Source organism: Benincasa hispida, chromosome 10 (genome assembly GCF_009727055.1).
Source record: "Benincasa hispida cultivar B227 chromosome 10, ASM972705v1, whole genome shotgun sequence".
Classification (NCBI taxonomy): Eukaryota; Viridiplantae; Streptophyta; class Magnoliopsida; order Cucurbitales; family Cucurbitaceae; genus Benincasa; species Benincasa hispida.
The window spans coordinates 31,424,476-31,491,189 of NC_052358.1; the positions used below are offsets into that span (position 1 = coordinate 31,424,476).

At 32.8% G+C, this 66,714-nt stretch overlaps 2 protein-coding genes, 1 long non-coding RNA gene and 1 other non-coding gene across 4 annotated transcripts; 3 read left to right on the forward strand and 1 right to left on the reverse strand.

Moving 5' to 3' along the window:
• The first annotated feature begins 7,642 nt into the window (after positions 1-7,642).
• LOC120088098 (vacuolar protein-sorting-associated protein 11 homolog) lies at positions 7,643-12,543 on the forward strand. Its single transcript, XM_039045157.1, has 5 exons — positions 7,643-8,077; positions 8,351-8,524; positions 8,657-8,977; positions 9,080-10,849; positions 11,435-12,543. The coding sequence occupies exons 1-5, from the start codon at positions 7,853-7,855 to the stop codon at positions 11,819-11,821; spliced, it is 2,877 nt and encodes a 958-aa protein (XP_038901085.1). The 5' UTR covers positions 7,643-7,852; the 3' UTR covers positions 11,822-12,543.
• Positions 12,544-24,414: 11,871 nt separating this feature from the next.
• On the forward strand, positions 24,415-24,521 carry LOC120089603. Its single transcript, XR_005485276.1, has one exon. It is a non-coding gene; the product is annotated as a small nucleolar RNA R71 (small nucleolar RNA).
• Positions 24,522-36,992: 12,471 nt separating this feature from the next.
• LOC120087724 lies at positions 36,993-39,784 on the reverse strand. Its single transcript, XM_039044602.1, has 4 exons — positions 39,593-39,784; positions 39,360-39,446; positions 38,257-38,449; positions 36,993-37,382 (listed from the first exon to the last, which is right to left on the reverse strand). The coding sequence occupies exons 2-4, from the start codon at positions 39,411-39,413 to the stop codon at positions 37,252-37,254; spliced, it is 378 nt and encodes a 125-aa protein (XP_038900530.1). The 5' UTR covers positions 39,414-39,446; positions 39,593-39,784; the 3' UTR covers positions 36,993-37,251.
• Positions 39,785-43,421: 3,637 nt separating this feature from the next.
• LOC120088832 lies at positions 43,422-46,771 on the forward strand. Its single transcript, XR_005485046.1, has 3 exons — positions 43,422-43,760; positions 44,418-46,553; positions 46,668-46,771. It is a non-coding gene; the product is annotated as an uncharacterized LOC120088832 (long non-coding RNA).
• The last annotated feature ends 19,943 nt before the right edge of the window (positions 46,772-66,714 follow it).

The following is a 66,714-nucleotide window of genomic DNA, read 5'->3' on the forward strand; positions in this document are numbered from 1 at the left end:
CTTTTGCCACCTCTTCGAAGAAAAATTGTTATGGTTCCATAGTTTTAGAGGCATGGTAGGAGGTTGGATTTGGATGATTGAAGTTTGGTGGGTGAGGTTCTTTGATCTACATTGCACATGTTAATTTCTAACTCAAGGCCAATGATGAGTGATTTGTTGTATGATTTCCTATTTAATGACTACAAATCTTATTGGAGGCCTATGTTATTTTAATTACATGATTTGTTCTTTTCTTTGTTAGACATTCTTTTTGGATTGTTTTGATTCTTTGAGGCCTCTTATTACTTTTAATAACATTCTTATATACTAAATCTTTTGGGTCTCATTTGAATGTATAGGGTGGATTCTGATTTATTTTAGATTGTTTTAATTGTTATCAATGTGTTATTAAAGTGTTCTTGTGTTTAAACCCCATTAGGAAGTTATGGAAGTTTGATGTTTGGCTATGATTATTTTTTTTTTTTTTTTTTTTTACTAACATTATTGACTTGTGATTCATGTTGTATTAACAATAGAAACGATTTATTGACTTGTGATTCATGTTGTATTAACAACATAAACGATTTTTACTGTATTATTTATTATTAATTAATTTTAAGAATCTTTTGATTAATTTTTTTCAATTATGTGGTAGTTGACATGGATTAAATCGAGAATTGACATGTATTTATAATTTGGATAAATTTGATGGGATTTGACCGTAGATTATTTTCAGTTTCTTACTCCAACGAGTATATGTGGTAGTTGAGAGTGACCCAAATTTGGAAATGACAGGTTTATTTTTAGAGAGTAATTGTCTTTGATACATTGTATCTATTCTTTCACCTACTTGGGTGCTTTGGAAGTGTAATTTACTGTTTATCACTTCCATTTGAACTTTTATATATATATATATAATATATATATATCCTTACTCCTCCACCCCTCTCTTTTGTATCTATAGTTTATTCTATATTGAGGTTGAGGTGCTGGCACTTCCCGTTCTTTTAAGTGATAAACTCTCTTCCATCTATCTTCTCTCTATTATTAATAATTTTTTTTTTAATAAAAGCCATTATTAACTTATTTCTTCTTATAATATTGTTTTCCTCATAAACTGATGCATTAATTTTTCCATCTTCTTTGATATTCTGTTGAGGGGTATGTGGATTCCTTTATTAATACTTACTTTTACATTCAACTATCATGAAGTGAGCAAAGAGTCCATTGTATACAAAGTAATGACTTTCAATGATATTTTCTACCATAATCTCTCTACTCCTTCTCATAGACTTTTTTATTTTGCCTTCTTTGTAGGTCTATCTTGTCTTGCCTTATACGTTCAATTAATCATAAACTCACCACTACGTAATGTTCTTTTTCCTTCTCACATTTGTATATGGACTTTTGTATTATTAATTTTTTTGTTAGTGCATTTATATTTTGTATATTTGATTGTGTTGTCTTTGTCATATATATTAATTTAATTTTTTAGAATACTTTGTTTGGAATGAAATTTGTAATGTTAATTTGATATTCGAAGTTAATTTACATTGTTGACTTATTATAAGAAAAACAAAAGGGTTATGTACATACTTTTTATGAAAAAAAAAATTGTCTTGAAACATTTTTATGACAGTAACAGTGATATTGACTTATTATAGAAAGCAAATGAGATGGGTGTGTTCTAAAATTTTTTCTTAAAATATTTGTCTAAGAAATAACTATGATAATCGATGTGATATTGACTTCTTATACAAACAACAATATTGACTAATTATATAAAATTTGTACAAAGCTATATTTTCAAAAAGGTTACTTTTTAACTTGTTTTTAAAAGCAAAACTGAATCATAAAATACTCCAATATGGGCCATTCTACGAAGAAGATCATATTACTCCATTGATATACAATGTAGGATAATAATAGCATGTTGCCTCTTACATAACTTGATATATAGAGAAATGGGTTCAGACCCAACATCTAAGGAGGTACATTTTGGTGAAGGTGATTCAAATGAGATGAACACTGAGAATATAAACTTTGTAGAAACGACTAATGTCTAGACTGAATGGAGGGATAGTCTTGCAAATCAAATGTTTGAGGACTAGAATACTGTATGATTACTATAGGTAGTTCAATTTCCTATATAATTTTGTTGTTCGTCACATGATTTGTACTTGAACTATTTTCTGTGTTTAATTAAAGTTAGAAATACATGGGATTCCTTCTAAATTATGAGACCTAAGCTATGTATATATATCAATTTATAAATTTTATATACATTAACTTTACTAAAACTCATGTATTAATTCATATGGCATTGACAAATTCATAAGCCACTAAACATAGGTGGACAGCCATTGAGGATGAGACATTGGTTGAGTGCCTACTACAACTCGTGGAGGCAGGTGGCTGGCGGGCTAATAATGGGACATTCAGACCTGTGTACTTGGTACAAGTATAAAATTAATCAAAGAAAAGTTCCTAGAAGCAACATACAAGTAACTCCAAATCTAGAGTTGAGAGTAAAAATTTTGTAGAAGTAGTATAATGCCATCACAAAGATGATGGAGCCTGCATGTAGTGGGTTTGGCTGGAATGAGGAACAAAAATGCATTGAGGTAGAGAAATCGATGTTCGATATGTGGGTTAAGGTAAGACAATGAATGCAATTCACAATTTCTATAAAGATAAAATATAATATACTTACATTTGTTAACACTATGCAAGGACACTCCAATGCTCGAGGTCTACTGAACAAACTATTCCTTTACTTCGATAACTTGGAATGTGTTTAGTAGAGATAGAGCTACTGGTGGTAGATGTAAGACACTTACTGACATGGGTTCACAAACTACAAAAGATATTGAGGAAGATGATATGAACATTAATCTTGAAGATTTTGATATACCAAATCCACATGGACTCGAGCCTACATCAGGGGAGGATATGCTATCCACTCTCAAAAGCATGGTACATGGTGTAGCATTGTCCAAACAGAGTAAGAAAAGGCGATCATATTCAGGAGATGTCATTGACACATTTTACAAAGGTATGCGAGAAACTTCAATAGAAATATGGAAGATTGTTGCATGGCCAAAAGAATGGATAGTAGTTGAATCATCCCTACATAAATAGTTATATGCTGAATTACAGATTATTCCTAGAATGGACATAGATGACTGTTTGATTGTAGTTGAGTCTCTATTATCTAATCTCATGCTCTTGTACTCATTCCTTGATTATCCGATAGAATGGAAGTATAAACAATGCATGTGAATCTTGGGAAGGCAACTATAACCATGGCTCCATGGAACTCTGCTTGATTTTCACTTTTGTTTGACCTTTTTAGTTATGCTTACTTTCGACATTTGTTAGACCCTTTTAATGTTGCCTAACCTTAAATTTTGTAAGATTCTTTTGATTACATGACTTGTTATATTTTGTGGATGGTAATATTCCTAATTAGACTATTCATGTTAACTCTAAACTTTTGAGACTCTTCATGTTAATGCAACTGTAATAAAAAATGTTGTTATTGAATGTTCAAATTTCTAATTTTTTACATTATTGTCTGAAAATCAATAGAGCAAAGAAATTGAATTAGAGGTATAAAATATGTAAAGTTTGTACAATTAAAAAATTGATACATGATACAATTTAGGTAGTCCAATTCATCAAAAAAAAAAAAAAAGATTAGCTAAACCCAGAAATTTAAAACCAATACCCTAAACACAGGCTTCAAAAATCCATACTTCTAAATCTTGCACCCCAACACATAGGCATTAGTGATTCTCAAATCTCAGGCATCAGAACTCCTTCAAATAAGCCTCTAGGCATTTAACTCCGAACTTGCGTGCCAAACAACCTCATGGTGTAAAGCAGTGCAATTGGCACAGGTTGTTGGAAGTATAAAAATTTGTAAATAATGGTTTTGCATTCTCGATTTTGCCAAATGGTTAGGTAACCAACAAGGTTATGGGTTTCGAAGGATCTACACATTGAAGTGGCGTATGGATTGAAGGAATTTAGATGGAAATAAGGTTGAGAATGAGTAATGGATAAACATCCCCTTGTTTGATACAAATTTTGTAGCTTTGGCATGGGAATAAGCTATTCCCCCGTATCAATTATACCCATGAATATTCCCATCCAAAAAGGTAGGTTTTTTACATTCCTATTCTCTCCCCTCTTATAATACATTTATTTATTCTTTTATTTTATATATTATTAAAATTAATTAATTAAAAATTATTTTTTTTATGAAAATTAAATTTATATTTATATAAATTATATTAAATTTTAATTATAATGTATATGAATTTAACTACTTCTATTTAATAAATAAATATATATATATATATATATATATATATATATATATTATATTTAAAACAATTTAGTATATACTTTGATTTTTATTTTAGTTTAATAAATTAGTTTATATATACACATATATACTCATACTTATTTTTCAATCAACCGATGCAATAAAATTATCAATTAATTAATTAATTATATTTATAGTTAGTTAAGTATCATTATGATTAATATAGGAAAATTATTTCAAATGGTAAAACTATTGAAAATATTATAAGATATAGCAAAATTTTATAACTATCAATGATAAACGTTGATAGACACTGATAGATTTCTATAAGTATCTATCGGTGACATTGATAGACACTGATAAAAGTTCATTAGTGTCTATCAACGTCTATCATTTATTGTTTTAAAATTTTTCTATATTTTGTAAATATTTTAGTTCATTTTTCTATATTTAAAAACAGTCCATTAATATAATATGAATTTATTTCTTAATAATTATAATTAGTTTATCATTGATTAATTAGAATTCATTAGTTGTTTTATTAATCAATACATCATAACTATATAAATTCATCAAATTGATCCCATCAAATTATGTAATCAAATAACTTTAATTATAAATTTCTCATTTTACAAATACTTGTAATTAATAATTTAATTAATGTTATTATTTGATTGTTAAATAATTAATTTTCTCAAAACTTTAGATTGAATTTATTGTTTATCAATTAATCTATTAAAATTTTACAGACTCTTCATGATTAATTTTACAAATTAAATACAAAAATAATTTATTTCCATAAAATCCTGATGACATTTCCCTATCACAACCAAATATAGACATTTTTTATTCATATCAATCTTATTTCCAAACTTATTATTCTCAGACATTCTTAATTCTTGAACATTTATAGAATCTTAAATCAAACGGCTTGAGAAATTTGAAAGGGTTTCACAAAGGGATTGAAGAGTTTGAAAGGGATTTGAAAGCGTTTCAATGGTTGTCTGATATTAACTTCTTTCTTTTTGAAGTTGAATGATATGAAAGGATTTGGACGGTGAGAAAGGTTTGTTGGGAGAGTGAACGACTATGAAGCACAGACACGGATATGAATATGAGATACAGATATGATAGGATACGATGATATGTCAATTTCTAAAAAATTAGGATATTGATACGTTGAAGATGCGTTTTCTTTTTCTTAAGAAAAGTCAAAGATATAGATAACTTTAGCATAGAAGTTAATAACTGTAGTACAAAATATAATACAAATACTGAAAAAGACAATATAAAAAGCAACATCTAAAATGTTGAAGTGGAATAGTCGATAAAATGCAATAAAAAGTGACTCGTATTGATCAGAAAAGAAGAAGAAGATTAAAGAGAGAAATATAAAGATAAACAAAAAACTTCTTCGTTGAATTGTTGAAGATATTCAAGTGGGTTATATTTTGGTGGACTTTGTAGGGACTTAAATGTGAAGATGAAGATTAGATAATTTTAGGGTTTGGTCTTTTATTTTTTTATTTTTTTCTTTTAGTTTTAGACTCGAGTAGTGAGCTTTTTAAATAGGTTGTCTAGTTTTAAATTGGAAAAATTAGATGAGTTGCTTATTTTTTTTTTTTTTTTTAAAAAGTAAGCATAAAAATAGATACATCAAATCGTGTGTCAAATACGTATCTGAAAAGTATCTGAAAGTATCGATATCTGATACGTGTCTAATGATTTGCCTCACATAAAGTATATGTGCTTCATAGGTGAACAGTTAGCGTGGGGAAGAGAATGTGACGGTTTGGGATGTGTGTCGCCAATTTCTTAGGGTAGTAGGTTTTAGTACGTTGGTATTCAATTGTTATTGTTAGGGATTACATCATAATTATTATTTATTTTTCCATTGTCCCCATAATTTTTAGTGTTGGCGTTTACAATACAATATCAATATAGTACAAATGTTGTATTTGCTGAATGAACTTGCTTACATTTTAATCGCAGACATTGTATTTGTGATAACAAGGTATTTTTACGGATATAACAAGGTATTTTTACGGATATTACTTTTTGCTTTCATACTATATTTATTTAATTTATTTTTTTTTTTTTTTATAATTTACTGACTTCACGTTGAAGGTTCGAAATCATTATCGATAGAATTATCGAGATCCCAATTTTATGGAAATATCGATATCAACAAAAATTTTGGGAAAATTCATGAAAATTGTTATAATTAGTTAATATAACTTTGATTGTGGCTGAATTAGACTATAGATGTCCATTTTTAATCATCATTTCTATAAAGTAAGACAATATTTAAATGCATATTGTAAAATATATGTATAAATGTTGATGCGATAGTAGAAATGGAAAAATAATTACAAAATTATATCAAATATTGGTATTCAATTATACAATTAAAGGACATGAAGTATTTGTATACAAAATAATTGTCATAACATAACATAATAAAGATATAGAAATCATAATATTAAACATAAGAGGGATACAAAAAGCATAACACAATATAATAGAAATAAGAAAACGAAAACCGTAGAAGTAGATAGAGTTTGAGAGAAAATGAGAGAGATATTAGAAATTCACATTAATTCAAGTTTATGGTGAAATGATGTGAAATTCAATTAAAAAAGTTTGAATGAACTTAAAAATAAATATGTGGTCTTTTTAAAGATACAATTTTTTTATGGTAAAATAGAAAAAAAAATCCATTGAACCAGCATAATTAATTGCTAAAATAAATAACTCGAAATGTTGATAGAAATATTAAAATAAATATTGAGAAATTGGGAAAAAATCGAAATTCGTCCATTATCGAAATTTTGAGCCTATCTAAATCTTAAAATTTCAAGATTTCAACCTAATTTTTTCTCTATGCACATAGCTAATGGATTCAAATGATTTTCAATTAAATCTTCCTTCATTTTCGATCTTTTTGAACTATTAGATTAGTTTATGTTTCATTTATTTACGACAAATTTAAGATTTTGGATTAAATTTTACCTTTAAATATTGTGTATTTCTATTAATTAATATGAAGGGTATATCGGTCAAAATTTTCAAATAATTACCGTGTATTTTTATTTATTTTGTTATGACATATTAATAATTGAAAATTTGTTTGGAGATTTTTTAAAATTACATTAAAATGTAGACATTTATCTACCTTGGTTGGCTAAGGTGCCACAATTTCAAACGGCCCATAATGGACAGATGGCCGATTTAGATTCCAGAACGGCCCATTGATCGACAGTTGGCCCAAAATGGAAATCTATTGGGCTGGCTCGGTTTGGCGACGGGAGTTTAGAAAATTGCGGGAGGGAGCATTTTTCTGGAACGTTGTCGATTGGGGAGTCGCAGGGCGGAATGACGAGAACGTACGGGGCAAATTCAAGGGGAGAAAAGGAAATTCAATTCGAGATTCTTGTTTTATTACTGATCTCCAACTAAATTGTTGATGATTTTGTTTCCTTGAATGTCTTAGAGAACTTCATTGATCACCCGGATAGCAAGTGAAACGAGCCAGGGAAGATGTATCAATGGAGGAAATTCGAGTTCTTCGAAGAGAAACTCGCCGGAAGATGCACAATTCCGGAAGAGGTAAGGGAAAAGAAGATCGAGTGTTGCTCCAGCGGCAGAGGGAAGGTGGTGATCGGTTGCGATGACGGTAGCGTTAATCTACTTGATCGTGGGCTTAAGTTCAGCTATGGATTTCAAGCTCATTCCTCGACCGTATCCTTTCTGCAACAGCTCAAGGTATGTTATCGCTTTTGGGGAAATTTGGATTTTGTGTCGCTTCAGCATGTCTTTCGTTGGAACTGATGCCAATTTGACAGATTAACCATACTAACTACTTGACCTTCCATCTGTTATTTAAACTTTACCATTTTCTATTTTATCAGCACCTCGAGTCTGTTGTTTTGTGAAATTTACTTTTAAATTTGATTTTATAAGTACCCATAAGGAATAGAACTGAAGATGATATATCATTGACATAGATTATGTCTATATCTTTTGGTTGATAATCAGCAACGGAACTTTCTAGTCACTGTTGGAGAAGATGTGCAAGTAGCTCCGCAACACACTGCTATGTGCCTAAAGGTTTTTGACCTTGATAAAATTGAGCCGGAGGGCTCAAGTGCAACTAGTCCCGAGTGCATTGGAATTTTGAGGATATTTACTAATCAATTTCCTGAGGCGAAGGTAGTTTTGTCTTTTCATTTCATTCAGACAGTTACTTGACACCTTAAACCGTGATTGCTCATACTTTGTTTCATTGGAAGCATGTTTCCTGATTATGGTGGAAGTATAAGATCTATGAGCTTACTACTGCAGATTACGTCATTTCTAGTCCTAGAGGAGGCACCCCCAATACTACTTATTGCTGTTGGCCTAGATAATGGTTGCATATACTGCATCAAAGGAGACATTGCACGTGAACGTATCAATCGTTTCAAGCTTCAGGTAGATATCTCAGACAAGAACCAATCATCTATCACGGGACTAGGGTTCAGAGTTGATGGTCAAGCGCTTCAGTTATTTGCAGTAACTCCTGATTCAGTGAGTTTATTCAGCCTGCAGAGTCAACCACCAAAGGGGCAAACCCTGGATCATATTGGATGTGGTGTGAACGGTGTTACAATGAGTGATCGATCGGTATGCAGTAGCAGTTTTAATATCTTGTATGTCATTTTTCATGCCATCATGTTGAATAATGTTCTATCATAATGATAATAATTATCATGTTTTTGTAATTAGGAGTTGATAATTGGTCGTCCTGAGGCAGTTTATTTTTATGAAGTTGATGGGCGTGGTCCCTGCTGGGCTTTTGAAGGAGAAAAAAAACTTGTAGGATGGTTTCGTGGATACCTTCTCTGTGTGATTGCAGATCAGAGAAATGGCAAGAACACTTTCAACATTTATGACCTGAAGAATCGATTGATTGCCCATAGTCTAGTTGTTAAAGATGTTTCTCACATGCTTTGTGAATGGGGTAGTATTATACTTATAATGGACGACCAATCGGCTCTATGTATTGGGGAAAAGGACATGGAAAGCAAATTAGATATGCTATTTAAAAAGAATTTGTACACCATTGCTATAAATCTTGTTCAAAGTCAACAAGCTGATGCTGCTGCAACTGCAGAAGTGCTTAGAAAGTATGGGGACCATCTATATAGCAAGCAAGATTATGATGAGGCTATGGCCCAGTATATCCATACTATTGGACATCTTGAGCCTTCTTATGTTATACAGAAATTTCTTGATGCTCAGCGAATCTATAACCTCACTAATTACTTGGAAAATTTGCATGAGAAGGGGCTTGCTTCTAAAGATCATACCACACTTCTACTAAACTGCTATACCAAATTGAAAGATGTTGAAAAGCTGAATGTATTTATTAAGAATGAGGATGGTGCTGGAGAGCATAAATTTGACGTTGAGACTGCAATAAGGGTTTGTCGTGCTGCCAATTACCACGAACATGCCATGTATGTTGCTAGAAGGGAACGAAAGCACGAATGGTACCTTAAGATCTTACTTGAAGACCTTGGAAGATATGATGAAGCCTTGCAATATATTGCAAGCCTTGAGCCTAGTCAAGCTGGGGTGACAATTAAGGAGTATGGGAAGATTCTGATAGCACACAAGCCACGTGAGACAATTGATATTCTTATGAACCTATGCACCGAGGATGGTGAGTCATTGAAGGAAAGGGCTTCAAATGGCACATATTTATCTATGTTACCATCTCCTGTTGACTTTCTTAATATTTTCATTCATCACCCACAGTCACTTATGGAATTCCTTGAAAAGTATACTAACAAGGTTAAGGACTCGCCTGCTCAAGTTGAAATTAACAATACACTGTTGGAATTATACCTGTCAAATGATTTGAACTTTCCGTCAATGTCCCAAATTAGCAATGGACGAAATATTAGTCTTGTAGAAAGATCAGGAGCAACAATGATGTCAGCTGAGTCCAATACTAAAGTGAGCTCTGAGAGTACAGACCATATGAAGGATAAAGACCGGCTTGAAAGGCAAGAGAAGGGATTACGTCTGCTAAAGAGTGCATGGCCATCAGAACTGGAAAATCCCCTCTATGATGTTGATCTTGTTATTATTTTGTGTGAAATGAATGCATTTAGGGAAGGACTTATGTATTTATATGAAAAGATGAAACTTTATAAAGAGGTTATAGCTTGCTATATGCAAACTCATGACCATGAGGGTTTGATTGCTTGCTGTAAAAGATTGGGCGATTCAGGAAAGGGAGGTGACCCTTCCCTATGGGCAGATCTTTTGAAGTATTTTGGCGAACTTGGAGAAGATTGTTCCAAAGAAGTGAAGGAAGTTTTGACCTATATTGAAAGGGATGATATCTTGCCTCCCATTATAGTTATTCAGACGCTGTCAAGAAATCCATGCCTCACACTTTCTGTCATCAAGGACTATATTGCAAGAAAGCTCGAACAGGAATCCAAGATGATTGAAGAGGATAGACGGGCAATTGAAAAGTATCAGGTTAGTAAACCCGTTTACTGCCATTTCTTGGGGGAAAAAAATATCCATGCAATTCATCTTAAGCATTTCTTGAATTTTCGGTGAAGTTTAGCAATTGAGTACTCCATATGGTTGAATGAATGAAAAAGATGTGGGAAATGACTTTATTGTACTAAAATAAAATCAGAAACAAGGCGATTGGAAATTAACAATTTTCATCTTTCTGATGACTGGAAATGATTCAAATTTATTTGATGTAACCGGATGATATTAATTGTTGAAGCACTTCAAAAGAAAAAGTGTAAATAAAAGAAAATGATGCATGAGAAAGTTATAGCTTCCACAATGGATGATTGCTGATCGCACTCGATCAGGGAACAAACTTTGGAAGACTTGTGTGAGTACATTTGAAGAGTACCTGAAGCTTTCGCATTTCTTCTTCATAACACGCTAGAGTATGAACTTAGGGACATATTTGTAGATATGGTTTCTTTTTTCCATCTATTTCCTTCTACCAATTAAAGCGTTTAATCAATCACAATCATTTCTGAACTGTTCTGCTTTTTTGTTAAAAGAAAGTTTATCAACCATAATTGCTCTTTATAGGAAGACACATTGGCAATGAGAAAAGAAATTGAAGATCTCAGGACAAATGCAAGAATTTTTCAGCTCAGCAAGTGCACTGCGTGCACGTTCACTCTTGATCTCCCAGCTGTACACTTCATGTGTATGCATTCATTCCATCAGCGGTGTTTGGGGGATAATGAAAAAGAATGCCCAGAGTGTGCTCCAGAATACAGAAAAGTTATAGAGATGAAGAGAAGCTTGGAGCAGAATAAGGATCAGGACCAGTTCTTCCAGCAAGTGAAGAGTTCAAAAGACGGTTTTTCTGTGATTGCCCAGTACTTCGGTAAGGGAATCATTAGCAAAACTAGTAATGGAACTATGAATGTTACAAACCCAGAGAATCCTTCTTCGACAAATGGTTTTTAATGATGGTTAGAGAAGGTGCTCGTTTGTAGGACTCCAGTTCATTTCCCTCCTGTTCTTGAGTTCCTATCCATATGAAGAGGGAGTCTTGTAAACAACCCTATTGGACTAGCTCTCAATAGCGAGATGATAAATGGTTTGTTGGGAGGAACTTCATTACGTTGGTTTCTGGTTTGTTGACATTGGCTGCATGTTCCAGTCTCACCCAAGTTGGAACGTTGTACTAGAAAGGCTTTTTATGTGTCTTCTTTATGCAAAATGAGTTAAGCAATTAGATTGTATTCGTTTGTCAAGATCATTTTTTGTGTCCATCCCATTCCCTCTAGGCTGAAACTGACGCTCTAAAGCTGAAAGTAGTCTCTGCTTCCCTGTTCTTGTAATTCACTTTTTGCTCTGACATCTTGCTGTGAACTTTATAGCCAGACTCAGCTCGGCAGATGCAAAGAACACTCTTCGATGGTCGCCTCTTATTACTGGCGCTGTTCAGCTGGAGAGTTTGATATGTGTGTTAAGAATAGATGCTGGAGTTGAAGAAGACATGGCATGGTTGGAAGAGGACGATATACCTCCTTCGGTCTGTCTTAGAATTTTTTTACTACCGAATTCATATAGTTTGATTATTTAACATGATGTAGATTGAATTGTATGATTGTCCAAACCCATTTGAGGTTATAGCCTGAAATTCCTTTGTGGAATGCATTATGCAGTTGTGTTATAGTTGTCAATGACTTCTTCATCATAGTATTTCTTCATTAATGCATCCATTACTGCTTGTGTAATTGTAATTCACAAGTAAAATAGGTGTGTTCTTGAACAATTTTTAGACCTTGATTAGGTTGGATTTAATATGTAATACATTTTTCAAACATTGACAACTTAATTTCAATATATTTTTCTAAAGGATTACAATTCAAAATACTAAAAAAAAAAAAAGAATCTAAGAGTTGAAGAATAAATAAACGAAAAGGGATTATGTATGTAAATAAAATTAAAACAAATATGAACAAGAAAAACATATATTTCAAGACGAATAATATGTTTGAATTGGAAATAAATATATGTATATAAAATTTTGCCATAATTGAAATTAAATTTACACGAATTCATAAAATTATTACTCAATTCCTATAATTTTTATTTATTTAAACTTAACTCAATTTGTTAGATTGAGTTGATTAGATTCTTCAAATTATCGGATCTTTTGGACATCTCTCGGTAAAATATATGGTTTCGTTTACTTAAATCTCCATTATATGAAAAGTAGAAGTGAGAAATTGACTAGAAGCTATTTATTAGCATGTAAGATTAAGAACAGAAAGGCAAGTCTTTTTCTCTCAAAGTAACAAATCCAATCCACCTAATCAAAATTAGACTATTCAATTCAGGGAACTATGCATATGCAAACAATAATACAACTTGCTTAATGAGTTAAATTGCCACCAGAGATGATTTGATTATTGCATTGAATGTTGATCTTCAGATCTAATAATTGGGCAACAAAAAGTTATACAACTTTGTTCAATGAATCAATTTATAATCACTGATAATTAGATTCTAGCATATAACATTGATTTTTAAGTTTGAACATAAGAAATAATGGTAGGCCAGAAAAAATATCACTAATAATTAACGCGGCTTTTCGTTTAAAAAATACTATCCTTCTTTCAAAAGTTGTAATATTATCTTTGATCATCTATAAATGTTTAAAAACTATAATTGGTGCATAAATGTTTAAAATTTTAAGAAGAAGTTGAAATCTCGGATAGTGTGGTAGTGACCTAAATCGGGTGGCAATCTAAATTTTTATTTTAGGTCACCATCACATAAATTCAAGTCCTAATTTTCGTTCAAAAATTTTAAAAAATTCTATTACAAGAGTAGTTTCGAATGACATCAATGGTAACATTATAACTTTTAAAAACTAGCGGCATCTTTTTTTTTCGAAGAAAAGTAATATTTTGGAGTATGTTTTATAATTTAGTCTAAAAAAAAAAATAGATTTAGATGTTATGAGTTTCTCTTTCTCCTCCCATGATTTTATTTATATAGTTAGTGTATAGATATAAAGGCTTAAAATATTGACATTGACAGAAATATTGAGTCTTAATTTTACGAAAATTTTGATGAAAATATTGATAAAATGTCAACTTTGATGGACATTTCTAGAAAAAAATTATTAAAAGAAAAAATCAAAAGTAAATTTAAATTAGTAGATAAACATTATATGATCTTTAAACAAGTTAAAATCTCCTCATGTGATATTTTGTTGCTTATTTTTTATGTTTCATAGATTTTTCAACGATACAATGGAAATATCGATTTACCTTTTTTGTCGACGTTGAACTCATGGAAACGTAGAAATATCGATAAAAATATGAACAAATCAATGAAAATTTAATACTACAATAGATATAGATTTACCAAAAGTTTTTCAACTCATTCACGTTAACGTCTCGTGTATATTATTTGTCAAATCAAATATTATATCAAACATAACATATAACATCTAATCAAGATACATGACTGTTTTGGAAGTGAGTACAAAAATTGTTTCCTAATTTTCAATAGAAAAAATGTAATAGAGAGCAAAATTAGGGATAATATCTACGAATATAGTACCTTTTTAAAAATATTGGATATATGGTCAATGTTGACCGGTTAAGTTTTGATTTTTTTTCATTTTCCAACTTTACCCCTATTTGTATTCTAAGGCGCACATGTGCTGCCGTCTGATCGAGCGTGGCAGGCTGATTATTATTATTCTCTTTAATAAAAAAAATTATTATTATTATCTATTATTTTGAAAAAACTTATTCCTCCACGTGAGTCTTCCGGCCCCTCGCACGTTCTGAGGTTGTCCGCCTCTTTCTCACTCGACCGTTCCACGTTGAAGGCCTATAAAAGGTGTGGCTTTCAACAGTTCATTCACACAGTTCTTCTGTTCACTTCCTTTTGAAAGTTCTCAGTTCTCCTCTCCTATTTTTTCATTCCACTTTTCGTTTTTCGAGCAGTTAGTCAGAAAGGGTGTGTGTTTCGGTCGGTAACGGTGCATTTCCAATCGGATTTTTTTTAGGTTGTTTTATCCTGGGGATGACGTGGTAGTATTCTTAACTTGCTTGCACACTTGGGGTAGAGCTGCGAAACGTCTTAAAAAGAGTGAGCTCTGCGACTCAGCCTATAACGAGCTTCTGTTTTGTAGGTTTTATTCTTTGCTCGACCGTTGTGACCTGACCGTTTTCTACTGTCCTATTCGTCGTCTGAGGGTCTTGCCGTTTCCAATAATTTTAAGACGGGTTTACCGCCATATCACTAATGGCCCTTACTAGCAACAACGACGTTATGACATCTGACCTCAACCGTCCATTCTAGTTTGAAGGAGCAAACTTCAAATGGTGGAAGCAAAAGATGCTGTTCTTTTCCACCGTCAAGAAAGCTGTCGAAACTTGTACCAGAGATAAATCGATCACCCTTTAGAAGAACCAACTGAACAACAGATAAAAGAAGTTGCTAACTGGGAGGAAAAAGACCTTTTTTGTAAGAACTTTATTTTAAATGGTTTGATTGATGATCTATATGACTACTTGATGCGTTGGTTTATCATGCGATGATGTGTGGATGCGATGATCATACAAGTTTTCCTAACAAAGCCCAAGTATAAGTCTTCTTAGGGTCCTAGTAAATCCAGGGTCGAACTTAGGGATTACTAAATAGATATGCGACGGACTCTCTGATTCTATTGTAGTGGTGATAAAGAAGTAGATGGTGATTTAATTTATATTTTCTAATGTGATAGAATTAAACGCGGAGTGATGAAAGGGTGGTGTTGTAACAAGTATGCGATGAAGGGGTTGAGAAGAGATTTAGCTATCATTTCTTAAGATTTTGTACAAGTCATATGATCATGCTATACACAAATATTAAGCACTACATTTCTCATTTCCAGGACACCGCATGATTTATTTCAAACTTTATCAAACCAGGGTGTTCAAGTGATTTTGGCCTTTGCACGATTCAGATATTCGTTTTGTGATCTTGCGCTGATCCGAGTACCCAGCCTTCGTTTTGGCTTGCCCCCACGGGTGTCATGCGGACATCCAACTACAAGCAAGGCGCTCTTTTCAGTCAAAACTCATGCCCATTGTCACACTCCACTCTAGATTACCCTCTTAACCTAGATGGAGTGGTGACTGCAGCAATTACCAACCCTCTTGCTAGCACTTACTGCCTATCTAACCTGTTAAATTTGCTCAAACCCTAAATATGTACATTTCATCAATATACTGAATTAATTAACTCAGAACTTAACACATTTACATTATAGGGTTTCATAGCATTATTTTACATGAATATTACAACTTAGTGGGCCCTAACTAGAATACTAGTCCCTATATGACAAACACGTGTGTACTAACTAATACAGGTCTTCAATTAAGTTTCCTTCAACCTGACTCTTTGAGTGGCAGACAGTAGTAGAGAAGTCTTTTGGGAACTGACCGCTACCTGAAAGGAAAACATTTGAAAACATGAGCTAGAAGTCCAGTGAGTGACTAACATTTAAAGCATAACGTTCATACATAAATTTGATATTAAAACTGAAAGCTTTAACTAAAAACATAAACTTGGCAACTATTATTCATGTCCTCATCAACATCATATAGCACTATTTTATGCTTTACTGGACTATGCCTTAGTCTATTAGTCTAGAGTGGCCCTCTTGCTCACTCTTTAACATCCTTTACTACATTACTATTTAACTAGGAAAGAACCCTTTTGTTATCTTCCTAAAAACATAATTTGCAACCTTAGTTGAGAGAGAACCTTTACTCAGTTCCTCAACGTCAATCCATAGTTAGTGTATAGTGATCTCTACACTACCAATAACAACTTTTCTTACATTCGTGTGATTCTAGTTTAAGTACCGTCATACCTTAGGTACTACGCTCAGATACCTTCTCATTGTCCTTCAATATCAAGCTATTCAAAACTAAGATTAAGCTTTAGTACCCTCTCATCTAGTCCTTCAGTACTGAGCTATTCAAATCTAAGACTGAGCTTTAGTATCTTCTCATCTAGTCCTTCAGGACTGAGCTACTCATACTGAACTTGCATATTCTTATCTCTTAATGACTTAGTTGCCCAAAAGAACGTATCAGCTTGTTCATTGAAAAGCATAGCATAAACACAACATTAATGTGAGATGCGTTGCTAGGTAGCTATTTGAGAATAGTTGTTATAAATAGCTTTCAGTAAACATGCATTGCTAGACATTCATAATAATTAACAATTTACTTAAAACATTTAAAGCATTTAGAGTCACTCACAGCTCACCGGGGCTCTTAACGATTTATATGCCTCTTCTGGCTCCTCTTGGCCATTTCTAGTGAGATTTGTCACTTTCTAGCGAGATTTGCCACTTTCCAGTGAGATTCAGCACAAAACTAGCGAGATTTTCATCCTTAGTGAGATCCACCTCTTCCTTATCTCACTTTCACTCTCGCTCATTTTCTTATCTCGCTCTCGCTCTCGTGAATTTTCTTATCTCACTCACTATGGTGAGATTCTTGCTTATTCTTCCCAAGTAGCTGCCTGTTTATGCATCGATTCCCTGTTTCAATTTAAAAAATTCATAACTCAAAATCCAGAACTATTTTTAAGAAACTTTCTTCTACAAACTTGTTTAGAATTGAGTTAACTTTCTTACCTTAAAATCTCAACCCCAAATTCCTTGTAATTTGGCTTGGTGCTTCTAATATTCACTCTAGGCCCTGATTAATCCGAGAATCTGCCCCTTCTGCAAATTCTTCACTTTTTGTTCTTCTCCCCGAGAGATCTTTCTCCGAAAAACTAACCTCAAACTCTAGGTTCTCCCAGCTTTCAAATGGCACCAATCTCACTTAATTTTCTCTAGTCGTTTGTGAAAACCGAGCTTCTGAAGTATCTCTTTCTTTTATACTTCATGCCGCCTCCCCTGTTCAATGGTCAAACCGCCACCTCATCCAGCACTTAGTGCTCCAGCCAATTCCAATTAGTGAGTTTCTTCAATTAATTTGTTTTTCCTTCACTTCCTTCGTAACCCACGTTAGGCCTTCACCTCATAACATAAATTTAGCATGCATCGAGTTTCAATGCCTTGCGTACATCGCATACTCCATCGTCTAACGCCTAGCGCCTATCGTCTAGCGCCCAAAGCCTATCATCTAGCGCCGAGTGTCTATCGTCTAGCACCTAACGTCTATCATCTAGCGCCCAACGTCTATCGTCTAGCACTTGTCGTGCAGCTCATCGTCTAGCGCTGATGTCGATCGTGCAGTGCCAACGCCCCATCGCTTAATACTATCGTCCAACATATAGCGCTATCGTTTAGCGCAAGATCATTCGTATCGTCTAGCGCTAGGCTTTACCGCTCGATCACCTACTGCATCGTTGAGCTCCGCGCAATTATTACACGATTGCCTACCGCATCGCTTAGTTCTCCGCGCATTTACTATATGATCGCCCAGCGCCCGCCTACACGATCGCCTACCTCATTGTGTAGTGTCATTCACTTACTAGACGATCACATACCCAATCGTATAGCACCGCTCATCTGTTACACGATCGTCCAGTGCCTTTGCTCGCACACACTTAAGGCTGTCGCAAGCCTTATCAACGCAACATGCCTTTCAACTCTTGCATTCATCCTTAGTACTAACGCATAGTTTATCCTTGCCTTCAACACTTAACCTTTACAAGCCTTGGTTGCTACACACGCAACCCCATGCATCCACACTTCTCCATCAACGCATGCCTACACTTTGCTTCTGTACTTAGCCAATTTTCACTTATTATATTATCTAAAACTCACCTTGACTAAGTATTTCTAACACTTAGAATTTTCTTCCTCCAACTGCCTACTTTCTTTACCTCATTTCATAATTTTACTTAACACATTTGTTACTCACTTATATAGGAAAAATGGAGTACGGGGTTTACACCCATCTCTTTATTTGGCAGCGGAATTACGATCACTTAGTTCTGCGTTGATCAAGATTCCCACCTTCGTTTTGGCTTGCCCCACGGGTGTCATGTGGACATCCAACTACGAACAGGATCCGATCTCAACGTTATAAATTATTATTTTTAATTGAAATGAAATGAAGTTAACAAGGCTGAAAATACCCCCCCCCCCCCCAACCCCCTCCCAATTTAACATGCATCAATATTCTAATTGCTGAAGACGAAATAATTCATGCAATGTACTCAGAAAATTTTGTAAAAATAGTTTTGAAGGAAAGTTGGTATACCACTAAATTTTAGAAATATTTTTTGAATTGATTGTCCTAAAATTAATCTGACGCTAGTTCATGCGTTAAGAAAAGAAGCATAAATTTCATCATTGAAGTCATAATGGGCAAGGGGTGAATGCGGCGACCAAATAAAACAATAAAAAATTCAGGATTGAGCCAAACAAGAGAGAATGCGATAGGAGAATTTGGCAATATTAAATTGAAAGTGAGAAGTACAAAAATTGAAATAAGATGAGGCAAGGAAGAACACACCCCCAAATTTAATCTTTCGCCAGTATCGTTTTAATCGCATCCTTTTCTGTGATGGGATGATTCTATAATTACGATGGGCTGGTTGAACCGATCGCGTGTTTTAAGCCCATCGCATTGCTCATCGCAATCGTTTATTGCGATCAGAATGATGAAATCGAAAAGATCAAGAGTGCGAAAGAAAGAGTTGATAATCACAAAAAGTTGTAAATATGCAAAGATTAAAATAGATTCTTGAAAGAAAAACAAAAAAAATTATACTAAAAAAGGATATACTTCGTCCCTGATGAATGTATGTCGCTTATCATCGCAGGGACTGAGTGTTTCTTCTTTATTCTGGCTTACCCAAGTCAATAGAGGTTTTCTCACGTTGGAAATCTCCTCCATGATACATCTTTACTCTTTGGCCATTCACTTTAAATGCGTTGGTCTCATCTTCGTTGGTCAATTCCACCGCTCCATGCGGGAATACTTCCTTAATTATGAAAGGTCCAGACCAACGCGATTTCAATTTTCCAGGAAAGAGACGCAACCTAGAGTTGAACAGTAATACCCTCTGACTTGCCTCGAGATTTTTCTCACAAAGATGCTTATCATGCTATCACTTGGTGCGTTCTTTGTAAATTTTGGAATTCTTATACGCCTGTAATCTCCATTCGTCCAGCTTTAGTAGCTGAAGTTTTCTCTCCTCTCCTACAGCTTTAAGATCAAAGTTAAGTTTCTTAATTGCCCATATCGCCTTATATTCCAGTTCCAATGGCAGATGACAAGTCTTTCCAAACACCAACGCATATGGTGACATGCCTATGGATGTCTTATAAGCAGTTCGATATGCCCACAAAGTGTCGTCCAGTTTCATGGCCCAATCCTTCCGTGACGGGTTCACCACCTTCTCTAAGATTAACTTGATTTCCCTGTTAGAAACCTCTACTTGTCCGTTTGTTTGGGGGTGATATATGGTGGCGATCTTATGATGGACATTATATTTGATCAACAGTTTGCTAACAATGTGATTCACAAAGTGGGTCCCTTTGTCACTTATTATGGCACGTGGGGTGCCAAAACTAGTGAAGATGTTTCTCTGTAAGAACTTAGAGACTGTTGCCGCATCGTTTGCAACGCATGAAATAGCTTCAATCCATTTGGAAACATATTCGACGACCAATAGAATGTATTTATGACCATTTGACGATGGAAATAGTCCCATGAAATCTATACCCCAGACGTCGAATAGCTCCACCTCCAATATGATGTTCATTAGCATCACATTTTTTTCTGAAATGCTTCCAGTGCGTTGGCACTTATCGCATTTCATGGAATATTCTCGTGCATCCTTAAACAGAGTGGGCTAGTAATACCTACATTACAAAACTTTTGTTGTTGTGCGGTGTCCACCAAAATGTCCTCCATAGAGTGATTCATGACAATGGAACAGTATGTGCTGGAAAGCAGTCTCTGGAACACAGAGTCTCAATATTTGGTCTGGTCCCCTTTTATAGAGATTTGGATCGTCCCAATAGTAAAATTTGCATTCATGAATGAGCCTCTTCTTTTGATGGGATGTGTAGTTTTCAGGGAATTGTTTGTAGACCAAGAAGTTGATAATATCTGCATATCAGGGTAGTTCTTCAATCTTAAGCAACTGCTCATTAGGAAATGAGGCGTTCACTTCCGACTGGATGCGATCCATTTTAGGATTCTCTAACTACGATAAATGGTCAGCGACCTGGTTCTCTGTTCCCTTTCGGTCGATTATCTCCATATTAAATTCTTGGAGTAAGAGAACCCATCGGATTAGTCTAGGCTTCACATCTTTTTTAGTCATCAAATATCTTATCGCCGAGTGGTCTATGTTGACTATCACTTTTAATCCCAACAAGTAAGGTCTGAATTTTTCAATCGCAAAAATTACCGCTAAAAGTTCCTTCTCGGTGGTGGTGTAATTCGCTTGCATGGAGTTTAATGTTCTACTAGCATATGCGATGGGATGTAACATTGTCTTTACTTTTTGTGCCAAGACTGCCCCCATCACATATCTATTGGCATCGCACATCAGCTAGAATGGTTTTGCCCAATCGGGTGTGATCAGGATTGGTGCTGTAGTCAAAGCGTCCTTTAGTGTTTTGAATACGGTGAGGCAGTGTGAATCAAAATCAAAAGGTCTATCAGCTTCCAACAACGCATTTAACCGTCAAGCGATTTTGGAGAAGTCCTTCGAGAGATTTTGTAGAAGTCCTTTACAAACCTTCTGTAAAACCCCGCGTGTCCTAAGAAACTCCTCAAAGCTTTCACATTTGTTGGAGGTGGAAGTTTTTCTATAGCTTCAATTTTTGCTTTATCTACCTCTAGCCCATTCTTTGAAACCTTGTGCCCAAGCACAATTCCTTCTTTGACCATGAAATGGCATTTTTCCCAGTTCAACACTAGATTAGTTTCTTCACATCTTTTCAATATTCTCTCCAAGTTTTGCAGACAGATTTCATATGTTTGCCCATAGACTGAGAAATCATCCATAAAGATTTCAACTGAGTCTTCAAGGTACTTGGAGAAGATTTCCATCATACACCTTTGAAACGTACTGGGCGCATTGCATAGTCCAAAAGGCATGCGACGAAAGGCGAACGTTCCATATGGACATGTGAACGTGGTCTTTTCTTGATCCTCTGGTGCGATCATAATTTGGTTATAACCTGCGTACCCATCAAAGAAGCAGAAATAGTCATTCCCCGCTAATCGATCGAGTATTTGATCAATGAAAGGTAAGGGGAAATGATCTTTCCTTGTCACCGCATTGAGTTTTCTGTAGTCCATACAAATCCGCCAACCTCTGACGGTCATCATGGGGATCAATTTGTTGTTTGCGTTAGGAACTACTGTCATTCCACCCTTTTTGGGAACACACTACACAGGGCTAACCCACGTGCTATCTGCGATAGGGTAGATAATGTCGACATCTAACCATTTGATGATTTATTTTTCAACAACCTCTTTCATCGCAGGGTTCAATCTGTGTTGAGGTTCTATCGAGCCTTTCTGGTTTTCTTCAAGCCGAATTCGATGCATGCAATACATCGAGCTAATACCTTTTATGTCTACGAGCGTCTATCCAATTGCTCTAATATATTTCTTTAGAACACTGAGCAGCGCAGTTTCTTTTTCTTCAGATAACGTAGAGGATATGATGACTGGTAAGGTTTCATTTTGGCCAAGAAATACATACTTCAAGTGGGTTAGTAGAGTTTTTAGTTCCAGTGTAGGTGGTTGCTCTAAAGAGGGTTTCTCTTTCTTCATCCAAATTCAGCATTTCTTCATTATTCAATGTCTTTGTTATTGCATGGCAAGATTCTATGGATGCTGTCACATCCTCTCTTTCTTCATTTTCTTCCTTAGACTCCCAATCATCAACACAAGTGTGTTCATCATCAGAATCTGATAAGCCTTCCTCATCTGGGAACTTCATTGCCTTGACAATATTGAACCTAAGCTTCTTTCCGTTGATGCTTATTATGATTTCTCCCTTATGTACATCTATTTGAGCACGATCAATAGACAAGAATGGTCGTCCTAATATGATTGGAACATCTTTATCCGCCTCATAATCTAGGATAATGAAGTCTGCAGGTAGAATGAATTTGTCAATTGTTACCAAGACATCCTTTAATTTTCCTTCAAGGTGCACCAAGGACCTATCTACGAGTTGGAGAGTCACCGTTGTGGGTGTTAGCTGTCCTACATTCAATCTTTTGAAGATTGAAAGGGGCATTAAGTTTATGATTGCCCTAAGATCGCATAATGCTTGACCAATATAGATTCCTCATATTGAGCAGGGTATTGTGAAATTGCCTGGGTCGCGCATCTTTGGTGGGATTATAGTATTGGATTCTTGTGTCAATGCCACCATTGCGAATCTTCACGTGCCTCTCTTCTTCAATACAATGTCCTTCAAAAAATTTTTATACAGCGACATCTGCTCTATTACTTCTGTTAATGGAATATTGATGTGCAATTTTTTCAATATTTCCAGGAAGCGATGATACTGACCTTCATCGTTTTGTTTCTTTTTCAGTCTTTGAGGAAATAGAGGTAGCTGTACTTTCAATGTTTCTTGGTCTGGAAGCTTAGAGGTGATCACATCTTCTGGTTCCATAGTCTTGGACTCTTTTGACTCAATTTGTAATAGAAGTTCCTTTGATTCAATTGCAGGTTGCTCCTTTGATTCGGTCTTGCAAGGCTCCTTCCTAACTTCTATCGCTGCCTTTCCACTTCTTAGGGTGACTACTTGGCAATGTTCTTTCCCTGTAATCCCAGGATTGTGTGGAAGCTCGGTTGAGCTAGGCAATGTCCCTTGGGGTCTATTCTTTAGTTTTCCCTCAATTTGTCCTATTTGAATTTCCAAATTGCGGATGGATGTAGCTTGGTTTTGAAGGACTGTTTCATTCTTTTCGATGTATTGCTTCAACAAGTTTTCCAGAGATGATGAGGATGGTGTTTGAGAGCTACTAGCCTGTTGTTGTTGTTGTCCATTAGTTCTATGGAAAAATCCTGGCGGTCCCTCTCTCTGAGCCATAGGCTGACTGCCTTGCTGTTAGTTGTTCTTCCAAGAAAAATTAGGGTGATTTCGCCATCCCGGGTTGTAAGTGTTTGAAAAAGGATTTTTTTTTTTTTTTTACAAAGTAGATTGATTGAGGATTTCGTGGACATTCCTCAAAAGAATGTGATTCTTCACATACAACACAGTTGGTGCTTGTTTGCTCTATCACATTGACTTGCCCATTTCGAGTTCCTGAATTGTTTATTGCGATGCCTTGCAACAAATTTATCATCGCATTCATCTGATTTTGCAATGATGCGATGGCACCATTACTCGCATTACCTTTTCTGGGTTTTGTTCTTTGATCGCTTTCTTGCCAATCTTCGTGGTTTTTCGAGATGCGATCAAGAATGTTCTTTGCTTCATCATATGTTTTGTCTAGTAGACCTTCTGTTGTTGCCGCATTGGTAGTTGTCTGCGATGCAGAATTGAGTCCATGATAGAAAATTTCCATTTGGAGGCAATCCGGCAATCCATTGTGTGGGCAGTCGCGTACTAGTCTCTTAAATCTCCCCCATGCATCACTGAACAATTCATCTTCTTCTTGTTCAAAATTAGTGATCAATTTCCTCCTTCTAGCATTCTCTGTGGGAGGGAAATACTTCTTCATAAACTTCTCCACAACTTACTCCCATGACGTTATCTCTCCTAGTTCGAGAGAGTAAGCCCATTTTCTTGCTTTATCGCATAGTGAAAATGGAAATAACATGAGTCAAACCTCTTCTGAGGAAATATTAGGGAACACAAAAGTGTTGCAAATTTCAATGAAGCTTCATAGATGGGCGTGCGGATCTTTACACACCTTCCTCTGAACTATCCTACTGTTTGTATCATTTGTAACATTACTAGCTTCATCTCAAACCTTGATCTCAATGCTGGCTCATGATTCTTGGGGAGAAATCATACAAGTTTGGTGATGCATAGTCCCGAATGGGTCTATTGTGATCATTTGCCAGTAGGATAGGATTTTCCATCATGTTGTTTTCATTTGCTACTCGTTCTTTAGGTTGTTCAGCCATTCTGTGAACTCTTCCTTATCATTTACGTCTGTTTCTCTATCTTTTGCGAAAGGTTCTTTCGATCTCTAGGTCGTATTTGAGCTCAGGAGTATGTCCTTTGCTCATGCGACACTTGCTTCTTCTTTCACAGATGGAATGGCAATACAACAAAGGTCGAAAGCTGCAAAGATCAAATAGGCTTGATGTTAGCACAATCTTACCGTAATCCCTAGCAACGATGCCAAAAACTTGATGCGTTGGTTTATCATGCAATGATGTGTGGATGCAATGATCATACAAGTTTTCCTAACAAAGCCCAAGTATAAGCCTTCTTAGGGTCCTGGTAAATCCAGGGTCGAACTCAGAGATTACTAAATAGATATCGACGAACTCTCTGATACTATTGCGGTGGTGATAAAGAAGTAGATGGTGATTTAATTTATATTTTCTAATGCGATGGAATTAAACGCGGAGCGATGAAAGGGTGGTGTTGTAACAAGTATGTGATGAAGGGGTTGAGAAGTGATTTAGCTAACATTTCTTAAGATTTTGTACAAGTCATGCGATCATGCTATACACAAATATTAAGCACTACATTTCTCAATACATAATGCCACAATTCCTATTTCTAGGATGCATGCAATGTTTATGGGATGTAGTAGATAGAACTTATTTCTAAGTCTCTACTCTTGCTTATGCGATCTAATCCGAATCTCTCAAGCCTATATTCTATCTTTACATTACTCTCTCAAGTACTCCAAATGATGAATGATGCATACATAAGACAAGATGATCGCATAAAGTGTATAACTTAAGTCATGCTAGCTAAGTACTTCTCAACCCATTCACAAATTTATTTACTCATGCATGGTGTGGAGAGACTGAACATAAATCGAAATGAAGTTTCCATTTTAGCAAATAAAGTGTTAAGTACAAAACAATAAATGGAGTGAGAAATATCAAGCCAGGTAAGCAATATCTTGCTTCCCGTGGCTTTTTACACTGCTCTTTATCACTTCAACTCTGTTCTGATTTGTAGAATCTTGCTCTCGCAAGGGTTGGGTGTCTCTCCTTCGTGCTATTTTCCAGCAGTCTCTCAACCTCTTCGAAAATTAATTTCTTTTCAAGAATTCCCTTCCCTCGGCTTCGCCTCACCTTCTCGTTCTCTATATATCCTTCTGGTTTGGTAGCATTGAGTATTTATAGATTTCAAGGTGAAACAACTCTTCTTACTAATGATTGTAAAGATGAGTAGCATTAATTTCCATACTCTGTTGTGCCAAAGTCACCGGAAGTTTAATGTATTTGCAACGGTATGGTCTTTAACGATCGTCAACTGTATTTCAGAATTGACCGTTATCAGCTTTACGTCTCATCATGATTTATTATGTTTTTGCCTCTATGTAAGTTCTTTATGCGATCGCTTTTGAGGTAATTCTTGCGATCACAAACTCAAGTGTGTCATCGCGTTGTATCCTTGGATCGCAATTTCATACGCGCCATCGCATTGCACCTGCACAGAATAATGCAAATTAACTGCTTTTATGCGATGAGTATTAGCAATCGCAATTTCTTTTAGTTTGGCGCATTCAATCATAATATTGCCTATTTCTACATCGTTTTCTCCCATTGTTTTAATAACTTTAGCTTTAATAACTTGTATTTCTACCCGTTATCACTACTACGACTCAGACAATTATCACTACCCATTTTCTCCCATTGGTTAAAAGGCTTCGTAGTGATAGAGGGACCGAGTACGACTTGGAAAATTTTAATGAATTCTTTAACTCACATGGAATAATACAATAAAAGACCGCACCTTATTCTCCTGAAATGAACGGAAAAGCCGAAAGGAAAAATAAAACTTTAGCTGAGCTAGTAGTTGCTATTTTACTTAGTTCAGGAGTCGCGTCTTATTGGTGGAGTGAAATCATCCTTACCATGTGTTATGTCTTAAAAAGAATCCCAAAGTTTTTAAAAAAAAAACTTCACCTTACGAAATTCTCAAGAATAAGAAACCAAACTTGTCTTACTTTAGAACATGTGGTTGTCTAGCCTTTGTAAGGATTCCAGATCCAAAAAGGAAAAAGTTGGCCAGTAGAGCTTACGAGTGCGTCTTTATAAGTTATGCCTTAAATAGTAAAGCCTATAGGTTCTATGATCTAGTGAACCAAGTGATCATTGAGTCAAATGATACTGACTTCTTTGAAGATAGATTTCCTTTTAAATCAAGGAATAGTGGGGGCTAGGGATCAAGTGGTCAAATCCTAGTTAGAACCACCAAAGATTTCATAAATGACTTCCTGTCCTATAATGTAGAAGAAGATCATAAAGATCTGAGAGCTGCCCTGTCCTCAGTAGATGACAACCTATGGCAAAAAGCCATAAATGATGAGATTGACTCACTTGAGTCAAATAGGTTTTGGCACTTAATAGATCTACCCCCAAGCTGCAAGACAATAAGGTGCAAATGGATCTTAAGGAGGAAACTTAGACCTGATAGAACTGTTGACAAATTTAAGCTAGGTTAGTGGCAAAGGGCTTTACACAAAGAGAAAATGTAGATTTCTTTGATACCTTCTCCACTGTCACTAGAATTACCTCAATCCTTGTCCTGTTTTCTCTCGCTGCCCTTTATAACCTCGTAGTGCATCAGATGGATGTAAAGACCGCTTTCCTAAACGGTGAACTTGAAAATAGATTTACGTGGAACAACCTGAGGGTTTTGTAGTCCATGGTCAAGAAAATAAGGTATGTAAATTAGATAAATCTCTCTATGGACTAAAATAAGCTCCTAAACAATGACATGAAAATTTTGATGACCTTATCATATCTAAAGTTTTAAGGTTAATGAAAGTGACAAATGCATCTACTATAAGTTTGAAAATAATCTCTGCACTATCTTGTGTCTATATGTAGATGTTATTGATCTTTGGGTCGAACTTGCACGTCATAAATGATGTGAAATCAATATTAAGTGCAAACTTCGACATGAAAGACTTAGGAGAAGCTAGTGTAATCTTAGGCATAAAAGTGAATAGGTCTGAAAAGGGAATTTCTTTGGATCAATCTCACGATATAGAAAAGATTCTAAAGAAATATAATTACTTTGATTGTAAACCAGCCTGTACTCCTTATGACCATAGTGTTAAGTTGTTCAAGAACACTGGTGATAGTGTTAATCAATCTGAGTATGCGAGCATCATAGGCAGTCTTAGATACCTTGCTAACTGCATTAGGCCTGACATAGCTTATGTTGTAAGATTACTTTATAAGTTTACAAGTAGACCTAGTAAAGAGCATTGGAATGCTATAGAAAGGGTAATGTGGTACTTGAAGAAAACCTAAAACCTAGGATTACATTATCAAAAGTTTCTCGCTGTTCTAGAAGGGTTCAGCGATGCTGACTGGAACTCTCTTTTAGATAGTTCAAAGGTTACAAGTGGCTATATATTTAATAGCAGGTGGAGTTGTCTGGAAGTCTAAGAAAGAGACTATTTTAGCTCAATCTACGATGGAGTTAGAAATGATAGCACTAGCGACAGCTAGTGAAGAAGCAGGCTGGCTTAGAAGTCTGCTATCAGAGATTCTCTTATGGAAAAAGTCGGTACCAGCCATATTGATCCATTTCGATGGTACTGCAACAATCACAAAAGTTCAAAACCGTTACTACAATGGAAAGAGATGACAAATACTTCGTAAGCATAGTACCATTAGAGAGTTTCTCACTACTGGTGCAGTTAGAGTGGATCATATACGAACTGATGAAAATTTGGCAGATCCTTTGACGAAAGAACTGGCCAGAGAGAAGGTTTTCAGAACCTCATAGAGGATGGGACTTATGCCTATAGAAAGATGAATCACAATAAGGAAAACCCAACCTGTAGACTGGAGATCCCAAGAAACAGGTTCAACGGGTAATAACTTATCACAAGTGATATATAGTGAATCATGCTAAACCAAACACAGAGTTTCATTCCTATGACTTATAGTCTGAGCATGATATCCTGAAGCATAAGAAAGGATGAACTCAATTCTTAATGAGATCTATACTTGATGACAAGTGGGGTACCTAGCTATAGGAGTACTCTTGATAGACTCACCTATGTGAATGTGGAAGTGAGGGTCGCTTCCTATGGAGTATTTAGGCAAACTCTCTAGAGTATTCACTAAACCGGGATACACGTGCTAGGCCTTAAAGCACGGGCTTTCGTACTACACCCTAATGACACTTTGCACGAGCCTTAAAGAGTACTACACCCTAACGAAGGCCCGTGATGAGCCTTAAAGCGTGGCCTTCAGCAGTTCATTCACACAACTCCATTTTTCGTTTCCCAAGCAGTTAGTAAAAAAAGGTGTGCGTTCCGGTCGGTAACTTTGCATTTTCGATCCCGTTTTCTTTTTAAGCTGTTTTATCCTAGGGACGTCTTAAAGAGAGCGAACTCTGTAACTCAACCTACAACGAGTTTCTATTTTGCAGGTTTTATTATTTCTCGACCTCCATGACTGACCGTTTGCTGCTGTCCTGTTCGTCGTCTGAGGGTCTTGTCGTTTCCAACACTTCTTTATTCAATCTTGCGTTCAACGTACTTCAATCTTTTACTCCAGATCTTCTTCCTCATTCTTTTCTTTCTCGGCTTCTTCAAGATTGATTAGAAGTCTAAAACTTTTAGAATCTATTAGTAGCTATCACTAATACACTTTTATTATTATCACAAATAGAAATTTATCGGTAATAGCCACTAATATACTTATATATTAGTCACTCAAAGCATTCTATCATTGATTAAAAAATTCATTGACTTTAAGTGGTAGTCATAATAGAAGTTTATCAATGATAATCACTAATAGCTTTAAGTATTAATCTTTGAAAGTTGATAGTCGCTGATGAAAGTCTATTTGTGGTCGCCACTAACAGTTTTCTATCATTGACGACTTAATCATTCAAAATTGATGGTTTTCTTTCAAAGTGAATAACCACTTATAGAAATCTAACATTGATAGCTAACTCAGTGAATTTAATTAAGGGAGACTTACACTAAAGGCAAAACTAAAATGAAAATTAAACCTAGAACCCAACAATTTAAAGTTTGCAGGAATGTCAAAATTAACAAACCAAACCCAATTGAAATACCCGGATGACCAAAATGCCCTCATAGTTTTTTTAAAAAAAGTGTGATAGCATATGATTACTAACCGATAGCCATCTGATTACTATCTAATTGTCAATGATATCAATTATTTTCTGATTACTATTTGATTGCTAGTTGATACAGATTGTTATCTGATTGTAATTTGATACCTTGTGATTGTTATCTGATTGCTATTTGATACTAAGTAATTTGTGATTACCATATAATTTCTATGTGATTTCTCTTTAATACTAAGTAGTTTGTGATTATGATTGTGATTTTTGATGAAAACCAATATTTTGTTATCTGATCATCCGATGGCCATCTGATTGGTATTTGATTACCTTCCATCTTTGTCAATTAATTACTAAATAGTTTTTATTGTCATTTGATTTTCATCTAGTTATCTTTCATTTTCTGTTAATTACTATGTCGTTTTCAATTGCCTTTCGATTACCTTACATTTTTCATCAATTACTACGTAATTTTTTAGCGTATCATTTGATTAATTTACATTTTTTGTCAATTACTAAATAGTTTTTCGATTTTTATCTGATTTTCTTTCATTTTTATCAATTAGTAAATAATTTCTGGTTACCATTTGATTGACATCTCATAGTTATTTGATTACTTTCCTTTTTTTTTTTTTTTTTTTGTTAATTACTAAGAAGTTTCTAATTACCTTCTAAATTCATTTAATTGACATTTTTGTCAATTATTAAGTAGTTTTTAATTACCTTCAATTTGATACTGTGTACTTTCTAATTGTCATCTGATTTCTATTTGATACTAAGTATCTTTTTTTATTGCTATCTTATACCTATTGTGGATTTGTTTTTTTATTATACTTCAATTAAACAAGAAAAATAGGGAAAACATGGAAAAAGCAAAAAATGACCAAAAAAATTGAGAAACGAGAAAGTTCAACAAGAAAAACAAAAGAAAACAACAAGAAACAAGGAAAGCATTGGAGTAAGTAGCATATTACTATATTGTATTTGATTGTATATTGATTACTGTTAGACTGACTGCTGATTCACTCAAGTTTTAGTTCATGTAATTAGTAATTCATGTGTGATACACCTATTAATTCAAAAATAAGTCACTGATTGCATGTTGATTATTGTTAAATTGATTGTTGATTTACTCATGTTTTATTTCATGTATTTAGTGATTCATGTCCGATACACTCATTTCTTAAATCTAATATAGTGTTGATATACTTTAACAAGATATTTAACAGAAATCATATAGCTGGAAGCTTAACCATATGTAATAAAAATCACTTGACAATCAAATATAAATAAGATATCAATGAAGATCGTAATCACATGACAATCAAATAAAAATCAGATAGCAATCACATGTCAATCAGATAGAAATTATGACTTACTTAATATGTAATAAAAATCATATGACAAATCGAATAGAAATAACAAAGTACTAAGTATGATATAGAAATCAAATAGTAATGTGATAGCAATGAAATAGAAATGACAAATGAAATTAAAACAAGGAAAAATAATAGTGATTTGATTCAATTTGAGTCGTGAATAAAGTTCATGACAAGGAAGATTTTGTTGCCATCTAATGTACATCTCATCCTCCAATATACAATTTACATAAAATTTAGAAAAAAAAAAAAATAAAGTTCATGACAAGGAAGAATGTACATCTCATCCTCCAATATACACCAAAGCCCAGGTCGTCGTCTTCTCCATACAATTTCTTACCCAACATCAACTTGACAAAATCCTTCACTTAAACCCCATATTTCATCAACCCATCAGCACTGCTCACGTTAAATCCATCATCATCAACACCAAAATCCATCCCACTCAACACCATTCTCCTCAAAATCGCCAACACTGAAATTCAAACACATGCCAGAGAAACCTAATTATGAAAACAATTCTCAGAAACCAATTCTCTCTATCATTTATGCGTTTGTCAAACCCACGAATGGTTGAATCTCACAGCATGGGTGTAATTTGTAAGGATAAAAACGAAAAATCAAAGACTCATAATTATTTTACATTCTAAAAATGAAAATGTATAGAATATCAAAAATACCTAAAAACGTGAGTTTTAGGTTAAACATGTTTTAAAAATTAGGAATTTAATCCTACAAAGAAAACAAAATCACTTACTTTCTAAGTAACTCAAATGGAAAAATGCCAATTGGATTTCTTAAATACCACCACTTGAAAACCTTCCTATTCTCTGAGTAATTGTGGTATTGGTTTGTGGGAACCAATCTCAAGAACAAAAGGAAAATCACTAGAATTTATGGAAACCAATCTCTAGAAGAAAAAGAAAAATCACCATAATTTTATGGTTTTTCATAGAGAAGTTTAAAGAGAATTTCATCCATAACCTTAAAAAAAAAATAGTTCTAAAAAAATCCCCCTTTTTTATCCTTTTTGCAACTTTATCAATCAATGGAAAGAGAGGAAAACGTGGAAGCTATCCCACGTTTCTAATGACTCCCATACGTAGGAGTTATTTATTTGATTTAATAAAATCAAATAATTAATAATTAATTTAATCTAATTTAATCAATAATTTCATTTAAATCATATTTAAATGAACCTCTATCACATAACCTTTAGTTTTAATTCAATTAAATTAGATTAAATTAAATTAAATAATCAGTTAATTCTCTAATTAATTGATTACATGATTAGATATTTAATATTCAATTTAACCTACGTTTAAATCATATTCAATTGTATTTCTATCATAACCTATAATTTTAATGTGCATCTAATACGAAATAATTTTAATCTATAGTTTTGATATGAATTTAATTCATATTGAATTAAGATTTGAACTGCTTCAAATATTTAATTCTCTCAAAAATTAATTTTGAATCATATCTAAAATCAAATTTATATTATACAGTTTAATTAAAATATAAATTTTATATTATAATGCATTGTACATTATACTATTTCCCTAAGTGAATTTGAACATTTCAAACTCTATTTAAGACAAAACTACCTCAATACCCTTTACGAGTTAGAAAGGGGATCTCATGAACCTACATGTACTCTAACGATATGAGATTAATTTGCTAAATTCATTAACCACATTAATCATATTCGTTAACTGTGGGTACCCTTTACTAAAGATCAATAATAGCAAGTTAGTCCTTCACAAATGTTCGTAACATCAACTAGGTCAAAATTACCGATTTACCTCTATGTTACTTCTTTATCCTTTTAAGTATCAATGCTCCTCTAATGAACAACATGTTTATGGTCCAACCATTAAACAAAAAAAAAAAACCCTCGGGCTAGTGAGAGGGTAGGACCCTTTATTCAAGTTATGGAGACAACATTTAAGAGATCAACACTCATCTACTTACCCTATAGTCGGGAAGAAGTGAAATCCATCCTGTATTATTATATTCTCCCACTCGGTCTTGTTTCCAAAATAGTAGACATTGAGTCGGTGAATTGGCCGCTCTCACCCATACAAATCAAAGGACAATCTCTCGTGAACAGGAATTCATAATTCACTCAGGATTAAGATTAAGTTGCCTAGGTCATGCTATTGAAGTAGGAACCTAACTAGTCAACAGAGTTACATCTAATGGTTACTGTTTCGTGGACCTGTCTTATGTAAACTCATTGCATAGGATACCTTTACTCGTATGTCACCTACGCGAACACATTGGATCATTGCGTTTGTATCAAATACAAAGTGAGTCATATATATAGTGTCACAAGGATAAGATACCTAGTCTTATCTCTATACTATAAACCCTCTAAACTGTATCTTGAACATTGATCCCCATAGTCTTCACATATAGTTCAAGACTCATAAGATAATCTAAGATATTAGTTTATTGAATTTAAGGTTGTTAAGACAAAACAAATACAATATCATGAACATTTATTTAAATAACATTCATAATTCTTTATTAATGACAATCAATTATTTACCTTTTCTATCTACGAGTTTTAGGTATCACTCAAAATTAATGAAAAAATCCAAAAAAATATATATATGGGGAGGGGTGGAAGAGCGATTTTATGTCGTCCAGAACTTTTGATTTTTAATATTAACGATACCAACGCTGTTCAAGACCCAAACCAGATTGTCAATAAACTCTAAGAAAAACAAGCAGAGAGTTCAATTTATAGTGCATTTTCCACTGGAAAACATTTGATGATTTTTGGAGTGAACTGAGTTTGTTTCGGGCAGAGAAAAAATACTAAATAGAAGTCTTACCTGAAAAGAATTTTGTGTCCACAACCAGTGACATGAATTTATAGTACAAAATTGCTAAAGAAGAATAGAAAAACCTTCAAGAATGAAATAAAAAAAATTCAAGCAAATGATAGAGAAGAGTCCTACGGAACGATGAAGAAAGGGAACAAACAGTTTAAAAATGCAGAAGAAGAAAGATAATAAGAAGAACGCTAAATCTGTTATAAGGTAATTTAGGAATAATGGATAAACAAAATAAATTTTGTCATATCTACAAAATCTGAAATTTAGAAGATATGCGCACAAAATTATATTGTCGAATGGGCACCCTTTGCAAATTTCTTTCAATTAATAGAGTTGAATCTAGAATCAAAACGTAAATGGGATGCTCAAACGTTATTACTGATAGCATGTTAGCATAATATCGGTGAGATCACTGGCATGTTATTTGATGGTAGAAAAGGAATGATCTAGTTATTAGTGATATAAGTTATTACTTATAACATGTTATCAGTCATAGAAACTATCACTGACAACCATGATATGAGTGATATAAGTAGTATATGTGATAACAAAAATAGAACTTAGGTAATATCCATATATCGATGATATTAATGATATAACTAAGATAGATATCAGTGATATTTATGACGTATATAATTTAGAATATAGATACCAATGATAGTTCCTTGTAGACTTCTCATTGATAGTCACTTATAGACTTCTCATTGATAAACTATTATAACTTATAACTTTAAGTGTTAGTCTTTGAACATTAATAATAATAATCAAAGATTCATAATTAATCATCATCATGGACAGAAAAACCAACACAAAATGAAGTATAAGTGGAGAGCGTTGTTTGAACCTCAACAACTTAGCTAATAATCAATGATATATTTTCAAAATTGATAGCCACTAACAAAAGTCCACAACTAGTAGCTTAAAAGCAATGACCACTAACAACTTCCCAATTTTCTTTCAAAGTTGATTACTAGCAATAGAAGTTTATCAATAATGGTCACTGAAAGCCTTGAGCGTTAATATTTCAAGATTGATTTTCATTGATGAAAGTCTATCAGAAGATAACAATTAATAGCTTTTAAGTGATAACCACCAATAGCTTACAATTTTCTTTCAAAATTGATAACTAATTATCAATAACTACTAAAAACCTTAAATGTTAATATTTCAAGATTGATTCTAGTTGATAAAAGTCTATTAGTGATAATCACTTATAAGACTATAATAAGTGTCGTCGATGATAACTTCCTATTTGAAAAAATCGAAAAGAAAAGCAAGCAAAAATAGGAAATTTGAAATTTGTTAGTTTCATTTGGTGGGCTCACAAAAAATTAGAGCTTTTTAAGTAAATACAATATCTGATCAATTGTTTTATCCTTGTACTACTTATAAATATTTTGGATATGATAGTCATTTATGCAACTAGCCCTTTCCAATAAACCCCACTATAATAAATAGTGATTGTCAAGTACATAGATGGCCTTTGAAATTGTTTATGCACAAAATATTCCCAATAACCTCCAATATTAAGAACTAATTAGAGAACATTATTACGTTAAAAATCAATGTTTACATGAACTACCAAAAAATGAAATCGCATTCTACCTTCCGAGGAAAATTCCTTTCCACCATTTGCATCATTCCAATGACCTAAAATGGTTTGCGACTCTTGTACAAATATTACAAAAAAGGTTCATATGGATTTTGCTCCATCGAAATAAATAACAATACGGCTAGTAACAAGTTTAGAATAAGAATGTAATTACATCCAATTGCAAAGGGGTAGCGATAAATCAATGATAAGATATCCATGAATGTTATCAAATCAATATAAGTAGATTCTCAATGAATAGAGCACAATTACCATCCTGAGAGATCGACGGACGAGATAAGAACTTTGTTTCGAGCACCAGTTAAGAGTGAAGCAATGACAAACACTAGAGGGATGGTTGTTCTTGTAACTAACGATTGTTCTTTATACTTGAAAGGGATTTGGTAAGAAAAGTACTCGATTAGACTCTATTAGAAAGAGGGTCCCCATGTTCATGATTGGTCGGTTTTTCACCTGCTCCAATTTTCTTTATTATATGGCTTTTGTCTATTAGCTAAGCTGACCATGTGGGTTGTCCATTTCTGAATTGAGTGAATCAGATGACCTTTCCAATCACCAGAAGTTGATGATTGGAACAGAATCTAATAAATAATACGCAACTTCCATTGCATATTGGGATAAGAAACTGAATTACCAACCTTCCAGATCATGGAAGAAGAGGAAAGTTCACCTGAAACAATGGGAAGTGAGGTCTTGGTGGGATTTAAATGGAAACTTTCTATTCTATCTCCTACTTTGCAGTTCTTGGAAGAAGATGATCGAATAATGTCGCTTGTCTTCCATGTGGGTTTGTGGATGTGAGTGCCAAAGATATTAAATGTATCCTTTTGCACTATCAGTTCAATGTACAAACAATAAGTAGTGTCCAATGTAAGCTCCGAAACTCGCAAGCTTCTACCACTATCCTATACCATAATAAGAAACCCCACCCAAAAAAGGACTGTCCTAAACTAGAGGAGAAAACATGATTCGACTACAAACAGGCATAATTCTTACTCAAGAATGCTAAATCAAAGTCATCATGAAACAGAATGTTGAAAGTAAATACATGTTTGAAGAGTTAGTGAGGGAAAAAGAGCAAAACTTGTATAATTTGCAACAAGATCTTGGTTGCTTCATTGTTTTTCCTCAAGCGGATTGCCAAACTGAACACATAAACCTTGTATATAGACATAGTTCTAAACAAAGGAGGAAAAAAACGGGTGATATTGACTGATTAAAATTTTAGAAAAGGATTAACTAATATGTTTCTTCCCTACCTTTATATTCTTCACGCATAAAAGGAAATACATGAGCGCATACAAATAAGATGACCTCGCTTCTCTATGGTTCCAGCTTCAAGGAAACAACTCGAGATTGTCTGTTACGCTTAGCCACCTTGAGAAACACCATAGAGAGGCATGATGGTGCCCACCATGGCCGACGTACCTTTTGCTCCCCTTTCAAGCAAGCCACTGGAAGTACATAACTTAAAGAATAAACAGCATGATCTTAATTTCAACTGGAAAAGCAGACATATACATAGTTAGGGTAGGTTTGCTTTTGAAATGGCGATTCTGAAAGTTCTAATGTTTCAAAAGCAAAGTTAAAGCAGACATATAGATCAGGTTATTGCATTGGAATTAAGAACAAAGTTGAATGTGATTTTGAAAATTCTAAAAATACTTAAAAGCACCTTAAAATAGTCTAATGCTTTGATTTGGGAGTCTATTTCTTCAGTTAGCATTTAAACTCCTTTTTTTATAGACTTTGTTTTCTTGTATGAGTATGCCGGTATACATTATTTCGTTTCTCTCAATAAAAGCTCAGTTTCTCACTAAGAAAAATTACTAGTCTAATATTTCCTCTAAAGATATTTAAAGAATAAAAAGAGGGCAGTAGGATGCCTACCCTCAAAAGTTATCTCAAACCTCCTCTTAGCATAACAATAGGAGTGTGCATCAATTTCTCAACTACCTCTATCAGAAACATGCTAATGACAACGGGAGATTGCAATCAAATCAAATAAGGAGTTAAATAGATGAATCTACACCTCCAAACTTTTAAAGATAAATACAGACTGCTTAAAATGGAGAGTAAAAAGAAAAGATGAGAGGCATTGAAGAAGGTTCCAGAAAATGGCTTACTATAACTTCATTGTAAAATATGCCAATTCACATACAGTTAGTTAGATTTGGTGCATTTAGTTTTGTTTTAGAATTTAATTAATTATGAATCATATTCAGGAGTTTCTAAAATATTCGATGATAGCAGCAAAGACAGCCCTGAAATTCTTTTTTCCAAAAAATTTGAATTAAAAGGAGAAGAAAAATTGTCTTGCACACAGACCTTTAATTCGTCGGAGTTCCTTACAAAGTGTGATGAAGTCTCCCCATTTCATATGGCATCGTCTGATAAACCTTAGAATCTGTTCAGTTGTGAACATAGACATGCCTTCAAGATACTCCCCATTGACCCCATTTTCTTTAAAAATCTGGCGATAGCTTCCAAGATTTATCTCTTCCAACCACAAACCAACATCCTAAGGGGGAAAAAAACGTTGTAATAGGCATGCAGGAGGCATATTATAAAACAATTTTTATTACATTCTGTTAAAATTTTAGCCCGCGAGATGTAATATGATGTATAATCCAAATGTTGAAAATATCTTTTTTTTTCCATGTAAGAATATCTTCTCCTACCCAAATAATAAGAATTAAACAATATCGGCAAGATAAAGTACCAGAAAATTACACAAGTATCAAGATAAGCAGTGCCACACATAAACACTCCAACTTGAAAGGATGCTGAAAACGGAGCACATAGAAACAGTATGACATTGCCAATATAAATTTTTTAGTTCCATCAAATATGGTTTCTTATATTCGAAATTTTTAGGAATCAAATTTAGGAGAGTTCAAACTAACTACGAAGTTCAAAACTAGAAAGAGAAAAGTAAAGAAGAAGATGGAAGTATGAAAAGGTAAAGTCCAAAATTCCAAATAGTAAGGAAAACAAATCCTGGTGCAATAAACAGATCTTTGCCTGTATATATGAATTCCAGGAAGTGATATTTGAGAATCAAGCTCCTATATTAACAATAGGGACTGGCGATGAATTCAATTATTTCATTTCACTATTTACAATTACTTTGAAAGTCTTCAGTGACTAACAAAATACTAAAATCCTAATCTTAACAAAACCCCATTGATCCAGTAATCACACGTTACCATTAATACGCAGGGGAAAAAAAAGGGAAAAAAGGTATCAACAGTGTATGACGATCAAATAATTGAAGTAAGTAATCAATGAAAAAGGTTAGCCATCAATTTCAAACTCCCCAGACCAACACTGTTAAGACATAACATAATCATTCAGATTTTCAAGTAGAAAGCCAAAGAATAAAGAATTGAAGTTTAAGATCTTAGCAGAAAAGATCCAAAATGAAGTACCTCAACAGTCCAAATGAAGAAATCAAGAGGTTCAGGTCGCTGTTCCTTGTTCATCTCCCTATCAAGTCCTCCCGAATTTCAGAAAACCTAAAAATTCGGAAACCCAACAAGAAGAAGAAGAAGAAAAATGAAATCCCATAAAAAAAATTTGAAAGAGGAAATTCTTCAGGTCATATAGAAATTTTTTTTTTTAAAAAAAAAAAAAAGTAGAAATTGAAGAAGTTGAAACTGACCTTGTTGTTGTTTGTTGTCTGTTGTGGTCAGGACATTTGATTCAGAAACAGAGATTGAAGGGGAAGGAGAGAAGAAGGAAAAGTGAAAATGGATGAAACTGAATGAATGAAAGAAAGAAAGCGTTGTTGAGAATGAGAGAGTTTGGGGTTTTGATTCATTTGATCATTTCCTCTTTCTCTCTTTCGCACTTCTATGCTTTGCCTTACCTTACTGTCTCTAAACTCCATTCCTCCTCACGCGCTTCTCACTTCTCGTCTACCACACGCTTCTTCTTTATATTTCCTCACTCACCCAAACACTATTTTCTTCCTCCCTTCATCTTTTTTTTAGTTAAATCCATGTATTTTTAGATTTATTCAATTATTTAGTTGCTCCAGATATAATAATTAAATTGTATAGTAATATTTCTAAAAAAATAGCAAAATATATAGACTATCGTTAATAGGTTCTTACTATTAATATGTTCTTTCAATGATAGACTTCGAAAACATAATCTACTATATATGCACATTCTCTTACATAGTGTTATATTTGCCAAATATTTTAGGTCTGATTGTTATTTTCACAATGACTATTAATTTATATTTATATTGATTAGATAATTAATAATAATAATTTTTATGTAAGAAAATTAATATGTGAATATTCTTTTGGATTTAGATTAAAAATGCTAATGAATAATAAATAAAAAAATGAAAAGATCAACGATAAACATATAGTAGGGATTAAATTTTAGATTTCCTGAAAGTATAAAAACTAAAATTGGATATTTGAAAATACATAAAATAAAATTGAAATTACAAAAATCATCTAGAAGCATGGTGGTAGTTATAATTACACCCTCCAACTCTTAATTGTAAAAATTTGATCATCAAACTTCTACAAGTGTGAGAATTGGACCCCAAATTTATAATAATTGTATAAATTAGACCTTGAAATGATAAAAATTGAATTCTCAAATTTATAAAATTATGATAATTTTATAATTATATAAGTTTCATTGTTTAATTTTAATATTTATACAAATTTAAGGACTCAATTTTTATAAACGTATAGAAAATAAATTTAACTATTTTATGTTGGATTTTGTAATTTACCTAAAAAAATTATGATAAAAAAGAGCATATTTCGTTGTCATTATGTCACGTCATGTATAGAGAGAAGAAAACGAATAAAATCATGTTCAAAAAATTTCCCATTCATGCAAAATGGTTTCACTTCTTTGTGCCTATGATTTCTTCAAAAATATCATTTTAATTTTCATACTACTCATTTAAGACATTCCTTTTATAGGGAAAGTGAACTTAAAAGTGCTAAATGACATGCGTTTTTCTAAGTTAGATATTCAATATTTTATTTTCATAATTATTATACTAAATAAAGACATCTTTTTTATAAGATAATGAGAAATTCAAACATAAATAACGTAAGAAAAATATTTCATATTTATATCAGTTAAACTAAATTCATTTTAAAAAATAGATAAATAAATAAAAAATACATCTTTCTAATATTGGTAGGATAATAGATTGACCTAATAACTTTAAGGATGATAATTAATTGATAGTTTGTGTCTTTATCTATTGTGATGTCTCTATCTATTGGGTTACTTTATAATAACTCGAAACTTTCTCATGGTTTTGATTTTGGAACAACTTAAAAGATCTTGAAAGATAAAAAATAATTTTCTTCATTTATATACTATTATTCGTTTTTTTTCTAACTAATACGAGACTTTGTTTGTACCTAATAATAATAATAATATAAACGATGCTTTTATCATATAATTGCTATTTAATTTTTTTAAAGATAGTACATGTAGAATTGAAACTACATATCTTTACCAAAAGGTATAGGGTATTCGAATTTTAATAATACATGAAGTGAAAATTGGGTTATAATATTACGAACCCTTTTAAGATGGGTGGAAAATAAATGATTAGACATGATAAAGAAAAAGGTTGAGTTTTTATGTTATTTATTAATTATTAATGATCAGATTGTGGATCAAAAGGAAAAAATAATTTTTTTGATTGATTACGTAGGGAGTATCATATTTAAAGAAGGAAAGAAATCATATATGGATGCGTGTCAGTGATAGAGGTGCCAGTGGGGTCCACGACACGTGGAAAAATAAATTAATAATTTTGTATCCTATGAAAGCACAGCACAGTGGATATAGGAAGGAATATGAACCGTAAGATAAGGATTCCGGGGAGTGGGAAGATCTTGACGGTGGAGGGAGGGTCGGTGGCGGCCGGTGATTGACCGGACCGGCACCGGACACCGATTAATTGGCAAGAATGAAGGTGCATGTGCAGCACGTGTCCACGACCGTCGCATACGTTTCAAATAATAATAATAATTAATAATAATGAAAATCATGGACCACACACCACATACATCAATGGGCTTGGGCTTTGTGTTTATAACGTAATGTAATTACCTTCCTGGAATAAAGATTGGACCCTTAATTTAAGGCTTATTTAAAATTGTCCCTTTTTTAATTTTCGGAATTTTTATTTTTCAAGATTATCCGTGGCTTCTATTTTCAGTTTTATCACGTGACTTTGTTGTTCCTGTGTTGGATGGATGATCAGTACGAGTCATGAACATACCAAATAGTTCATATCAAATTATATTATATTATTATTATTATTTTAGTTAAAAATTATTGTGTCTATTAATTTAACGCGATGAATATATGTGAAGGGGAGAATAATGTAGCCTCTAAAAGAAAAAATCCTACACACTGATATGGTGCTTGTCATACACATTCTGATCCTTAAGTCAAAGAGTGAAAGAACATAAAAGTTATAGAGTTTGAATGTATGATTTAAGTTGTCTCATATGAAGCGATATATTTATAAAGGAAGTTGAGTTAGGTTATTCTCTAGGGGTTCAAAATTGTCTAAGGATAATTATATAAATTATTGTGCATTTTTTAATTAAAAGTTATTGTAATTATTAGGGGTAGATTTGAACTCAATAAGGTTCAAATTAACAAATACAATAAAGGGACGGTTAGACGTATTTAAATAATAATAATACGTATAATTAAAGTATGACTTATGTATGTGGATCAATATTTTATACACTGAGTTATTTTATTAGATTGGACGATCTAACTAATTAAGGCCTTGGATTATGGACTTAATGGTAGAAGCTTATTCCTAGTTAATTATTTTTAATGGTAACCCTAATTGAACTAGTATATAAAGAAACTTTGGCGCTATGGTCCCAATATATACCAAAACAATAAACACTAATCCCATCTTGAGGGAATTCCACTAAGAGCATTCGAAGTTTTGGTTGAGAAAAACTATATCTTAAAACCACGTCATCTTGAAGTTATCATTAATCTCAATGGAATCCGATATATTATTTATTCTTGACAATTTGGAATGAATGATCCTACGACTAATTTATTTAATATAGATATAAAGTATTTATGCTAACAAGTGGTATTAGAGCATGAATTTTATGTTATATTGTTGGTTTAAGTTTGTTTTCTATTGAGATTTGATTCAATTTTGGTTTCTTTTAAAGTTTGATTAAAGAAATAAAAGAATTTTTTAAAAAGATATGCACAGATTATGCATATTACGTAGGGGTGAGTATGTTAGACCGAAAAACCGACACGACCGACCCAAACCGGCCGAAATGGAGTCGAACGGTTGGAAAAGCATACAGAAGCGGTCGATGTCGGTTTTTAAAATGGATTGTAGCGGCGATTGGAGCGAGTTATTACCTGACCCGACCGACCTATTATTTAAAATATATATATATATATAAAGTGGTATTTTAAAAATTTAGGGATCTTCAACTTCTTCTTCCATTCTTCCATCCATAGCGCCAGATCTTCGTCCTCTTCGTTCAGACTTTAGCCATCTTCTTCGTTCAGCATCTTCTTCAACGATCGTTCTTCCTTCTTCGTTCCGTAATCCATCCTCTTCGTTCAGACAAACTTTTTCCTCTTGGGTTGAACGATTTCAACCGGTCATCTTCTTCCGTAATCTGTCCGTTGGGTTGAACGATTTCAGTCGGTCATCTTTTTCCTCTTCGTTCAGATAAACTTCAGCAATCTTCTTCCTCTTCATTCAGACAAACTTCAGCGAACGTTCAGCCGGTCGTTACTTGCAGTTCTGTATCGTTCTCTTCTTCTTGGTCAGTGTTATAAATATAAACGATTGCCTGCAGGTCTGTAATCCGTACCGTTGGGTTGAACGATTCCATAAAAGGGTCATTTTATTTTTGGTCAGTGTTATAAACTATTCCATATATAATAAAATAAAATATAAATACCCACTTCGACCGGTTTGGGTTTGATGAGTTTTGAAAAATGTTGTTGAGTTCATAAAAGGGTCATTTTATATTTGGTCAGTGTTCATAAAATGTTGTCGAGTTCTGAAAAATGTTATGGATAGAGTTCTGTTTAGTGTTTAATATTGCTAATTTATTGTTTAGTTCACAATTTTAACAAATTTGAGTTGCTTAGTCTCTTGTATTGAAAGTTTACATTTATGTAAGAAATTGGGGATTAGTGTTGGTTGTTCTTCTACTGAGGTAAGGTAGTGTACATGAGGATTAGAGACATTGTTACTCCCCTTATTATCTCTTATGAGTCATTTGTGAAACCTATTGAGGTATTGTGTGTTCTGGCACGAATTCCTTATTGGCTCATGTTTTATGCATAAGGTGATAAGTAAGGGTATGGGTATCTGAGTTTTTGTAAATACTTTGAGACTCGAGTTTTTGTAAAGCTGAAATAATTTGAGTTTTTGTGAATTGTATGATATTGACGTTTGACATGGTGTGGTTCAGCTACATGGATTCAACGGATATGGAATTTGATGGAACTCCAACTGATGCTTCAAAAAATGAACGAGATACAAAAACGGGATGCCAATATAAATATCGTTGATGTTGATTCAGCAAATGAGACATCAGATGTTCCAAATCCACCAAAAAGAAGGAAGGTTGTGAAAAAATCCATGATTTGGGATCATTTTGAGAGGCTAAAAGGTGATCCTAAAGACCCTCATGCTCAATATAAGTATTATAGAGTTGTCTATGCATGTCATTCTAAACGTAATAGTACTGAAACTATGAAGAATCATTTGAAAAATTGTAAAAAATACCCTTACTAGAAAAAGAGATCTAACCCAAATGACATTAGCTTTCAAAATTAAAGACAAAAACAATGTTGGGGATAATATGTCGCAACTTGTATGTGAGTCATATAGTTTAGAGAGTTTTCGGGAAGCGTTGGTTGAAATGGTAATTGTTGATGAATTGCCATTCAAGTTTGTGGAGGGTAAAGGATTTAAGAAATTTGTCGATAGATTAACATGTGCAAGTCAACCTAGATTTGTTGTTCCATCTCGGTTTACTGTGGCTACAGATGTGCTTAAGTTGTATGTTAATGAGAAAAAGCGTTTGAAATACATGTTTGTTAACAAGAAGTATAAAGTTTCTCTCACTACGGATTGTTGGACATCAAGACAAAATATAAATTACATGGTACTAACTGTCAATTTCATAGATTTTGATTGGAGATTACATATAAGGATACTTAGTTTTTGTCCAATTGAGAATCATAAAGGTGATGTTATTGGTAAAACCATTGAAAAGAATTTGAAGGATTGGGGCATTGAAAGGGTAATGACTTTAATGGTTGATAATGCAAGTTTGAATGATACTGCCATTGCTTATCTTCTGAAAAGATTTAATAAGGGATTATTGTTTGGTGGAGAATTTCTGCATGTTCGTTGTTGTGCTCATATATTAAATCTCATAATATGTGATGATTTTAATGAACATAATGATTGCATTGAAAGGATTCGATATGTTGTACGATTTAGAAGATCTTCTTTTGCACATTTTTTGAAATTTAAAAAGTGCATTGAAATTGAAAAAATTTCTTGTAAGAGTTATGTATGTCTTGATGTTCCCACTAGATGGAACTCTACATATTTGATGCTTGAGGAGCTGTGAGGTTTGAAAAGGCTTTTGATAGATTAGAAGATGAAGATGCTTCTTATAGACACGATTTGTCACCAAATAAAGAAGATTGGACAAATGCTAAGATGTTGATTAGGTTTTTAAAGGTCTTTTATGATGTGACGTTGAAAATTTCAGGGTCTTTGTACACCACTTTGAATATGGTTTTTCATCAGATTACAATGGTTCAGAATTGTATACGTTTGAATATTGGTAGTGCAAATGCAATGCTAGTTGGAATGGCCAATAACATGAAGGCCAAATTTGAGAAGTATTGGGGGAACAATGAAAAAAATAATCTATTGTTGTATGTTGTTATTGTGCTAGATCCTCAAAAAGAGTTAAGGTTTGTATCTTTTTGCCTTAAATTTTTTTTTTTTTTTTTTTTTTTTGGGGCCAGAGGTTCCCAAATCTATGGGAAATGTAGTGGAGCAATGTTGTAAACTCTCTTTCATGAGTATAGTACTACTCAGAGTGGGAGGGGGAGTGGGATTGGGAATAGTACTACTAATACACCAATTGTCTCAGCCTCAGAGACCATGATTGATTGTGATCCAACTGAAAATGTGGGTAAAGACTTTGTCTATGATACAATTGATATGGATTTTGAAGGCAATGAGACTACACCTTTCGAACAGGGGTTAGAGATTGATATTTATTTGTTGGAAGCTAATGTTAAGAATGAAGGTGATTTTGACATACTTCAATGGTGGAAGATGAACAGTCATCGGTTTGAGGTTTTTAGTCGTATGGCTAGAGATATTTTGGCAATTCCAGTATCTACTATAGCGTCTGAGTCAACTTTTAGTACATGAGGACGTGTTGTTGATTCATCACATTGTTCATTGACTCCGAAAACAGTGGAGGCTCTCATTTATACTCAAAATTGGCTAAATTCAGGTCCAATAGATCTTGAAGTTCAACATAACGTGGAAGAAGCTTCATTATTTGAAGAAGGTATTTATTCAATTATTTAACTTTAAACTTTATTCATTTGTATTTTGTAGTTGTAACTTGTTAGTTTAAAATCTTAATGAGGTGGTCTTTCTCTTCTTAATCTTAATTATATAGGATTCAGAGCGGTTATGGACAATAAAAAAAAGATTCAAGACCTTTCATATTTTGAAAAGTTGTCAGTTACCGATTAAGTATTTATCATTTGATTTTATTGTAATTTGGTTGTATTTGACAATTGACTTTATGTCTTATTGTAATTTGGTTGTATTTGACAACTAACTTTATATTGTAATTTCTAATTTGATTGTATGTGACTATGTGTCATGTGACATTTCTATTTGTGACGTACACTCTCGACTTTCATATTAGTTTATTTTCAAATATATATGTAATATATATTAGGGGTTCTTTAAGCAATTAAGTGAAGCGAACACAATCTCAAACAATGGACATGTTAATCCTTAAATATTAAGGATTTTAAATCAAATCATATCAATATTTTATTTTTAATACATCTATTCCATAAGTATTAAAATGTGAATAGTATCTTGAATTGTTAATAAATAGTTGATTTTTTATTTGTATTAAAAAAATACGATAATGATTTATAACTAAATATAACTTTTACTTAAGAGCAATTTTTCTAAGAATTTTAATAAACAAATATAATTAAAAAAAGGAAAATGAAAAAACCAACCAAACTGACCGACTGTGTTTCTGCTCAGTTGACAGTCGGGACTGGTTTGGTCAGATTCCAAATTGATTCTGGTCGGTTCAATGTCGGTCTAGTCGGAAAATCGACCCCAATCGGTTGATGATCACCCCTAAATACATGAGTACAATTGAAAGTCTGGCCGGTAGAGCACCATCAATACTACGGTCGCAAGTCTCGCCAGTCGTAGGCTTAGTTTCTTGCAGTCAGATGAATTCAGTACACAACTTCATATATATATCTAAGGGTGGACTGAGGATATAATTTTTTTTCTGTCTTTTATAGTGATTATTAATGTAATAAATAATGAGATCACAGTGGAAAAATAAGGAAATTATAATTTATGAGCTAATTAATGTTCAATTCTGTGTCTTTTTTAATTGATCATAAATCTTGTGTATTTCTCAAGAATAAATCGATCGAATTTGATCAATCATGTCGATAATTCCTATTTAATTTGCAATTGATTGATGGTTGTATGCATCTAAGTTCTATTTGATTGATAATCTTGTAAATTTGGTTTAATTTTGATTAATCATTTATGGATTTAAGTTAAATTTGATTAATCATGTTGTGGATTCAATATTAATTGATCAGGTTGTGGATTCAAGATTAATTGATAATGTTATGGTTGAAATTTAAATTTGATTGATATTTTGGTGAATTTAAATTTAAACTTGATTGATATTTTGATGAATTTAACTATAAATTTGATTAATGATATTTAGTGATATTCACTTGTTTATGTTGCTTTAATTGTATTATGTGTATGCAATTATTGGGTGAATTTTGGTAAAGACTATTTGGTCTTTTCCCATTATTTTTGTACAATAATATTGTTATAATATTGTGTTTTATATTTTAGATTGGATTAGTTAAAATAGTATGTTACAAAAGTCTGTTATCTAGATTAGTTTAATTCTAAAATACAAGATGTGCATATTCATGAATTTATGCGGATAATTATCGGCCTTAGATAATTATTTGGCCAAATTGTTGGACATGCATGTGGTAATGAGTATGTGACAATTATAAGGATTGCTCGTGTGAGAAATAGTCGGTCCAAAAAAATGCTATTTTTTTACCAAGTTTATTATTAGTACTTTGATTATTGCATTGAGAGTATCATCTGCAATTGGTGTTTTGCCCAAAAGCTGGGCATCAATGTTGTGCTAGGTATCTTGTTAAAAGGGGTACACCACATATGTGAAATTATTTTGTTATATTTTATTTGTGAGTATATGTTTTATTGTTTATTGTTTCAGTTGGTCTTACTCAAATGTTTGGAAATTTGAGTTCAATCCCAAAGTTGAATGGATTGAACTTCAAGATTTGGAAGGAAAGCCTAGAGATACTTCTAGAGTGTATGGATTTGGATTTTGCATTAAGAACCGATAAACCTACTTCTACTAAAGAACAACCTAAAACGGCTAATATAGAGAAGTGGGAACGGTCAAATCGTATGTGTCTGATGATTATTAGGCATTCCATTCCGAAGTCTTTTCGAGCCTCTATCACGGGAAGTGAAAATGCCAATAAGTTCCTTCTCAAATTGAGAAATATTTTGCTAAAAATGAAAAGGGAGAAGTAAGTGTCTTTTGACTTCTTTAACTTCCATGAGGCATAAGGACAATGGGAACATAGAGGAGTATATTATAGAAATGTCCAATCTCGCATGTAAATTAAAGGCACTTGATATCAAGATAAATGAAAACTTACTCATATATCACGTACTTATTTTTCTTCCTACACAATTCACCCAGTTTAAGATAAACTATAATATCTGGAGGATAAATGAAGTATTAATAAGCTGATCTCTCAATGTGTGCAAAAAGAATATAAGATTAAGAGAGAAATGACAACAAATGCTCATTTGGCAACTGACTCTTGTGATAAGAAGAAAAGGAAATCTACAGGTATTGCTGAAGGGACATCTTAACAAAATAAGAGGAAAAAAAAGGAAAAACAGGTTACTAAAAATCCTTGTTTTTTTTCCAAAAAGGAAGTTAGTTCAAGAAAGATTGTCCAAAATACGCCAAGTGGCTTGTAAAGAAGGAAAAATTTTACTTTGTTTTGTTCTAAAGTTAATTTAGCTTCTGTACTTACAGATACTTGATGCGTAGATTCTGGTTCTAATATTCACATAAGTATATCAATGCAGGGTTATCTGTGGAGCCAGACGCCAAGTGATGCTGAAAGATTCATCTATGTGGGCGATGACAAAGCAGTTCTAATTGAAGCTATTCGAAATTTTAGATTACATTTAAAAACTGGTTATTATTCGGATCTAAATGAGAATTTTGTTGTACCGTCATTTAGACAAAATTTAGTTTCTATTTTCAGTTTAGACAAATTTGGTTTTTCTTATTCTTTTGAAAATAATAAAGTTAGTATTTTTCAAACTTCCAAACTTATTGGTACTGGTTCTTTAATTGATAATCTATATATACTTGATTCTTTTGCTTCATTTAACAAGATCTTGTTATCTAATTCATGTGGTACAGAGCGTAAATTAAATGAGACTTTCGCTATGTTATGACATAAGCATTTAGGTCACATCTAAACAGAGAATTCAGAAACTTGTGTTAGATGGAATTCTTGATTCCTTTGATTTAAGTAATTTTTATGTTTGTGTGGAATGTATTAAGGGAAAACAGACAAACGTAAGAAATTTAGGTATCAACAGACATTTAGACATCTTAAAACTAATGCATACAGACATTTGTGGTTCATTCCCTACGACTTCTTAGAATGGACAACAATATTTTATTACGTTCATAGACGACTAAGTTGATCAATAAATCCTTACCTTTTAGTTTGTTTCTTTTATTTTAATAAATAAGGGGCATCTGACTTCACTAGGGGAGTTGGATGAATTGGATAAAGAGCAAGAAGAGAATAAATATAAAAAAGATGTTGATGGAGAATAAATAAATCAAAGAATGAAATATAAAAAGGACGATGAAGATGATGCTGATAAAGGACAAGCACTGCAAACTGATTCAACCAAAATTGTAAACGATCTTGTGAAAGTCCTAAGCGGAAACGTGGATCGTCTCAATTTTTTGTTTTCACATAATCACAAAATACATAAACAAATTATGCAATGAAATTAAATTTACAACATGCATTTAGTAAATAGAAAATGAAATTAGGGTTTCAAGAAGACCTTACCCTCAAAGAAAACACTCTTCATGTGAATCCTCTTCTCCAAATCGGTCATGATCAAAAGGATGCCTCAAAACAAAAGTTTTGTGGACACCATCGCGAAAATTTCCTCTGTATTCTCTAGGATGAGAATTCAAGAAGTTGTGTGGGCTATTGGAGTTTTGGGAGAGAGAGAGATTGAGAGAAGAGAATGTTTTTTTTTTTTTTTTGGAGTTTTTCTGTGTTCTATCTTTTCGTAGAAAGCACACTCTATTTTCTTAAAAAAAACTGTGAAGAAGAACCAAATCCAAAGAGATTAGGGGAAGAAAGTTATTTCCCTCTCTAAGATTAAAAAAATTAATAATTCATTAATTAATTTTAATATATATATATATATGAATGAATTATATGATTAAATTCAATTATATGAATCTAATTCATATAATTAATATTTAAATTATATTCAAATATTTATTTCCTCTCAAATAAATTTTATATTATAATGTATCAAATACATTATAATAATAATTTAAATTTATTATATCACATATAATTAATTTCCTCAATTAATTTAAACAATTCAAATTAATCCAAAATTGGTTCTCATTAAATCCCCGTTAAGTTACAAGGAGGACCTTATGGACCTGTAATTTGAGCTCCAATGATACTTGAATAATTAATTAAATTTCTTTAATTAAATTATTCAATTAACTATCAGACACTCCACTAAAGACCGATAGCTACACTCTTCACACTACAGATATATTTGTGTGTATATTGGATATAACCAGTCAACAGTGCGATGACTCTTCACAAATTACTCGTAAGTACAACTAGGCCAAAATTATCATTTTGCCCCTATAGTTACATCTAACTGCTTAAGTATCACTGATCCCTCTAATGAACAATAAGTCATAGTCTAATTATGACCAAATTCCCATCGGCCAAGAGAGGGTGACGCCACATTGTTCAATCCCCAAAATCAACCTTTAAGAGAGTAATTTATCTACTTTTCCCGATGTTGGAAAAGGAGTGAATTCCGTCTTGTATAGTTGTGTTCTCAGCTCCCCAATCAGACGAATCCCTAAAATGGTAGGTTTATTGAGTCGGCGATCTGGCCACTCTCACCCATACAAATCAAAAGGTTGCCTATATAAGCAGAAGTTCACAACTCACTCAGGATTCAGGTCATGTCACCTATGGTCATCCTGGTGAAATGTAAGTCTCAATTATGAATGCTGATATATAAAGAGACTAGTCATTTCGTTGTCCGATCTTATACAAACTTCTTTTGTATAGAATAACTTCCACATGTCTCCACATGAATGATCGGGATTAGATCATTTGTAGTACTTTACAACAATTGTTCATCTACAAAGTTGGTCGTACTCGTAGTGTCATCAGGATAAGGTATCCAACTTTATCTATCTACTACAGATCATTTAGGTTATCATTTAAACATGATCCACCTGTATGTCTCTACATACATGTTTAAGCTACAGATGATAACCTTGGATGTTAGTTTATTGGTTTATAGGTTTAATGCTACTAAATGTCAAATAAAACATCTCATATTTTATTAAATAAATAAAATGTTTGTATAATACTATTACAAACTAGAAGACCCTACCTTTAAATTTGCTCTATAACATTTATATTGAATAATTTAACAATACTTGATTTCATTTATTAAATTTTTTTAATAAAATCCATCCGTTATTACATGCTTATAAAATATTTGTCTATTTTACCTTCCTAATCAATTTTCAAGTGGAGTTGTTCCATTACTCCACCACATTTGTCAATAACAAATGTAGCAACCCAAAAAAAAAAGTCAAGGTAAGGATAGAGAGTTGTCAGACAACCAGACAACAACCACGGAACTAAGGTATATATACTAATTTAACTTGACCTAACTAATTAAAGTAATCAACTAAGGATAAAAAAAAAATAGAAGTTTTGATAAGGGAGAACATAATCAATAATGTAATCCGTTCAATAAATGAAAAGAACGTATACAAGGAGTATAAAAAGAAAGCATAAAAGGCAAAACAATTTGGAGATAATCATGCTCATCTAATTACTGCACTATAATTAAATGTTATTTATGAATTCATAAAACAGCTATTTTGCAAGAAAAAAAAGGAAATAATCGAATCTGTAGGAATTGTGAAACAGGTCAAGGTAGATACATATAGTGCTTAATACTGCTTGGAACACTATACATATATGTTTCTATTGATATGTATTTCGCAAAGTCTTTGAAGCTAATAGGGCAAATGCTGCTACATGAGGTGTTCCGAACATGCCAACATATTTGATCAATCTTGCATAGCTTCATAATGCCAACACCATAAAAAGTGTCTGGAAATATAATACGTTGAAAAACATCAAGTAAAATAGTTTGAATCATGATATGCATCCTTTAGAGCACCCAATAAGAACAAACTCGAGATTACAAAAACAAATGTTATGCATTTTTAAATTACCAATACATTGTATGTGTTGAATCAACATTGAGTATCAAAATACAAGGTACACGAGTGTTTAGTACGCTTCATCTAAAACTCTATTGTAACTACAACAACAACTTTTGCTTAAACATAATAAATCAATTCATGTTGATGTAATATTTATGCATGTATTTGCAATATGACTCATGTGAACATAAGTATGTAATTATAAAGGATCAAAAGAACAAACCAAATATACCATGTAAATAATATTTTAATAACAAATTGGAAGAAATAGGTAATGCCCTAATGAACATAGATACTAAAAAATTTGGATTACTCAACTACACATAAATAATTAACTCGATATTAGATTAGTGACAATTTACAATTATGACCCTTCTGACCACAATATCCACATCTGATGCTTGATGCCCTTTTTCTATAAGATAACTTTTTCTTTTTTAGCCTACTAACTGGTCGTTTGAAATTTGAGATGAAATTGAATTCTCATATAAAGAAACTATTACTCGAAAATTGATCAATACTACCTACAGGTTGTATATATGTATTGTTTACCCTACTCATATTAGCAAGAGAATAAAACTTATGTGCAAAGGACTTGGAAAGAAATGTTCCTATGAGACAATACATCACACGCATGTGAGCATGATATATTGTCTAAATCCCCATGTGCAAAAAGACGCTATTGCCTATCTAAAATGCTCTAACTATAGGATTGGTATGTCAACCCTAGAGGGATTGAATAGAGTTTATTTAACTTAATGATGAACAAATAAATAAATTAACAAACTTTTTGCTAATAAGTAATTTAAAGAATAAATTCAACCCAAAATAATCAAGAAATTAATGGTACTATTTTAAAGCACCCAATTTGATTCTAATAACAAGATTGATAATGGATATAGAAATTCAAGAACAATCAATCAAAATAATCTAATATGAGCAATTAATTTTAAGTAATAAAATATAATAACAAATTAATTGCAAAATTAAATGGGAGTAAGGTAGAGAAATTGATCCTGAGAATTTTATAGTAGTTCGCCACAATCCGTCTATATCCACTTTTCAAGCTCCTCTTGGGTAATTCACTAGAAGTCTTTGATTCTTTCCACGGCTTAGTCGAACTGCTACAACGTTCCTTTTACGAATGCAAGAATAAAACCGATACTTTCCACGGTTGAGGATCAAACCATTACAACCACTCTTTTTCAGGATCAAGAGCAACTCCGACAATGAATTTGGAAACAAAGAACGAGAAGAGAAAAACTTTCTTGAATAGTAGATTTACAAGTTTTAGCTCACAACAAATCAATCCTCACAATACATAAATCTCTCTCAAGAATAAGATGAAAAGAACAAAAATTAAGAACTTTGAGAGAATAGCAACGATGGTTTTAAGGATCGTAAAAAAATATAATTGTTTTCATAATTTTTAGAGAAGATGGAGAGTTCAAAAAGAGTAGGAGGTAGGTGAAAACTAAATTTAATTTGGGCCATTAGATGTTGGTAAAAGAAAAATGAATAGTGAAAATTTAAACTTAACTAGCCGTTAGACACAAAAAAAAATAATATTAAATTCTTTTTCTTTTTAAATTAAATTAAAAAACAAAAACAAAAACCCATATTGTGTTCAAAACTAGCCGTTAGACATAAATATTAAATTCATTTTCCTTTTAAAATCAATCAAAAAATCAAAAGTTCAGTGTCATTTATTCTATGATTCAAGTGGCACCTTTCAATTGGTCCACTCTGATGAAAAAAATATGTCACCTCATTAGCTTGAGGTTTTTCCATTAAACTTGTTTCGGTCATATTTTATTTGTTAGAACTCTAATTTAAGTGATTCAAATTGCTTTGAGACTGTTGTTTCAAGCTTTACGCAATAGACAATTCAAAACACTCAAATTATTAATAAATTAATTCAAGTTTGTTATCAACAAAAATTAATTAATTAATTTAGATTAAACATCAAAAAAGCAACACTAAACCTTCCAACTCTAACCTTATTGTTGGAACTATTTGTTCTAGCTGCCTCATGTAAAATTCGTAATCTGCAACTATGTACGGCCTAACGCACATGTCAAATGGATAATCAATCAATTTGGACTTGTGTCTATCCTTAAGATTTGCAAGTAAATGATAAACACAAAATCATACGAACTCCTAACGGTCTTGGTATGCTAGTATGCCCATCAAATACTATAACTAGATCTTCAGGTTCACTTCAAATTCTGGAAAAACCAACCCAATGATGCATCGTTCTCTAAATCTACTATAAGAAATGCAAGTGGAACAATTGGGTTGTTCCCATCAAGTGTGCACATTGAAAGAAGAGTGCTAAAATACTTGTTCTTTAAACGAATGGTTCCACCCATTGATGGACGCAGCCAGTGCCATGACAAAATATTTAAACCTATTTTGTTCATCTACTTCTTAGGTGGTATACGTACGTACATACATCATGAGTCTTGACCAACAACCCAAATCAAAAAATAGGCATTCAAAAAGGGATACATGGTAGTTGGAGGGCATATTCGAAATTACACACACTCCTATACACCCAGATACACAACAAATTTTAAGCTTAAGACATTTTTTAGGGAAAGATAGAGACATTTTTCAAATCACCACCCCTGTTTTAGTCATTTGGTTCAATTTCTCTAGAACAAAAAGAACGACCCCGAGAATGAAACACCTGAACGAAGACTCAAATGGGCCTTAGGCTAGACGAGCCACAAGTTGAGACCCACGAGAGTCACCTTTCAGGTAGGGCAGGCCGATGAGGTTGAATGGGGCTTATTCAGGCCAATGGTGTACTATTCACATGCTCACGGCTCTAGATCAAAGGTTGAGCAACAATCTGGTATTTAAGAGCCCAAATTCTGGAAGGAGAAGGAAAAACTTTGGGCTACTTGACCTATATACATCAAACACCATCATGACTCTCTAACAAGTAAGTAAATTCTCATCCATAAAACTCTTGTTATAATCAAGAACCTCCTATTAACTTAGACATCGGATGTATTGTGGCAAGTATCACATTAGTATTCAAATCTTATTGTTTGCACATTACGTCTTCTCTAAATTACAAATTCACCGTTAAACACGTGCAATCATTGAGATGTTTTCTGTCCACATTTGCGCATCAACCATGGTCATCTTGACACTTACTATTTTTCTAATTTTTTAAACAATAAAATATTAACGTTAAAACAAGAAATAATATGTTATTACTTTTTACTTTTTACTCTTTTATTTAGGAAAAAATATAATTTTTTAGACTACAAATTTTGAAGAATATGTGCGTTTGGTTCCCGAATTTTTAAAATCACCTCTATATCAATCCCATCATCGGGCCCAAAGCCCAAAAACCGATTCAATCTCTCAACATTAACGACCACGTAACTGCAAGGGAATTATCTTATTTAATTTATTAAATTAAAACATATGTAATATTAATTAATCTAATTAATTAATATTAATTAATTAAAATCATATATTTAATTAGTGTTACATTTGTATTATATTTAAATATATTTTCCTTACTTTAGTTTTAATATGAATCTCATTCACATTAAATTTAACCTATAATTTTAATATGAATCTCATTCATATTAAACTTAAACTTAACATACAGTTTTAATATGAATCCCGTTCATATTAAGTTTAACCTATAGTTATAATATGAACCTCATTCATATTATTTAATATTTGAATCTTACTCAAATACAATATTCTTTCATATTATATAGTTTAATTTTAAATCTTTTTCAAAATTAACTATATGTTATAATGTATTTACATACATTATATTAATTGTATCATATACATTTAGTTTAAATTTTCATATAATTTGAATAGTTCAAATTCTTCCAAAACTAAATATTCCTTGTTTACTTAGTGAGCTAGCAATGGGACCTAATGCACCTATAGATTAGAAACTCTAATTATATAAGATTAATTAACTAAACTCTTTAATTAAATTAATCAACATTTATTAATTTTGGGTCACTCCACTAAAGACCTACAGCTGCACTCTTTGCACTGTAAATATATTTCCATGTCCACAGATATAACCAATTATCAGTAAGTCAACTCTTCACGAATTGCTGATAACTATAGATGGGTCAAATTACCATTTTACCCCTGTAATTACCTCTTACTCCTTACGTCCCACTAATTCTCTAATGAACAACCTGTTTATGGTCCTACCATAAACAAAACTCTTTCGGACAAATGAGAGGGAGGAGCCTCATTGTTAAAGATCTGGAGTCAGCGCTTAAGGCGCAATTCATCTACTTACCCTAAAGATGAGAATGAGTGAATTTCATCATTTGAAGCTATGTTCCAAGCTCCCTACTGGGATAAATCCCCAAAATGGTAGGCTTATTGAGTCGGTGAGTTAAGCCACTCTCAATCATACAAATCAAAGGACTGACCTCATAGATTGGAGTTCATAACTCACTCAGGATTGAGGTCGAATTACCTAAGGTCATCCTATGAAATGTTAATCTCTTCAGTCAACAGTGTTATAAAGAGAGATTAATCATTTTGTAGTCTGGTCTTATACAAACTCTTTGTATAGGATACCTTCACTCGCATGTCTTCATATAAACGATTTGGATTAAATCATTTGTAACTTACAACTCTTGTAACATTTACAAAGTGGGTTGTATCTGTAGTATCACCATATGATAAGACACCCAACCTTATACATATACTACAGACCATTTAGATTATTACTTGAACATGATCCACCTATATGTCTACCACATACTATTCAAGTTACACAAAATAATCTTGGATCTTTTCTTAATGGATAATTTCATATACAAAATATTCAACCATTACTTAAAATAATTGATTAACTACGAGGCTTTAAGGCATACATCCCAACATTTTAAGCTCAAAATTACCTGTGGTATCATAGTAGGTAATGCAAGGGGTTGTTGCGTTAAATCAGGGTTGATGAGTCCCTCATTGACGCTCTTCTGGTTGTGCCATCGTTAGCCTTTCTTTTTCTTCTTTAAAATGCTCTTATTCTTAATGCACCAGTTCTTCTGTGCCTTATGCACGCATTTGCTCTTTTCTAGCTCTTCGTTCCTTTGCTTCTCTTCTTAGTCCCCTCTTCTTCTTACCTAACTCTGCAAAATACAACAACGAATTGGAATCTTGGGAGGATCGGGCCATACACATATAGGAAAAACAAAGAACAACATAAGAACCGTAAACCTTATAAAAGAGAAACTACTTGGCTACTTGACAACGACGCCAATTTGATCGGCATAATTTTTTGCCTAATTTCGGATCAAATAATTAACCATTTCTACCTAATATGTAGTAGTGGTAGCATGAGTCGAATTTAGGAAACTGTTGAGTTTCTCAATTAAATTGTTTACCGCCCGAGATAACCAGGGGGTTCGTATTGAGTTGGTTGGTTGCGAGAAAAAATAAATTACAAGAAAAATAAAAGAGAGAATGATTTCAAATGATTACATGATCTAGCTTAGGATTTCTAATTAATTTCCCAATTTGTAACTCGATCATAGATTCACTAGATAATTCCTATATTATCTAACCTTAGCCAACTCACCTAGAAAAACTAGGTGAGAGTCCAAATTATCTAATTAGCCAATTTAATTAGATGAGACGTAACCTAATTAGTTGACTAACCACATTAAGATTAAAAATTATGCTAAGATGAATTTCTAATAGGAAACGTCTAATGTATTTAATGTAATTCTTCCCTAGGCTAATTAATCAATGTTCATTGAAATCAATTCACAACTTATAAGCTAATTTAACCTATTGTTACTTGTGGATTACTAAACAATTAAATGTCACCTATTGCAAATTTAGCTTTAGCTAATGATCACACATATTCAAATAGAGATACAATTAGTGGTGTACATGGGCTGGAATGAGGAGATTTTTTGGACCAATCCGAAAATTCGGATTGTTCGGGTTGGATACCCGAATGCCCCAAATAGGGTCTCCAACCCAACCCAACACAACCTCGAGATGGGTTGCAAGAATTATTTTTTATCCAATCCGTAGATATCAATAGAAAAGGCAAATCCCTTATGATAAATCAGATCCGGCTCGGTTATTGATATAGTGAATAGATCTGCCATTTCTTGAAATCTCTCTTCTGATTCAAAATCGTGGTGTAACGTGTATCCTCTCCTGAAAGATCATATTTTTAAGTTTCATAAGGTCCCCTGGAATTCCTTCCAAAGCTTGTTGAATAATTTTTACCGATTAAGTCTGATTAAATAACAAGCTAATGAGTCTCCTTCGTTTTGCCACTTAGGTTGTTGGGTTATTTTTTTTCTTTTTTTTATTAATTTTTTTTATCAACTTAAAATGCTTAAATTTGTGTACAACACATACTAATAATTAAAATTTCATAAAACTCAAATGTTAAATATCAAAATCCAAGATATCTATTACAAACTTCATATAAACACCATAAAAATATATATGAGTTACAATATTTATAAGTTATAATTTTTTTAATAATATTAGAAATTCGGGTTGGGTTAGACTAATTCTAATTAATGTAACCAAAAGAAACATAAAAAATTCAATCCAATCCAGCCCAAAATTACAACGAACCCACCTAACCCTTACAATTTAGATTTGATAGTTTGGTGGGTTGTCGGGTCATTTGAACACCCTCGATACAATCATAAACATTCATAACAAGAGAGAATTGAAAGACATATAAATAATTGTTATAAAATGATCTAAATCTCAAAAGTGTGCAAAAAGGGGGAAAATCACTCTACGCCTAAGTTAGAATTACCTCCATAGCCTATAATCATCATGAAGATTGAGCAGGGATTGTTCGGATACATGGAAGGGTAAAAAACTAGAGGAAAATGGAGAGAAAAGCTCTGAAAATCGTTTGGGGTCGAATAGATAAAAATCCTTGATGGCAAATGGTGTTTTTATATTAATTGAGTTGGTGCCACAACACTGACGGACATATGCACGCAATGATACTTCAGAGCGTCAACGTCGCGACGCTGTTCACTTTGCACAAAAATGGTGCTCTCTGCCTCTCGATGGCAAGTGTGGCGTCAAGCTAACGCTGCAGCACCATGCCTTCAGTGGTAATTCTGTAATTTTTACATCTTCTTTTTCGATTAATGCAATTGAGCTTCGTTTTAACCTTTTTTAACTCTATTTTGTCACTAATGCTCCGTCCTACCTCTTAGATGCTTTCTACCTATAAAATCATAAAAGAAACACATAAAATCAAGGAACAATCTCGAATTAAGCAGAGCAAGATACCACATTTTTTTTTATGCTATCACTAGGCCAAAATCTAAACGATTTATTCTTCTTCTTAACTTCCCATATTACTTATTCTACACAATAGATTCACCACCACCAAATCCATCCCTTCTCCTTCACAAGCTCTCATGTCCCTACCCTTCTACAACTCTTACATAAAAATTTTGATTCTCTTAAAATCTACAATTCATCTTTCATTCCAATCGCCATCAATTTAGAAATCTCAAAAATTACTATGAAAAAATACATCGAATCAATTTGTAAACCCTAACAAAAATACAATACATACCCTAAGTTTGAATACATTTTGAGAAAGTCAATAAGTGACCAAATGATCAAGCAATGTCACTTCTATGAACGATCTCATGGGAGACTAGTAGTATAATCGATCATGAAAAGTCCTTTTTTCATTGGAACTATGGAGATAAAAAGATTTTTTTTTTTTTTTTTTTAATCTATCGTCAATAATGATAGAATCAATCATAAAGTAGAAACAGGATAAAAGTAGAAGTTTTTTTTTTAAAAAAATAGCACGAAATTTTTAATTCGGGTTTAAAACACCCCTAATATTTAAAAATGAGAAAAAAAAAAGTCAGTAACTAAATCCCAATAAAATCTACTGAACAAGTTTAAAAAGGGCAAAAGGTTACCTAAATTTTTAGGAAGATATAAACCCTCCACATTTGAAGGGATCGTGGGATTTTAAGACGGTAAAATAGGCAAATAAAGTATAGAGATGGGCCCTATATCACATTTTATGGCATAAATTATACAAGTAGAAAAATGGCCATTTTCCAGTTGTGTGTTTTGTGTTGATAAAGGGCTCATGACTTCCTGACATTCCTAATATTTTTTCAATCTCTCTTATAAGAGCCATTTAGTAACACAAAGTACTCATTATGCCAGCATGTTTGGTGGATTCTCACATGCTCCCAGACTTGTATCACTCTTTTTGAGTGATTACTCTATTCTTTTTCAAGCATTGTGGATAATGCATAATTCTAATTTTTGGCTGAGAGATGTACTTCATATTTTTGTGTTTTCTTTTATCTTATTATGCATATTGATTAGGAATTATGGATGTTATACATGCTAATTTATTGTGTTGAAATTTAGAGATTTTTTTTTTCAATTTTTTGAGTAAGGTATGATGTTGAGAAGATTTTTATGTATGCTTTGGGTGATGATTTTCTATGTTGTGTTTCAAATATGCATGTTAGATAATCTTTTGTGGAAATAGAATAACACGAGTCTCCCATATTTTGAACATGTAGTCACTTTAAGTTAGAAACATTAATTGAAAGATGAGTTAATTTGAATTAATTTGGTTGTCACTTTCGAAAAGCCTTACTAGTTAGAGAATTATCTTTCATGATAGTTGATATGTTATACTAAAAGAAAAGAAAAGAGTTTTATTTGCCTGCTGAAAAAAATACATTTGTGCATAAAAGAATAAGGTAGAAAAAGAATATCAAAAGAAAAAAGAATTGAAAAAAATAAACTGCTAACGTGCGTGCATGAACCTAAGTAAAAAGGGCTACCTTTGTGTGATTAGTTAAGAACGGCCATAAAAATTATGGGTACAAGTTCCTAGGTGTATATGTGGAAGCTAGTACCCCTAGGTAAAAGAATGCAAGTTTAAGGCCCATAAAGTGTGTTGTTTCGGACACCTTAGTTGATATATTACCTTCTTGAGTTTTGTTAGATGCTTGATGATTGGTACATGAGCCAAAGAAGGGGGAAAACTTGAGAAACTATGTTAAGTCTAAATTTCAGTTTTTGTTTTTTAAACTGAAAAATGACGTGCACACACACATGAGATGAAAATATTTGGCCTTGAAATTTCTTAACAGCAAATGTGCTTGAATGTTACTACTTATAGATCTAACTTGCTATTTCTATTATCGAGGCTTGAATCATTTGCATGTCTATTTAGAACTTTCCTTCTATCTTCCTCTATTTTTGCTCTCAACTAGCAAAACTCTAAGTTTAGGGTAGTGAAAAGTAATTGAAGAATACTTTTATTTACCTTTTTATTTAGAGTTGTTTATGCTTTATATTGTTAGATTTGATGTCGTTTGTTAGTGAATTTTAGGATTTGACTTGGAGAACGAGCTTTGGAATTCAAGAGCGTAAAAGCAGATCAATTTTGCCCAATTAAGTCAAGAGCTAAATTCCTAAATCAGGGAGGAAAAAGAGTCATTTTTCCCAAGAACAAGGGGACACAACTCGAGAGCATCAATGTGAAGGGCGCTAAAGCATTAAGCGATGGCACTGTGGCATTGAAGACAACATTGTAGCATCGTGATTGTATCCACATGCTTCTGCCCATTGAATCCAACATTTCGGAAAGGTGATGCAGCATTGCACTAGGGTCGTTGCATTGTCCTATGGCACCACGACACCTATCAACTTTTGGGGAAAATCTGCATTTTAGGAAAATTGTGGCTATTTAATCTAAGGCTTCGAGCTGGCTATGGTATCGAGTTTTGGAGTTTTTGAGACCTACAGAGGGAGAGTCCTAAGTAGAATTTAGGGGGTCTTTGGTGTCGGAGTGTTGGAATGTATGCCCTAAAGCCTCATAGTTAATAAGTTATTTGAAATAATGGTTGATTATTTATATATGCAATTATCCATTAAAGAAATATCCAAGGTTATTTCATGTAACATGAACAGTATGTAGTGGACATATAGGTAGATCATGTTCAAGTAACAACCTAAATGGTCTGCAGTATATGGATAAGATTGGGTACCTTATCCTAGTAATATTACATATATGGTCTTATAAGTGTTACAAATGGTTTAATCCAAATCGTTCATGTGGAGACATGCAAGTGAAGGTATTTTGTACAAAGAGTTTGTATAAGATAGGACCGCGAAATGATTAATCTCTCTTTATAATACCGTTGACTGAAGAGATTAACATTTCATAGGATGACCATAAGTAACTCGACCTCAATGCTAAGTGAGTTATGAACTTTTGTCTATGAAGGACATCCTTTGATTTGTATGGATGAGAATGGCCCAACTATTTTGGGATTTATCTGAGTAAGGATTTGGGAACATAGCTACACAAGACGAAATTCACTTTTTTCCATCTTTGGGTAAGTAGATGAATTATTCTCTAAGGGTTGGGTTGGTTCCAGGTTTTGAACAATGAAGCCTCACCCTCTCACTCGACCGAGAGGGATTTAATTTATAGTTGAACTATAAACTAATTGTTCATTAGAATGATCAGTGCTACTTAAGGAGTAAAAGGCAATTACAAGCGTAAAACGGTAATGACCCAGCTATAGTAACGAGCAAGTCATGAAGGGTTGACTTATTGATAATTGGTTATATCCATGGACACAAAAATATATCGTACAAAGAGTGCAATTGTGGGTCGTTGGTGGAGTGACAATTAATTAATGTTAATTAATTTAATTAAAGAGTTTAATTATTAAATCTCGTATAATTGGAGTTTCTAATCAGTAGGTCCATTAGATCCCCTGCTAGCTCACAAAGGATAAAACAAGGAATATTTAGCTTTGAAGAATTTGAAGTTTCAAATTATAAGGGAATTTAAGTTAATTGTATATAATACAATTAATACATTATATATGATTCAACCAATATAATGTATATAGATACATTATATTATAAAACTAATTTTGAATAAGATTAAAAAATTAAACTATATGAGAGAATAATGTTATTTGAATAAGATTCAAATATTAAATAACATGAATGAGACTCGTATTATTATGTTAAATTTAATATGAATGAGATTCATATTAAAACTATAGGTTAAATTTAATGCGAATGTGATACACATTAAAACTCAAGGTTATGAGAGAAAAATATATATGAATATGATTTAAGTGTAAAATTAATCAAATATGTGATATTTAACTAATTATTCATCAATTAGATTAATTAATACATATTTAATTTATTAAATTAAATATGATTTAATTTAATAAATCAAATATTAACTCCTCTACAATTATAGGGGAGTTAACGTGAGTTGAAGAATGGTTAGGGAAGTTATCTTCCCTCTAACACATAATGCAAAAAAGTTCTGCATTGAAAAGCATAGAGAAGAATTTGTTCTTCCTGTGAGAATCTTTACATTCACTTCTCTCTCAATTCTCATAATCTCTCATCACTCAAAATTCACAGAGAAAAGGTTTCTTTATAGATTTCTTCTCTGGATCTTCTAAAAAAGTTCCTACAAACCGATTCCTTGTTGGAGAATAGCGAGGAAGACTTGGTAATGGTGTCTTGTTCGAGATCCAAGAAGATTGAAGAGTTCGTGAATCTCAGTGAAGAATTGGAGAAGATTGAAAGTTGTCTTCAAAGATATTTTCATTCTCCTTGAATTTCTTCACAGTAAAGCATGCTTAGTTAAATATGATTGAAGTTCTCTATATGTACTATAAATTCAAAATGTAAATTAAAAATGCACGCATTCACACACTTCTGTACGGGATGCGATCCCTTCATGGAGTTTATTGGAGAGCATTGGAGAGTCAATTGCACCATAGAGGTGGGACCAGAATGTCGGGTAACGCCTCTCTTTCCCTTTTGTATCTTAGATTCTTTTATGTATTTTTGCATTCTAATTATAATTCTTCTATGGATGTCATGTTAGACTAAGTTTCTTATTGTTCTAAGCACTACAGCAAATTACACTTTTGTTGCGGTTCAAAAAATTGGGCACAGATATCAATGTCGGTTTAAAAAATGGATCTTTAATGTTAGTTTTTTTACTAATATTAAAGGTATATTTAATAAGGCTACAATGCCAATTTAAAAACGACATTAAAGATCACTATAAAAAAGGGAGGAAAAAAGTGCAAAATGAAATTCTACCTTCACAAAAAACCCAAAACCTCAAGAGATGCCTTTTCTCCCCATTCGTTGTTTGCACTTCACATACCATTTTTTCTCCCCATTCTTCGTTTGTAGACCACTCCATCCTCATCATTATTTCTTCATTCGTTCATTTGACCATCTCCATTGTTTGTTTAATCCATCATCTTTCTTCTCTCGTTACTTTTCTTCTTTATCGTTCCATTTTGCAACTCTAATATCTGGTCATTCATCGTTTAAGTAACATTCCAACTGTTGGAGTTGATGCCCTAAATCTCGTGGGTCTTGTAATGTATAATTGTAATATACAAACATTTTATTTATTTAATAAAATATGAGATGTTTTATTCAATATTTAGTAGCATTAACCCACAAACCAATAAACTAACATCCAAGATTATCATCTGTAGCTTAAACATGTATGTATAGACATACAGATGGATCATGTTTAAGTGATAACCCAAATGGTCTATAGAAGATGGATAAAGTTGGGTACCTTATCCTAGTGATACTATGAATATGGTCCACTTTGTAGATGTTACAATTGTTGTAAAGTGTTACAAATGATCTGATCCTGATCATGATCATTCTTGTAGAGACATATAAGCGGAGTTATTCTATACAAAGGAGTTTGTATAAGATCAGACCATAAAATGACTAGTCTCATTATATAACACTGTTCATAATAGAGACTTACATTTCACCAGGATGACCATAGGTGACATGACCTGAATCCTGAGTGAGTTGTGAGCTCCTGCTTATGAAGGCGATCCTTCGATTTGTATGGGTGAGAGTGGCTAGATTACTGACTCAATAAACCTACCATTTTGGGGATTCGTCTAATTGGGGAGCTGGGAACACAACTACACAAGACGAAATTCACTTCTTCCCCAACGTCTGGGTAAGAAGATAAATTGCTCCCTTAAGGGCTGATTTTAAGGCTTGAACAATGTGACACCACACCCTCTCTTGGCTCGATAGGGGTTTGGTCATAGTTGGACTATGACTTATTGTTCATTAAAGGGATCGATGGTATTTAAGGAGTTAGATGTAACTATAGGGGCAAAATGGTAATTTTGGCCCAATTGTACTTACGAGAAATTTGTGAAGGGTTATAGCAACGTTGATTAGTTATATCCAATGGACAAAAAAATATATCTGTAGTGCAAAGAATGCAACTGACAATCTTTAGTGGAGTGACCGATAGTTAATGGATGTTAGGTAATTTAATTAAAGAGTTTAATTAATTATCTAAATACTATTGAAGTTTCATTCTAAGGTCCATAAGGTCCCCTCTATAGCTCAACAAAGATTATTGAGAACTAATTTTGAATTAATTTGAATAGTTCAAATTAATTTAGGGAATTAATTATATATGAAATAATTAAATTAATTATATATGTGTTATAATTAATATAATGTATTTGATATATTATAATATAAAGTTTATTAGAGAGGAAATAAATATTTGAATATGATTCAAATATTAGTTATATAGATTAGATTGATATAGTTAAATTTAGTATAAATATGATTTATATTAAATACTACAAATTAATGAGAGAATTAAAACTATAGGTTATATTGTATTTGGTACAATATAAAACTATAGGTTGTGTGTTATTTATGATATAACATATATATATATATATATATATATATATAT

Excerpts from the sequence above, each read along its gene's own strand:
- LOC120088098 (XM_039045157.1), top strand. The coding sequence starts at position 7,853 with ATGTATCAATGGAGGAAATTCGAGTTCTTCGAAGAGAAACTCGCCGGA. Across the intron at positions 8,078-8,350 it reads CCTTTCTGCAACAGCTCAAG|CAACGGAACTTTCTAGTCAC; the intron begins GTATGTTATCGC and ends GTTGATAATCAG. Across the intron at positions 8,525-8,656 it reads ATCAATTTCCTGAGGCGAAG|ATTACGTCATTTCTAGTCCT; the intron begins GTAGTTTTGTCT and ends TTACTACTGCAG.
- LOC120087724 (XM_039044602.1), bottom strand. The coding sequence starts at position 39,413 with ATGAACAAGGAACAGCGACCTGAACCTCTTGATTTCTTCATTTGGACT. Across the intron at positions 38,450-39,359 it reads TCTTCATTTGGACTGTTGAG|GATGTTGGTTTGTGGTTGGA; the intron begins GTACTTCATTTT and ends TTTCCCCCTTAG. Across the intron at positions 37,383-38,256 it reads GGAACTCCGACGAATTAAAG|TGGCTTGCTTGAAAGGGGAG; the intron begins GTCTGTGTGCAA and ends ATGTACTTCCAG.